The sequence below is a fragment of the Anolis carolinensis genome, unplaced genomic scaffold, assembly GCF_035594765.1.
Source record: "Anolis carolinensis isolate JA03-04 unplaced genomic scaffold, rAnoCar3.1.pri scaffold_8, whole genome shotgun sequence".
In the NCBI taxonomy this organism is placed as follows: Eukaryota; Metazoa; Chordata; class Lepidosauria; order Squamata; family Dactyloidae; genus Anolis; species Anolis carolinensis.
In genome coordinates, this window is record NW_026943819.1 from 3,030,040 (window position 1) to 3,082,756 (window position 52,717).

The following is a 52,717-nucleotide window of genomic DNA, read 5'->3' on the forward strand; positions in this document are numbered from 1 at the left end:
ATATATCCTGGTGCTGTTTGGAGTGGCATGGACCATGGATGATGGGACTTTCATATGGGAGTTATAGTTCATCTGCACCCACTGAACCCCACTGACCCTGGACCTAGACTAAACTTGGAACACAGGCAAACAATGCCTTTCTCAAATGACCCGGGCACTGCCGGGTCCCCAAGTTAGTAGATAATAATATCTATTTCAAAGATATTATTGATGAGCACATTGATTAAAGTACTATAAGAAAAAATGGGTTCCCAAGGACTTGAACTAACAAGTGTCCACTAAATGGAATAATAACAATGTATTAAATATCATTAAACATTGTATTATACACAATAAATGAATATACATTTCAGATAATAGGTTCCCAATAGGTTCCACGATATCTATGAATGACTACGGTTTATTGAGTACATGCTTGTATTGTTTGAACTAAATAACAAAAGTAAGTACAGTAGAGTCTCACTTATCCAAGCTAAATGGGCCGGCATCAGCTTGGATAAGCAAATATGTTGGATAATACAGAGGGATTAATGAAAAGCCTATTAAACATCAAATTAGGTTATGATTTTACAAATTAAGCACCAAAACATCATGTTAGACAACAAATTTGACAGAAAAGTAGTTCATTACACAGTAATGCTATGTAGTAATTACTGTATTTATGAATTTAGCACCAAAATATCACAACGTATTGAAAACATTGACTACAAAAATGCCTTGGATAATCCAGAACGTTGGATAAGCGAGACTCCACTGTATTTTGAAGATATTATCAATGAGTGTAGTAATGGAAGCCCTTTTTGACAAGCTCAGTTATAATGATAAATACACACTGATGTCTATAGAAGAGATAAGCAAACACTATAAAGGTTCAAAACATAAAAAGTGGTATGTAAATCCAAATCCAGATTTATTTGATGCTTAGACCATAGATCTTTCACATGCAAGACAAACAAACAAATACATGAAAGCCAGATTATTAAATCTATATATATAAAAGGGTAGTGAAATTTCGGCCTAGGACAAAACAACAAAACGACACATCCCAGAAACACTAAACTTGGCAGCACAACCCCTCATCCATGCCTCTGCGTTCATACAACAAAAAGAAAAATAAAGTCCTAATTAGAGCGAGAGGAAGAATTGTTTTTATCCAATTGCTGCCAGTTAGAAGGCTAAGCTCCACCCACTTGGTCGCCTAGCAACCCACTCAGCCCAGGGGACAGGCAGAGTTAGGCCTCACTTAGGCCTCTTCCACACTGCCTATAAAATACAAATTATCTGATTTTAACTGGATTATATGGCAGTGCAGACTCAAGGCCCTTCCACACAGCTATATAACCCATTTATAATCTTATATTATCTGCTTTGAACTGGATTATCTTGAGTCCACACTGCCATATAATCCACTTCAGTATGCATTTTATACAGCTGTGTAGAAGGGGCCTCATATAATCCAGTTCTAAGCAGATAATATAAGATACTTTATTTCCCATACCACCATACTTTGCCACAGCAACGCGTGGCTGGGCATAGCTAGTACAATATAAAACATGCCATTAAAACCCTATATAAATCACTAATACATTAAAATGCTGCGAATATCAATGTCAGGAAATGCCCTTCAAATATTACATATTTGTGGTATGTATATTAGAGCATCATGCAAAGGCCACAAAAATAGTCAGGCCTCTCTGAGTACAGAGCCATCTTCTTTCTATCTCAGTTATAGTCTGCTCTCCATAAGCATGTCTTGGAGAAAGCTGCTCTTCGTTTGAACTCTTTGGGGAGGGAAGAGGAAAAAAACAAGACCAAATCTGCCTGATCCAGATCCAAATGTGCCAATGCCAAATAGGATTCACAGAACATGCATCAGGTTTGGACTTGTCAGTCTTACACTCTAGCAAAATAACATTTTGTCACGCCCTGGCCGCAGAGCACTAGAACCAACACACGGAGGCCAATAACAGTCTAATATCTTTATTAAAGAAATGAGTAATTAGGATAAAAACAGATAGAAAATAAAGTTCATCAATAGACCTTTCAGAGAAGGTCAAATATAGTCCAGAAATATATTGTCCAGTATATAATATTAGAATTCAAAGTTATAATCTCAAACCGAAACACACTCAACTTCCAAGCAGTTTGAGTGGGGAAACGTCCAAGAATTTACTAGAGTTCAAAGTAAGTCCAAGGCAGGAAACTGAAGACAAGACTGGGTACTTGGCACAAGATACAAGGCTGGGAACACGATGAGACGGGTCAAGAACATGACAAGGCAAGGCACGATGAAACTGGAGTTAGCGGACTCAAAACGCAGTCCACACTTGGCTGGAACCGAAGTTAATCCTTGAGCTGACTTGTTGACTCCGCGTGGGCTGGCCCGTGCGGGAAGCTTTTAAAGAACTTCAAATCTTTCTACAAACACGTGTCCAGTGCTTCTTTTCCCAAGGGAAAAGAACTGAAACACATCTTCGTCCAGATGCGTTCCTCCCTGAAAACTCTCCGGAGAAACGAGCTAATTAGGACTCTGTCTGGCTGCTAATCTGGCGCTTTTCCTTGTTTGCGCTTTCTCTGAGCGACTATTTTCAAAAAACCCTTCTCGCAAAGGGGGGGGAAGCGCTGGGAATAGCTTGTTCAAGGTCCGTTTTAATGAGCTCTTGGCAAGAATTGTCAACAAAAGGCATCTGGAATGGCACAGTCTCTTGCTGAGATGGCAGAAATCCCATGTCTTCATCACCATGATCCATAATGGCGCTAGGGTCAGGACTCAGAGGCCCATGGGGCATCACACATTTTCTGTGCAAAAAATGCTACTGGAGAAATAACAAAAAATCTGCAAAACATCATATAATACCCAGTCTGGAAAAAACAAACAAACACTTGAAATGATCCAGTCTTGCACATTAAAATGCAATAAAAAGGTATGTGGGTTTTGGTCTTTACTCTAGTTGGAAAAAATGGTAGAAACGTGTGAAAGAAGCCAGTGCAGGAGCGACATAAAGACATAGACACACCACCGAAGTGTTCCCTGTCCAAGGCAACGGCACCCACATTTCCATGAAAACATCTTTTCTAATGAACTCCTTGTGGCTTGCGTCTTCTGAAGATTAATGCAAGGCTGTGAGAGACGCGTGCCTTAATTTATGGTGTTGTACATCACAGGCCAGTGTGTTGAAATGAGGGTTGGGCTCGGTGACAAAACAGGCTAAAAACATATTGAGTTGCTGCTTTTTGCCTTGGATATTCATCAATCTCGAGTCCCTTCTTCTGGCATGCAAACGGCAAAAGCCATCGCTCAGTGCCTAGAAAGTCTCCTTGTGCCACAGAACTGATTGGGGAATAAATTTCTTCTGGGCACTGAAGGATGGATGAGTAAATAGGTAGGGTGATAACTCAAGTCTACTGCCGTTGCCTTAGCTGATTTTGTTTTTTTCCTGGAGGCATCTGATTAGGATCTTCTCAGAAACTAGTCTTCTTCCTTACTTGCTGAGTTTAGTGTCAGCTTTGCAGATCTTCGGAGTGATCAATAGCACCAGCGGCTGATAATTCCAACACCCAGTCAGCAAAAAGACAGAGCAAGTACTGTATATACTCAAGTATAAGCCTAGTTTTTCAGCCCTTTTTTAGCAGTGAAAAAAAAACCTCCTTGGCTTATACTCGGATGAGGATCCTGGTGGGCTTATATTCAGGTCGGCTTATACTCAAGTATATATGGAATTATATAATTTGATTTATTACCTGCCTCTCCTAGTCAAGTACACCTGTAAAAGCACATCTATATATATAAAAGAGTGATGGAAACCTGGCGACTGCCAAAACAACAAAACTAAACACCCCACAACCTCGAAAATTGACAACACAACCCATCATCCACGCCTCTAGGTTCATACAACAAAAAGAAAAGAAAAATAAAGTCCTAATTAGAGAGAGATGAATAATTGTTTTTAGCCAATTGCTGCCAGTTAGAAGGCTAAGCTCTGCTCACTTGGTCTCCTAGCAACCCACTCAGCCCAGGGGACAGGCAGAGTTAGACCTCACTTAGGCCTCTTCCACACTGACTATAAAATAAAGATTATCACATTTTAACTGGATTATATGGCAGTGTAGACTCAAGGCCCTTCCACACAGCTATATAACCCATTTATAATGGACGTAATGTAAGGTAAAACCTTTACCCTTGACCTTAACTACCACCAATTCCTCAATACTTTATTTCCCATCCCACCATACTACACCACAGCAACGCGTGGCCGGGCACAGCTAGTCTATCTATATTTATAAAAGGAGAATGGCATCGCTCCACCGGGCAAAACAACAAAACTAAAGGCCCCCCCAACCTCAAAATTTGACAACAGAACCCATCATCCATGTCTCTAGGTTCATACAACAAAACTAGTCATCCCCAACCTCCATGGGGCCTAAAAAAACCCCACAAAACTGGAATTCTCCCAAATTACTTTCACTTTCTCTTTCTATTTCCCTCAATTTACCCCTCAATCATAATAAAAACCAAAAGAGAAAGGAAAAGAGGCATCCAGCAAAGACACATTTTCTCAGATTGCCTGCCCAACCTACGATCATTGAGTGCTTGGCGCTCGACTGCAGGCCCTGCGAACCGGACCTAGGAAACTTGAGAGCTTTGAGAGAAGAGACAGGAAAAGAGGCATCCAGTGCAAAAAAGCAACAAAACCTAGGAAGATAAGAGTCTTTCCTTGGACGCAAGCTATGCCCTGGAGAAAGGTGGCATTTTCTCCACACACACACCTCCTCGCAGCCTCAGTTTCCTCTCCGTCAAGCAACCAGAATGGCTTCTTGTCAGCCTCCCCTTCCTTAGCTGCTTGTTTACTCTTTCCTTGCCCCAATGATTGTGATTAGAAATGGAGATGAGATGGGTTGCTTGGTGCTGCCCAGCGCTCCTGAGCTCATCCGGCAACCTGTCAAGTGCTTATCTTCTACAGCTGGATGAGCTCTTAATAAGTTTTAGGAGTGATTGGCAGTCCTAATTACATACAGACCAAAAGTTGTGTATGTAGCAAGGAATCGGGAGAGCTGTTGGAATGGCAGGAGGTGGATGGGTGGAAGGAAAGGGTTGTTTGCTTGCTTGGCCTTTCATTTCCAGAGAAGATCGATACTTTTGAAGGCTGCCGTTTTCTACGAATCCTGCTCAAGTGGGTTGCAGCCAAACTCATTGAAACCTGTCCCAGCATTCTTCAAGAAGCAAGTCAAGAGAAGAAACTGGGAAAGACAGTCCTCTCTCAGTCATATACACAAATCCCCCTTACACAATGCTGAAAGTAGGGAGAGACTGAGTTAGGCAATCTGAGAGAAGACAGAGCTGGACTCAAAGCTAGTAGGGCTTTGTTGTGTTTTCCTCAACTCCCATCTGTCCTCCCTCTCAGCCAGTCTCCACTCAAGCACAGACTTAGTTGGCCACTTCAGCCACTTCACGTTTCCGTCCAATGAGTAGTATTGTAAGTGGAGAACAAGCTGTGTGGTCCCGTATTAACTCTGGAGGCTCCTTGCTGCAACGTACAAAATATAAGAGAATTGCTAATCTTTTAGATCCAACCAGTCCATCCTCCAGGAAATAATGCCCGATGGCTGCTCACTGGAGGGAAGGATACTAGAGTCAAAGTTGAAGTATTTGTTAATGTGGGATTTGTGTAGAGATAGTGTTTAAATGAAATTTCTGTCTTGACAGTATTGCATACTGATTTCATCATCCAGAGTGTACTATAGTCTGTAAAGAGTTAATTACTGAGAAGCTGTGATGACCTTGATGTGTGGCTGTCACCTCTTCCTGGAGTAGGACAGTGTTTCCTCCTTTTCATTCCACCAGCAAGCTCTCTACCAGATGGACGTGAGAGAGAGACTTGGCTCGGAAAGCCCTTGAAAAGTTACCTCTCAGCACCAATTCTGAGGTTCTTACCCTTGGGACTCACACTTCATGTTCAGGGCCAACCTGAACAACGTTGAGGAGTCTCAAGCGCCTTCATATCAGTCCTTTGGCAACAGAGGAAGACTCTGTCTTCAGATATACGTCATTGGACTGAGGCTGAGTTTGCTCCGGCATTCACAGCCAGAGAAAGAGGGATCTGGAAAAGCTCCACGGACTTAAACAATCAAAGACTGTAATGTATATTTTCTTTTACCCCCTTTGTGAACAATAAACCCAGTTTTTGAGTTATCTACAGTGTTTTGGTCCTTGGGAGTTCCAGTTTCCCTAAAGGAGGGCAAGAAGCAATCCCCTGGGGAAAGATGTCACGTCCATGCCTCTTTCACTAAGAGTACAGCCCCAGGCGCGACGGCACAGTGGCTGGAACTGGGGAGTGTCCAGACACAAGTGTGTATGCATTACTGATTGCATTAGTTCTGTTCTGAGTCTGCCTAGAGCGAAAGTCAAGTCCTGTGTTTGTCTGCAAGTCTGTCTTTATTACTGCTTTCAGTAAAACTTTGTATATAGTTTTACCAGCGTCTCTGGATGTCTCTTCGTGCTGCGTTCCTTTGACTCCATCCAACTGCTGCTGCGCTGCGTAAATTACTCTGACAGTATTTTGGCCGCATCATGAGGAGACAGGAAAGCTTGGAAAAGATCACGATGCTGGGGAAAATGGAAGGAAAAAGGAAGAGAGGCCGACCAAGGGCAAGATGGATGGATGGTACCCTTGAAGGGACTGATTTCACCTTATACAGATGCTATATGAATTACTGAACTGTCTTTTTCTACGATCCAGCAATACTTGAGAACACTATCAAGAGAGCAGTAGATTCTGCTTGTTTTTCATTTATTCGATTGGACAAGATTGAAACCAATCTAGAGACTACAACAGTTTTATGTTAAGACTTATGTGAAGGGTTGTCTTGTTGTACATATATATGTTAAGAACTGTTTATTTACCTCGATTCAACGCCGCGACAACTATTTTGATTGTTATTAAGTCAACAATAAGACTTTATCTGGTTTTGATTTCTATTTGACAGAACTGACACCGAAACTATAAAGAGGAATAGTTTTTCCATAATACCTTTGTAAGTGTTGCTGAGTGTATTCCATTTATGTTAAGAATCATACTAATGTAGTTAAAGTGAATACAGGTAGTGGATACCTAAAGTAAAGTATTCATTGTAATATATACTATTAGTAAATGTAAGAGATTCTAGAGGGCTATGATCTACCACTGTTTCTAATCAAATCCAACTTTGATTGATGTTAATAAGATACCATAATCCCCTTCTTTGGCAGCTTGCATAACAATAATAATAATAATAATAATAATAATAATAATAATAATAATTTTATTTTTGTACCCCGCCACCATCTCCCCAGAGGGACTCGGGCCGGCTTACAGATATAAAACCAGCATACAGTATACGGTTTTACAAAAACACACAAGTAAATTTAAAAGGCATTAAAAATCATGATCATTATAAAACACATGAAAAACACAGCACTTCATTGTACAATGGATTTGAGTAGTTTTGACTCATTGGTTCCATAAAATGTGCCTGACAAAGGGCCACCACTTAACTTACGAAAAGCAAGCTTCCAATTTCAGAATAAATATATATTTACCAGCTGTGCCTGGCCACGCGTTGCTGTGGCGTTGTCTGGTGGTGTTGGTGAGAAATTGTTGAGGTAGTGGTGGTATTGAATGTCTGTTGTATGGTTGTCTTTATGTTTAGTATGCACACTGAAGTGTATTATATGGCAGTGTGGAGTCAAGATAATCCAGTTCAAAGCAGATAATATAAGATTCTAAATGGGTTATATAGCTGTGTGGAAGGGCCTTGAGTCTACACTGCCATATAATCCAGTTAAAATCTGATAATCTGTGGAAGAGGCCTAAGTGAGGCCTAACTGTGCCTGTCCCCTGGGCTGAGTAGGTTGCTAGGAGACCAAGTGGGTGGAGCTTAGCCTTCTAACTGGCAGCAATTGGATAAAAACTATTATTCCTCTCCCTGTAATTAGGACTTTATTTTCCTTTTCTTTTTGTTGTATCAACCTAGAGCCGTGGATGATGGGTTGTGTTGTCAAATTCTGAGGTTGGGGGTCTGTAGTTTTGTTGTTTTGTCCGCTGCCCTGATGCCATCACTCTTTTATATATATAGATTTATATATAGATGTAAAAATGCATTTAAAAAGCAAACAAACCACGATTACCAAACGTTTTGAATGCCAGGCCGAAACGTGATTATGAATCACTGCATCTTCCCACTGGTTTATATGAAAAGCATCCCTATCATGGCGTTATTAGCTTGGCTTGTCTCGTAACAGCTGCAAGGATGCTGAAAATGAGAGAAGCAGCAACAATAGAAGAATGGAAAAGTAAAAAAAATTTATTATGCTATTGTGGTGAAGTTAACAAATTACATTAGAGTCGAAAGAAAACTATAATAGATTTAACTGAAAGCCGGGATTCTCCGTCGGTTCCTGGAGTACAAAAGCATATGCATCATCAAACACTAGCCATGTAATTTATTTATTACCATTTAATAGCTATGCATGTACTGACACAAGAATCCTTTTATAAATTTCACTGTCATTTGGATTAGGAAACATGAAAATATTGTGGCCACAATGCAATATAGACTCTGCTTATTTCCACTGCAGTCGGGGCCCTAAGGAGGATTTACTCAATGCTGGAAGAAGTCAACATCAACGGAGCACCGGATCCACCTATATTCTGACCTATGTTTATTTAGGGAAGGTTGGTATCGGATATTTGTAACTAGATAGAGCAGTGGTTCCCAAACTTATTTGGAAAGGGGGGGTGGCTTAGAGGGGTGGGCGTGGCTCCTGCTCAAGAGGGCGGGGCTGAGCCTCTCCCCTAGTCCAAGATGCAGGGCTGGGAGGGGAGGTGGGCGGGGCCACAAATGGGCGGCCAGGACTGGGGTGGGCGGAGTTACGAGCTCTGAGGCAGGGCTGAGCTTCTATCCCTGTCCTGGACACAGGGGGCGGGGCTAGAGGAGGGGGCGGGGCCTCTTCCTAAGTGCCCGACAGGGCTGAACCTCTATACCCCGTCCCCGTGTTCTAACAAGCGCCTCAGGGGAGGTATAGAGGCTCAGCCCTGTCTCGGGCTCCTGGGAAGAGGCCCCGCCCCCACCCCTAGCCCCGCCCTTTAGTCCTAAAAGGCCTCTCAGGAGAGGTATAGAGGCTCAGCCCTGTATCACGCTCTTGGGAAGAGGCCCCGCCCCCACCCCTAGCCCCGCCCTTTAGTCCTAAAAGGCCTCTCAGGAGAAATATAGAGGCTCAGCCCTGTCTCAGGCTCTTGGAAGGAGGCCCCGCCCCCTTCCCTAGCTCCGCCCTCTGTGTCCCAACAAGCGCCTCAGGAGAGGTATAGATCCTCAGCCCTGTTTCAGGCTCTTGGGAAGAAGCCACGCCCACTCCTCTAGCTCCGCCCCCTGTGTGTCCTAACAAGTGCCTCAGGTGCTCAGCCCTGTCTCCGGCACTTGGGCATTTTGTGAATCAGTGTTATCTTCAAATCAAAAATATTGGATAATAAGGAAGGATTAAGGAAAAGCCTATTAAACATCAAATTACGTTATGATTTTACAAATTAAGCACCAAAAACATCATGTTTTACAACAAATCAACAGAAAAAGCAGTTCAGTACACGGTAACGTTATGTATTAATTACTGTATTTACGAATTGAGCACCAAAAGTATTGAGAACATTGACTACAAAAACATCTATATATATAAAAAGCTTGTGGCGTTTTTACCTAAAGCTAAATCATTCTGGCAAACTGCAGCCTTCATACTTGCCTCCAACAGACAAAACAAGTAACAACCAGAAAAATATTATATATATTCACATACTTTAGGAAATAACATATAATTCCTCAGCTTAAGGGGCCTGAGGCTGTTAGGAATGGTGGGAGTTGGAGTCCAAAACACCTGGAGGGACAAAGTTGGCCCATGCCTGGCTTAAAAAGTTGCTTTGAAAGATGTCTATAAAGAAATCCAGATGTGAAGATAGGTAAGTCTGGTCTTTCCATGAGCAGACACTTCCATCTAGTGGCACTGTCTCCAAATTACACATTGTCTCTTTAATTTTGCCCACCTCATTTGCATGGCTACGCCCCCTCACTCCTCTTTCTAACCTACCTCCTTTGCATAGCCACGCCCCCTCAGGGAAACGAACGCAGTCTTCTGTTTCCAGCCTGCCTCATTTGCATGGCCGCGCCCCCCTCAAGGGGCGAACGCCTATTCACTCCTCTTTCCAACCTGGCTCATTTGCATGGTCACGCCCCCCTCGCATATTGTACTCTGGAGCGGTTGCCATGGAGACCCTTGGAAGCCGGCGCGGCCTGCTTAAAAACAAGGGAAAGCAGCCGCCTGCCTCGAGTTCTTCTGGATCCATACCCCTGCGCTTAGAAGTAGGCTCTCTTTGCTCCTTTTTCTAATTTTAGGCTTTCCAGGTGTTTTGGACTTCAACTCCCAGCATTCCTCACAGCCTCAGGCCCTTTTCCTTTTCCAGAGGCCTGAGGCTGTGAGGAATGCTGGGAGTTGAAGTCCAAATCACCTGGAGCGCCCATTTATTTATTTATTTTTACTCATTTTATGCTCTTAATGAGTTTTTATGGTTAATGTAATGTATTGTTTTGCATACTGTCGATTTTACTGTGTTTTTATTCAGTGTAATATGTTTTTATTGTTGTACAGCAGAGTCTCACTTATCCAACATTCGCTTATCCAACGTTCTGGATTATCCAACGCATTTTTGTAGTCAGTGTTTTCAATACATTGTGATATTTTGATGCTAAATTCATAAATACAGTACAGAAGAGTCTCACTTATCCAACATAAACGGGCCAGCAGAACGTTGGATAAGCAAATATGTTGGATAATAAGGAGAGATTAAGAAAAAGCCTATTAAACAAATTAAGCACCAAAACATCATGTTAAACAACAAATTTGACAGAAAAAGTAGTTCAATACGCAGTAATGCTATGTAGTAATTACTGCATTTACAAATTTAGCACCAAAATATCATGACATATGGAAAACATTGACTACAAAAATGTGTTGGATAATCCAGAACATTGGATAAGCGAGTGTTGGATAAGTGAGACTCTACTGTAATTACAACATAACATTACTGCGTATTGAACTACTTTTTCTGTCAAATTTGTTGTATAACGTGATGTTTTGGTGCTTAATTTGTAAAATCATAACCTAATTTGATGTTTAATAGGCTTTTCCTTAATCCCTCCTTATTATCCAAGATATTCGCTTATCCAACGTTCTGCCGGACCGTTTATGTTGGATAAGTGAGACTCTACTGTACTTGTTTATTGTTTTCAGGTCTTTGTCCCGTGTTAGTGGGATAGAAAAATAAAGTTACAGTAGAGTCTCACTTATCCAAGATAAACGGGCAATCAGAACCTTGGATAAGCGAAAATGTTGGATAATAAGGAGGGATTAAGAAAAAAGCCTATGAAACATAAAATTACATTATGATTTTACAAATTAAGCACCAAACCATCACGTTTTGCAACAAATTGGCAGAAAAAGCAGTTCAATACACAGTAATGTTATGTAGTAATTACTGTATTTACAAATTTAGCACCAAAACATTGCAACATTTGCTACAAAAACATTGACTACTTAAAGGCAGACTGCCTTGGATAATACAGAACATTGGATAAGTGAAGCTTGGATAAGTGAGACTCTACTGTACTTACCTACTTAATGAAGTTTCTGGAGGATAGGAGTGGAGATTGCAGAACGAAACAGGAAATAACACTTTAAAAATCAGACACAGAATTTTTGTTTTCACATTTTGTCACCTGGTGTAGTAATGCTCAGTCACCCACGAGGTGGCAACAGCTTCCAATGCTGGGAAATAACTTCATTTTCTTTCTCTCTCCATCCAGGCTTCTGTCTTCAGCATTTAGGGGTCAAGATGTCTAATCCGCAAGAGGAACAGGATTTGCAGAAGTTCCTTCGGGACGTAGATGAAGTTAGTAAGTAGAGCCTAATTATGTTGAATATTTTTGGCAGGGCCTTTTCTGCAGGACCACTGCTTCAAAGAATGACAATTAATGTGTTGTCGAAGGCTTTCATGATCAGAATCACTGGGTTTCTGTGAGTCTTCCGGGGTGTCTGGCCATGTTCCAGAAGCATTCCCTCCTGATGTTTCACCCACATCTATGGCAGACAGAGGTGGCACCGTGGGTTAAACCCTTGTGACGTGAAGGTTGGGTTGCTGACCTGAAGGTTGCTGGTTCAAATCCAACTCAGGAAGAGTGAGGATGAGCTCCCTCTACCATGTTTCCCTGAAAATAAGACATGCCATGAATATAAGACCTACTAGAGCAAGGGTCCCCAAACTATTATAAAATAATAATAATAATAATAATAATAATAATAATAATAATAATAATAATAATAATGTAATATAATATATTTTTGGGGAAACGCAGTATCAGCTCCAGTTCCATGTGGGGACATAAGAGAAGCCCCCTACAAGAATTGCAAAAACATCAAAACATCTGGGCATCCCCAGGGCAACATCCTTGCAGACTGCCAATTCTCTCACACCAGAAGCGACTTGCAGTTTCTCAAGTTGCTCCTGACATGAGGAAAAAAAATCCTCAGAGGTTGTGAGGTATATCAGAAACTAGGCAAGTGAAGTTTGTATATCTGTGGAAGGTCCAGGATGGGAGAAAGAACTCTAGTCTGCTGGAGGAAGTGTGAATGTTGCAATTAATCACCTGATTAGCTGAATACAGAAATGCTGAACCACTCTAACAATCACCATGTCAGACAACACAGAGGAGCCATTGAAATCCAAAAGCGTGTTGACAATTTCAACAGAAAGGAGGAAACCATGGAAATGAACAAAATATGGCTATTTTTTAAAAAACTCTAAAATCAGGACAATAGACTAATATATTGCATTATTTTATGCCTTTTACTTTTATTTGTGTGTTTTTTGTATTTGATACCACTGTATGCTTGTTTTATATCTGTGAGCCGCCCCGAGTCCCTCTGGGGAGATGGTGGTGGGGTATAAAAATAAAATTATTATTATTATTATTATTATTATTATTATTATTATTATTATTATTATTATTAGTGTAACTGCATTATATGAGTCTGAACTGACCACATTGTGACGTTCCAAGCTGCATTATATGGCAATATTGATGGAGGCAGAGTTTCTCACTGCTTTCTGGGCCAGATGTTGGCCATAGCGAGACTTGTAACCCATTCACACAAATATAGCATCATTGTTGAACTTTTAACTGCCTTGGTTCTATCCTATGGAATGTATACTTTGGCAAGACACTGAAGCCCTTGAGTTGAATGTCCTTCACTAAACTGCCAATCCCTGAATTCTATGGGACAAAACATAGCAGGTAAAGTGGAATACCAGTACTGTAGCTCTTTTTGCTGTTAGTGATGGCAACTCTGTAGCCGCTAGTTTCCATGGATGTTTAACCATGTGTTTATATTTACACTTGTTGTATCGTTAAATAAGAATCGACCAGCCTTTGTATCCAGCAAATCTAGATGGCTAGAAAACTTGCCACACAGACAATCTGCTATTATTCATCTTCAGGCCCTCGCAAGCGGAATTTAGAGGAGGAAATGCTCAGAAAGACTTTTAAAAAACAGCGGATGATTTATTGGAATACTGCTTTATTTTGGCATGATGGTGCAGACGTATGATAATGATCGTGCAGATATTTGATCAGAAGGAAACAAGTCGATTGCCACCGCGCCTTCAAGTTCTGCTATCAGCCATCCTTTGATTTATTTGGTTTCTGTTTTGTCAAAATTGCTTCAAAATTAAAGTGAGCCAGTGTTCTCCTAGCGATCAAAAATTTAAAAGCTTTCTGGGCATCTTGACAGTTATTTTCATTCGAAAAGCCTTTGTGCAAATAATTTAATGTTTACAACCTCAAAGTGTCTTTGAAGTAGGTGGTCGGAAACCGGAGAACCAGAAAAACATGCAGTTGTGGTTAGGAAAAGTGTTATAGTAAGACAATAAAAAAACCCATAGCATCCCTCCCCTCCCTATGTTGACATGGATAGATCCATAGCAGATGTGTCACTCTTCTAAGGCATCATATCACCCAAAAGATGCACTATATTCCTATTTGAAATTGCAAAATATGCCTAACCTCATTTGAAAGTGCCATGTCCCAATATTATGAAAAAAGGTGAAACCTCTGAGGATGCCTGCCATAGATGTAGGCGAAACGTCAGGAGAGAATACTTCTAGAACTTGGCTAGACAGCCCGGAAAACATACAACAACCAAATCTTCTATATTGTTTATATCAGGCATGGGCAAACTTGGGCCCTCCAGGTGTTTTGGACTGGTAGGCTGTTAGGAATTGTGGGAGTTGAAGTCCAAAACACCTGTAGGGAGGACCGAAGTTGGCCCATGCCTGAGCTAAAAGCACAGCACTCCTGTCTCTCCCTCCTTTTTTGTAGGCTTTTACATGCAGTGGGTTAAACCGTTGTGTCAGCAGGACTGCTGACTTGAAGGTTGGGTTGCTGACCTGAAGGTTGTTGGTTCGAATCCGGGGAGAGCACGGATGAGCTTCCTCTGTCAGCTCCAGCTCCCCATGCAGGGACATGAGAGAAGCTTCCCACAAGGATAGTTAAAAATCATACACATCTGGCTATCCCCTGGGCAACGTCCTTGCAGATGGCCAATTATCTCACACCAGAAGCGACTTGCAGTTTCTCAAATTGCTCCTGACACACACACACACACACACACACACACACACACACACACAAATCTGCCTTTTTTTGCTGTTTATTTACTTGTTTGTTATCTTATTTGTTTTGTGTTTGTTAGCTGCTCTGGGGCCTTATGGTGAAGCCGTGAGATATCTGCTTCTGAGACAGATAGATGAATAGATAACAATAGAAATAAGCTTCGTAAATCCACAAGACACTGGCTCCCAATTTTGTCCGGAAGCCTATTTTGTTCCAGTGATTGCCTTTCCTACTGTTTCCAGCCAACTTGATTCAAGGCCTGAATTCGGCAGACCCCTCCATCCAGGTGAAAGCCATCGCAGAGACAGAGAAAAGGCTCAGCTCCACAAAACCCAAAGATGGGAGTAAAAAGAAGCCCCAGGTGGACAGGACAGTCGTCAACACGCGAGCACCGGTAAATATATTCTCTTTGCTCTTTTATCTCTCCCCCTGCCCCTGCTTTTCTGGGAAGCTGTTGGGGGGATTTGAGCAAATACAAATCCTGTATTTTAGGGATTATATAGCAACCTGAGGTGAAACATCTAATTGTAGGCTGCCAGTTCTGTCTGTTATCAATCTCTTCTGTGGCCGGCATGGAAGTTTTGCTGCGTGTGATGATAATTGCTATATCATTTTTGCCAGGGTGATTTCAATCTCCATAAAATTGTAAAACATGTTGACATTGTGTTGAATTTTTTTTTTTAAAAAAGGGATGTTTATTACTTACAAGACAGATCAATTTAATTTTTATAGCCTTTCCCTGCTGTTGGAGTTTTGTCCTCTTCTGCTTTGTCCGCAAACAACGCTATTCAGCTTCTCCAACACTATTCAGGTGCATCTGGCAGAAAACAGTGCCGCATTTAGGCAGAGGAATCTCAAGGTGACACCAATGGTTCTGGGACTTTGATTTTTCTGATGTTTGGAAATTAACGTCCAGAACGTTTAGCCATTTCCCATCAAGACTGGGGCTTCTCTCAGAATTCTCTGCAGCTCCAGAGGTTGAGAAGCAGCTCTGAAGATGCCATTAGCCACAGATGCAGGCAAAACATTATTATTTATTATTTTATTTATTTAAAACATTTATATTCCGCCCTCCTCACCCCGAAGGGGACTTAGGACAGAGCACAACATATATACGGCAAACATTTAATGCTGGAGCCTAAAATAAAGCATAAATATACATAAACACTAAAATTAGTTATCTTCACATTAAAACCATTATTTTAAAACCATTGCAAGAGAGAATTAGGAGAGAATACTGCTGGAACATGGCCATACAACCTGAAAAAAATAACAGGATCCCAGTGATTCCAGCCATGAAAGCCTTCGACAATACAATAATCATAATTAATATAATAATAATCTCTCTAATATCCAAGGCCCCAGACAAATCCCAGACACTTGGACCTAATGTGCATGCGTTTTGTGTTATGTATATGTACGAAATGATAATAATAGTAGCTTTAACGGGACAAATGAAATGTTTTATTATAGGATCTCCACTCTAAAATAGGAAATGATGCTAATCTAAATGATAGTAAAACCTTTTAGTGGGCTCAGGATGTGTACTATATGCTTAGAGGTCTTCCTGTACTTGTCTTTAGCTCATCTTGATTAATTCCCTTTCGCCAGAAGAAATTAATTTTACCAAAGGGAATTTGACAGGTGAACCTGGGAGGTGATGGATGCAGAGCAATCAAGTGGCCTCTATGAGCTCCTGAGTCCAAAACTCCTTAGACTCAAGAGGGGTTCATTAACTATTCCTACCCATCATCAATATCATCATAACTACTTGAGTGGGTGCTGGCAGTTTCATCTCCAGTGGCTCTTGAAAGAAACCACTTGCCTGGCTCCCACTTTGAAGGCTTTTATCAGCTGTGGTGCCCCAATAATGGGAGTGCCTTTTCCCTCAAGAGCCTCTCCTATTTGTTGCCTTGTTGTGTTTATATTTGGCTGTGATACAGTTGCTAGCATACAACCCTGAAATCCTCAGCTGAAATCCTCATACCTGAAAAGAAGGTATGCAATTGTTTAGAAGAAATAGATATCAAATACATAACACTGGGAGCGTTAAGGAGTTTGAACTCAGTGGGTTGCTGTGAATTTTCCGGCCATGTTCCAGAAGCATTCTCTCCTGATGTTTCACCTACATCTATGGCAGGCATCCTCATAGGTTGTGAGGCCTATTGGAAACTAGGCAAGTGGGGTATATATATATGTGTGTGTGTGTGTGTGGAATAATGTTCAGGGTGAGAGAAAGAACTCTTGTCTGTTGGAGGCAAGTGTGAATTTATTTATTTATTTACAGCATTTATATTCCGCCCTTCTCACCCCGAAGGGGACTCAGGGCGGATCACATTACACATATAGGCAAACATTCAATGCCTTTTAACATAGAACAAAGACAAGACAAACATAGGCTCCGAGCGGGGCTCGAACTCATTGACCTCCTGGTCAGAGTGATTCATTGCAGTTAATTGCACTGGCTTGCTCTCCCGCCTGCGCCACAGCCCGGGCCTGTTGCAATTTGCTGTCAATTTCCATCCCAAAGTCCAGTCTTCCCTAATCTCAGTTGTGTTGGAATACATGTCCCATCATCCCCAGGAGAATATGCAGTCCAATACATCCACAACACACCGGCTGCCCTAAACAAGTTTTGTCCCTGAAAGTGTTTTCTTCTTCCTAAGAGGGATTTAATTTCAAAATGTACAGCAGCCTTCCATTATTCTCCTTAAGGCACTAACCCATAGTTGCAATTTGCCCAGATAAAATGTCTTTCAGAATCCTTTTTGCCAATTTAATTTCTATATTCTACTATCTGAACTAATTTTGTTTTCCTTCCTTCTTGTGGCTTTTTGAAGCTATTGATTGAATTAATTTTGACAGCTTTGGAAACACGGTTCATCTTTTGGAGGTACGGGGCCATTAAGGACTCGTGTATTAAGTTGCTTTGAAAAAGGAGCCTGGTTCATTTTTATGACATGTGTTTTTTCATAGACCAAGATATCTTTAAAAAGCCAAGTCACACTGTGTGCTACATGGCACCCTTTCTTTCCCAGAACTTCCAACTAACGCCTTGTTTTGATCCACCTGTTTTAGGATTTGCCAAATCACGAGGAAATGATGAACCGAGGTAAGAAGTTGATTGGTCTTTCAGGGAGACTTTGGAGCAGAGGAATCTCAGAGGCTGAATAAATGGTATTTACTGAGGAGGGATAAGGATTGGTCTCAGGATCTGCCTTCTTTTATGCCCTTCATCCTTAGTCTTCTTCTGTGTTCAATTAATAGACTAGGACATTGAAATTGCCATGTTGAATTCAGCAACATCTTATGCAACTGAAGCAATATTTTCTTTTCAACTTCTTCATACCCAGCTCAATCAGCTCACATCTTCACTGTGTTATTTATATTTAAATCCCTTCTTTGTCCAGAAATTGGAGAGAGACCCAGTCCCTTGGAAACATAGCTTGGCTTAAAGTCCGTGATTAAGTCCACTATCAGTGCTGCAAGTCTCTTTAAATATAAGCTGGTCTTCTGATTTCGGGCCGCATTAGATTTCCATTTCACGTGTTAGAAAAGACTTTTGCTCTGCAATTTGATTCTTTTTCTAAAAAAAGAATGGTCTTTTGATTGAACTCCCATTTCCACCCTCTTGATTTTTAGATGGCTTCATGGCCGCTTTAGAAAAGGATGCTGAAGAGCGAGCGAGGAGAAGGAAGGAAAACGAAGCCTTTGCAAATGGTAAGGGTTAGGCCGTGCGGGTGGGAGCTGTCAGGAAAATAAAAAGCAGACACAGTGGGATTTCATGTTGGTGCTTAACTCACCGTTCAACAGATTATAAGAGATTTGCAGCTCAAATTCTAGCAATTCACTGGGAATTAATGGGTGCCTCTTCAGCCTCTGCTCTGCATTGTTTTCCTTTCCGGCACTTTAGAATTATTGAAATGTATGATTATCATCCCTGCAGCACTGAAAGACAAAGGGAACGATGCTTTCAGCAAAGGAGACTATGAAGCAGCCATTGAGAAGTACACAGAAGGCCTGAAGAAGCAGAAGGACATGCCGATGCTGTACACCAACAGAGCCCAGGTCAGCGTGGGCATCCCAAAGGCCATTTCCTTTAAAACCTGCACAAATGTGTATTTGGTGTTGCCCTAAATCACTTCCTTTAAGCCATTCGTGTGATGAAACCATCCGATCCTGCTTCTTTATCTCTTGTTGTACCCCGCAATACTCCATTATTATTATTATTATTATTATTATTATTATTATTATTATTATTATTGACACAACAACATAGTATGACACAGCAAACAAGATAGATATGCTGGATTTCGTTTCACAAAATCACAAGTCGAACACTTCCCAAGTGTCTAGGACTGTGTGATATATTTTCGGATGATGCGTGCAGATCCCAGTAGGGTGGCCTTTTGCAGTTGGCAGATCGTAATTTTGTCAATGTCTATTGTTTCTAAATGCCGGCTGAGATCTTTTGGCATGGCACCCAGTGTGCCCATCACCACTGGGACCACCTGTACTGGTTTCTGCCAGAGTCTTTGAAGTTCAATCTTGAGGTCCTGATAGCGGCTGAGATTTTCCTATTCTTTTTCTTCAATGCGACTGTCACCTGGGATGGCGACATCAATGATCCAAACCTTTTTCTTTTCCACAACTGTGAGGTCTGGTGTGTTGTGTTCCAGAACTTTGTCAGTCTGGATTCGGAAGTCCCACAGTCTCTTTGCGTGCTCATTTTCCAATACTTTTGCAGGTTTGTGATCCCACCAGTTCTTTGCTGCTGGGAGGTGGTACTTGAGGCATAAGTTCCAATGAATCATTTGGGCCACATAGTTGTGCCTCTGTTTGTCTGTGCAATTTTCTTACAGCAGCTGAGGATATGATCCATGGTTTTGTCAGCTTCCTTGCACAGTCTGCATTTATTATTATTATTATTATTATTATTATTATTATTATTATTATTTGAAATACAACAAAATGAGTCTACAGCAGACAGTCTGCTGGCTGTTGTATTGGATCACACGTCGGACACTTCCCAAGTGTCTAGGACTGTGTGATGTATATTATTATTATTATTATTATTATTATTATTATTATTATTATTATTATTATTAGTTTTTCTTCATATATTTCCCAGAACTCGGTTGGCTTACCTTGGCACTATCTCTTTATGATACGGTACTTATCTTTCCACACGAATCTCTGTGTTCCATTTCTGAGATCTTACAAGCTTCATTTGTACCAGGAACAAGGCATTCTCTGGGCACCAAAGTGTTTTGGAAAGCCGTGGCTCTGAAATAAAAGACATTGGAGACTCTTAAACAGCTTATGGCAGCATTCATAATTCATCTCGCTTGGACACAAATGAAAGTTAGCACTTTTAATTGATTATTGATTCTTTTTTGTGAGCTACTTCAGGTCAAACTCCAGGAGAAAATGGCATATAATTGGCATTAATAAATAAAAATAAGACTTTGGCTTTAAGCATAGCTTAGCCCTCTTGTTTTGCCTGATTTTCCTTTTCTGGTGGTGCTGACACTTGGACATGCAGCTGTAAGCAGGAAACTAAGAAGCAGCTGTCAAGGCGTCTTCACCTAAGCCAACTTCCATAGCATTTGCTTTAATTAATTGGTTGCAGTCGGGTTGAGTATTTTGAGGAAGGGAAGCTGCATAGAACAGCCTTGCCTTTCCATGAGCAACTGCTTCAGCTTATCCATCTGTTTTGGCCCCTTTCGTTTCAGGCTTACATCAAGTTGCAGAAGTATGACCAAGCCATTGAGGATTGCGACTGGGCTTTAAGGGTAAGCTCTGCCTACATTTCTGTCCAAAGTGGGGAAGGAGATGAGTCATGCTTCATGGCACGCCTGGTTTTGGATTAGTCCAGAGGTTTAAAGGGAAGCTCATTTGCATTTCCACACTTTGCTTCACGGATTTTGCACAGTGCCATTGTTTTTTTTTTCTACTGGCATTGCAGATGACAGAATGGGCCACACACTTAATAACAAGCATTTGAATCTGGAATTACTTTTCTGAGAGTCCAGCCTCTGATTTGGACTCATAACAAGTCACTTACACCCTCTTATCCCTGTGTCCTATTTTGTGAAAAGAAAATCTTATGGCGTCCCAAATGGAGTATGGATTCAAACAGTGTTTACTCAGAAATAGGGCCTACTTTGTATTCTTATTATTATTATTATTATTATTATTATTATTATTATTATTATTATTATCTTAAATACGGCTTCCTTCCTAGTGATGATGATAATGATAATGATAATGATAATGATAATGATAATAATAATAATAATAATAATAATAATAATTTTATTTTCCTATCCTGTCTGCGCCTCCAGCTTCCTTCCTGGTAATAATAATAATAATAATAATAATAATAATAATAATAATAATAATAACTTTATTTTTCTATTCCACCTCCACCTCTGGCTTCCTTCCTGGTGGTAATAATAATAATAATAATAATAATAATAATAATAATAATAATAATAACTTTGTCTATCCTGCCTCCAACTCTTCCTGGTAATAATAATAATAATAATAATAATAATAATAATAATAATAATAATAATAATAATAACAACTTTATTTTTCTATCCCGCCTCCACCTCCGGCTTCCTTCCTGGCAATAATAATAATAATAATAACAGCAACTTTATTTTTCTATTCCACCTCCACCTCTGGCTTCCTTCCTGGTAATAATAATAATAATAATAATAATAATAATAATAATAATAATAACAACTTTATTTGTCTATCCTGCCTCCAACTCTTCCTGGTAATAATAATAATAATAATAATAATAATAATAATAATAATAGCTTTATTTTTCTATCCCGCCTCCACCTCCGGCTTCCTTCCTGGCAATAATAATAATAATAATAATAATAATAATAATAATAATAATAATAACTTTATTTTTCTATCCCGCCTCCACCTCCGGCTTCCTTCCTGGCAATAATAATAATAATAATAATAATAATAATAATAATAATAACTTTATTTTTCTATCCCGCCTCCACCTTCGGCTTCCTTCCTGGCAATAATAATAATAATAATAATAATAATAATAATAACTTTATTTTTCTATCCCACCTCCACCTCCGGCTTCCTTCCTGGTAATAATAATAATAATAACTTTATTTTTCTATTCCACCTCCATCTCCCCGCAGGGACTCAGGACGGCTAATACAGGGCCAAGCCCAAAAAACAAATAGTATGCAAAATAAAATACACATTAAAAACAGCATCTTCAACCAAATAAAACATATTAAAACCAAATGATACAATATAATAACAGTAAAAAGCAATTTAAAACATGGAATGATGACATAGAAGGACCACCATTTAGGAAAAGTGGTAAGGATTGCTGCCTAAAGTACTTTGCAAATTAAAGTTGTTATGAGTAAGATATTAAGCTTAAATTCTTTTCCTCTCTAAGAGATATAGAAAAGTCTTCCTTAACACCCATTCTGCCTTTTAATGTAAAACTTAAATGAGAAGGTTTTCACTCCGGGGAGAAGATGGATTAACATTCATGCCTGCACAATGTGAAACTAATCTCCCAGCTTCTCATTTGTTTCAGTTCAAATATTTAATTAAAGATGGATGTAATTAATGATAAATTAATTACTTTGCAGCACCCCCAGAGATCTGTGTCAACACCTCAACTTAGTATTCTAGTTCAATTCGCTCAGCAAATGTGACATTTGCTTCGAACTAGAACAAGAAAAGGTTCAACCAATGTCGCATGCTAAGTGGGTTTTAAAATCCCGATTTCCGTTGAAGCTGTGCCTTCCTAAAACACCTTAATGGCTTTGGCTCAGTTGTATTCATGGTCTTACTCCGGGCTTTCACCCTGGGATCCTTTTTTTGCAGAACTAGAAGAAAACGTCTTCAAGAAATAGTCCTTTTCTCAGTATTCAGGAGAGCGAATGATACTTTTTTCTGTTAGTAGTTCATTTTCATTCATTTCATTTACAGTATTTATATTCCGCCCTTCTTTCTCATCCCGAAGGGCAGATCACAATGTATATATACATGGCAAATATTCAATGCCATTAGGCACACGATATATATAGACAAACACATATAGACAGACACAGAGGCAATTTAACACTTTCCAGCTTCCGGCTTCATGGAGGTTGCTCAATTCCGGCCACAGGGGAGCTGCTGCTTCACTGTCCACTTGTGACACCGAGTCCTTGATGGAGTACTTCCTCATGCTTCCTTACGATGCTGGAGATTTTTATAAATAGTTAAATTAGCCTCCCCGCACAAGCAGTACCTAAATTCCTCCTTGACAGATGCAACTGTCTTTCGGGTTGCTCAGGTAAACAACGAGCTGGGGCTATTTAATGGTCAGGAGTTTACCCTGACCCGGGCTGGCTTCGAACTCATGACCGCTTGGTCAGTAGTAATTTATTGCAGCTGGCTACTAACCAGCTTCGCCACTCAATGTGGACGTAACTACACATGGATTCTCACCTTAGCATTCTACTCTCTTCCTCTTCTTGGTGTCCTTCATTCCAACTCTAGGAAAAAGAAAGATTTTTTTGTAGCGATTCTCTTTGCTTAGAGCTAAGAAGGCAATTTTGCATGGTTTGTGGTCCACAAGAAAGGCTAGATTTATTAATTTACATTTATACCCCGCCCTTCTCACCCGGGGGGACTCAGGGCGGCTTACAAAAATTGGCAACATTTAATGCCCAAAAATGCAATCATAAAAGCAAAACAATACATATTAATAATATTGTTAAAACACATTATAAAAACCTTAAAAACATATATATAATTAATTCCAGATCATCCCTTTCTCGTCTTACTTAAAAGGAGGTGAAGAGTCTTACTCACTCACAATCACAATGCTTTTAGATTAGGAAACTGTTGCCTCCGTTTTGCATTTTATCTGGCTTTGTCTGACTTGTAAATTGCCCTCCAAGTGTTTTGGACTTACGGCGTTCCATGAATGAGAGGCCCCATGATTGTGTTTTATGTTGTTTTATATTATAATGTTTTAATTTCACAGTTCTGTGTTTTAATTTATGTTGTAGTTGGGCTTGTCCCCATGTGAGCCACCTATTATTATTATTATTATTATTATTATTATTATTATTATTATTCCCAATTGATACATTCACATCACTGTTTCAGACTCCCAACATTTGGATTTATTTATTTATTTAATACATTTATATCCCGCCCTTCTCACCCCGAAGGGGACTCAGAGCGGCTTACAAATTAAATTTACACATAATATTATATTATTAGCATAGCACAATACTGGCAATAAATTACTATATTGTACTATATTAGTAATATTATATGTAATATGTAATATATAATTAATATGATTATATTGTATTATTAGTATTATATTGTATTATTGGATTTTCCTCATGCACACTTCCAGACTGTATAAGTTTGGGCATTTTTTGTGTGTCTCAATCAAGATAAAAGTGGGATAATAATAATAATAATAATTATTATTATTATTGACACAAACACATAGTATGACACAGCAAATGAGATATATATGCTGGATTTTGTTTATTATTATTTTATTATGACACAGCAAACAAGATAGAGATGCTGGATTTTGTTTCACAAAATCACAAGTCGAATACTTCCCAAGTGTCTAGGGCTGTGTGATGTATTTTCGGATGATGTGTGCAGATCCCAGTAGGGTGGCCTTTTGCAGTTGGCAGATCGTAATTTTGTCAATGTTTATTGTTTCCAAATGCCAGCTGAGATCTTTTGGCACGGCACCCAATGTGCCCATCACCACCGGGACCACCTGCACTGGTTTCTGCCAGAGTCTTTATATTATTATTATTATTATTATTATTATTATTATTATTATTATTATTATTATTATTATTATTATTATTATTAGAGCCCCCTGATGGTGTAGTGGGTTAAAGCCTTGTGACTTGAAGGTTGGGTTGCTGACCCGAAGGCTGCCAGGTTCGAATCCAACCCGGGGAGAGCGCGGATGAGCTCCTTCTATCAGCTCCAGCTCCATGTGAGGACATGAGCGAAGCCTTTCACAAGGATGGTAAAAACATCAAACACATCCGGGCAATGTCCCCTGGGTAATGTCCTTGCAGACAGCCAATTCTCTCGCACCAGAAGAGACTTGCACTTTCTCAAGTCGCTCCTGACACGAAAAAATAATTATTACTATTGCTGTTTCTGACTCTTGGGCTGTGCACTTCCCAAAGTCAAAAGGTCCATTAGCAGCACTGCGCATTGGCCAACCTGCCAGCGGAGAGTGAGCAATTGTTTCCTGTACGTCTCCTCCACGAACCCTTGTAACTGAGAGCTCCTTTGAGCTTCCAGCAGCACTCCTTTCCCTCTGAGATGAGTAGAAAGAGTAATGTTCCCTTCTGAAAGCTTTCCCAAAGATTGTTTCCCTGGCACTTGTCAGGCCATAAGTGCCATTGATTGAGGGTCTACACTCAACACACAACAAGGGCAGCAACAACGCCACAAAACTACCGCCTTTCCGAAAGTCTAATGGCAACCTGCCAATGTAAGCCGTGGCCTCGTTTTGGTATAATTTCGCCTGGGCGGTGCTTTCCATGTCCTGCGAAGGGACATAATTAGAGAGCAGAGCAATCTCTATTGACTTCATGTAACTCCAAGGAAAGCTTCACCGCCTTCTAATGCTGTTGTTCGTTCAGTCTGTGCATGTTGTTACCAGCGTTGGAAAGGAATGTAGTGTTAGACCATTAATGCCAATAGCTTCTGAGTTTCAGCTGCCCTGATGCACATGTATGGCCATGTACCAGAAGCATTCTCTCCTGACGTTTGGCCCACATCTATGGCAGGCATCCTCAGAGGCTGTGAGGCCTGTTGGACCTCCCAACAAGGGACTCCCCCAGGTAGGAAGCAGCCAGGCTTTGAAGCTGCAAGGCCATTCAATGCTAATCAAGGTGGCCAGCTGTAACATTCACACTTGCCTCAAGCAGACAAAAGTTCTTTCTCCCACCCTGGACATCATAAACCCCACTTGCCTAGTTTCCAACTTCTGAGAATGCCTGCCATAGATGTGGGTGAAACATCAGGAGAGAATGCTTCTGGAACATGGCCAGACAGTCCAAAAAACTCAGCAATCCAGTGATTCCGGCCATGAAGGCCTTCGCCAACACGAAGAGAGCATGGGTTGGTAGAATATGGCCTTCTAGATGTGGTTTGACTACAGTTCTCTGGCTATTCTGATTAGCACTCATGGGAGTTGCAGTCCAACCACATCTAAAGGGCTGTAGTTTGCCAGTGCTTGGGCTGGAATGCAGGTTTTATTAAAAACTGGGATCGATTCATCTTTGACGTCTTCGTCAAAGTTTATAGTACATCTTCAGAGGAGCAGTCGGTTCTCAGCAAATGCTCCAAACATCAAACTGTCCCAGTTGTCTGCTTTGTTTTCCCGTTTTCCAAAACAAATGCCAGTCTTATCAACAAGCAGCAGCCATTTGGGGAAACTGTTTTGCTTTTGGGGAACTGATGCCTGCCATGCTTTACTCAACCATTCTGTTTAATGCAGTGCGATGAAAAATGCATCAAAGCCCTCTTCCACATGGGGAAGGCATACCTAGCCCAGGAGCAGTACAGGAAGGTAAGAACCCGATTCACATTTCAGATTCATGCCTATTCTTCTGCTTGTGTTTATTCCCGTGCCAATATGGAGGGTCTCCAATCACTTAGGATCTTTTAAGCCTTCTAACGCTCCGTCTAAGGAAATCTTCCAGGATGCTGTCAACGGCAGCAAAGCCCACTTCTGTTTACTTTATTGTACAGCAATGATGGGCAAGCTTTTGCACTTGGTGTGTCGAAATTCACCAAAAAAACCTAGCATAACTTGGGTGGTGTGTCACTTTGAGAAAAAAAAACATAATTTCGCAATATGTATAGTTTAAATAACAAAAATGTATAATTGCAATATATAACTGTATTTAATAAATCAAAAACTATTTACTACCCTTATTTCCATGTACAACGATCTATGGTACCTCTTGCAGTTTCCACACTGATTTCTCTCTATTGTAGTTTCAATGTAGTCATGAATAATGAATAATATAATAGTAATAATATGATAATATACCACAATAATAATAGAATAATAGAATGATTATATATATATATACACACACACACACACACACACACACACACACACTAGCTGTGCCCAGCCACGTGTTGCTGTGGCGAAGTATGGTGGTATGGGAAATAAAGTATTGAGGAATTGGTGGTAGTTAAGGTAAAGAGTAAAGGTTTTACCTTACATTAAGTCCATTATAAATGGGTTATATAGCTGTGTGGAAGGGCCTTGAGTCTACACTGCCATATAATCCAGTTAAAATCAGATAATCTGTATTTTGTAGGCAGTGTAGCCTAAGTGAGGCCTAACTCTGCCTGTCCTCTGGGCTGAGTGGGTTGCTAGGAGACCAAGTGGGCAGAGCTTAGCCTTCTAACTGGCAGCAATTGGATAAAAACAATTCTTCCTCTCCCTCTAATTAGGACTTTATTTTTCTTTTCTTTTTGTTGTATGAACGTAGAGGCATGGATGAGGGGTTGTGCTGCCAAGTTTAGTGTTTCTGGGATGTGTAGTTTTGTTGTTTTGTCCTAGGCCGAAATTTCATTACCTATATATATATATATATGTAATGTGCATAATTCCCATGGAGTAAACAACAAAACCACTGGACCAAATCACACCAAATTTGGCCACAAAAGACATAGTCATCCAATCAATCTGCAGGCGGCAGTGTGTCAGCAAAAATGGCTAGGCATGTCAGTGCTGACACATGTGTCATAGGTTGGCCATCACTGTTGTACAGCGTATTTTTAATAGTGAAAGGCAGACAGGAATGTGGCAGGGGAGTAAGGAGTTCAATCCGTCCCCCCTCCGCACATCAACAATATGTAGCTGTTATTCTGATACCTATTGAAAACTCTGCTGATGCAATTTGCACATTTGTATTTGGCCTTATATGGCCCTGAGCTATAACCTGAAGGAAACTTAGGAGGCCAAGAGGACCATGCTCCGATTTGCATCACATGGAAACTCACCAGATGAAACACTGAATTTTTTATCCCCTTGATTTGCTCCTCCTCTAACGTCCTGTCCTTGTGCTTTCTAGTCCAGAGAATGCTTCCTGAAGATTTTAGAAATCGACCCCCAAAAGGAGAAGCTGTGTAAAGGTAAGGAAAAGAGCATTTCTGCTTTCATGGGTTTGAAATGTAGTATTTGTACCCTTATTGAGCAGATCTATGCCCCGATGGCGAAGTGCATTAAAGCACTGAGCTGGAGACCGAAAGGTCCCAGGTTCAAACCCCGGGAGCGGCGGGAGCGGCCGCTGTTAGCTCCAGCTTCTGCCAACCTAGCCGTTCGAAAACATGCAAATGTGAGTAGATCAATAGGTACGGCTCCGGTGGGAAGGTAACGGCGCTCCATGCAGTCATGCCAGTGGCCACATGACCTTGGAGGTGTCTACGGACAACGCCGGTTCTTCGGCTTAGAAATGGAGATGAACACCAACCCCCAGAGTCAGACGTCACTGGACTTAACGTCAGGGGAAACCTTTACTTTTACCTATGCTAGATTGAATCCCATTTGCTTTTCCTATGCAGTCTGCACCCTCTTAATTTCTCTGTCTTACCACTTGGGCTTTCAGGGTGCATCGATGAAGTCGACGCGGAGGAGAAAAGGCAGCGCGAGGAGCAGAGCGCCAAGGAGGCCTTTGAATCGGGGAAAAGCGCGGCCGTGTCTGTGAGCCAGTTGCTGGAGAAGCTCAGTGCGCCCGATAAGACCCCGCTCTACTACGCAGGAGGGATGAGGCTCTTGACCGAAGCGGTGCAAGATGGTGAGTAACTCTTATCGTGCCTATTGCTGCTGCAGAGAAATTGCGGGGCTTTGCAATATGGCAATATAAAATATAAGCCATGGGTCTCAGATTTGGGGAGGTGCTTTGCCCACCTGTGGAGCCCCCGATGGTGCAGCAGGTTAAACCGTTGAGCTGTTGAACTTGCTGACCAAAAGGTCAGCGGTTCGAATACATGGAGTGGGGGGAGCTCCCACTGTTAGCTGCAGCTTCTACCAACCTAGCAGTTCGAAAACATGCAAATGTGAGTAGATCAATAGGTACCATTCTGGCGGGAAAGTAACGGTGCTCCATGCAGTCATTCTGGTGGCCACATGACCTTGAAGGTGTTTGTGGACAATGCCGGCTCTTTGGCTTAGAAATGGAGATGAGCACCAACCCCAGAGTCAAACACAACTAGACTTAATGTTAGGGGAAATTTTTTACCTTTTACCTTTGCCCACCTGACACATATATTAGGAGCTAAACAGCCCCATTCCTTGTCTAACTGATATGTTATGTGTTTATTTTAAAGTTTTAAAATTGTTTGGTTTTGCTATGTATTTTACTCTTGTAACTTGTATTGTTTTTATGTATATGTCAACTGTTATTTTAGGGCTTTGTCCTCATGTAAGCCACCCCGAGTCCCCTTGGGGAGATGGAGGCAGAATATGAGAAATAAATTATTATTATTATTATTGACACAAAGACATAGTATGACACAGCAAACAAGATAATATATGCTGGATTTCGTATTACAAAATCACAAGTCGAACACTTCCCAAGTGTCTAGGACTGTGTGATGTATTTTTGGATGATGTGTGCAGATCCCAGCAGGGTGGCCTTTTCCAGTTGGCAGATCGTAATTTTGTCAATGTCTATTGTTTCCAAATGCCGGCTGAGATCTTTTGGCATGGCACCCAGTGTGCCCATCACCACCGGGACCACCTGTACTGGTTTCTGCCAGAGTCTTTGAAGTTCAGTCTTGAGGTCCTGATAGCGGCTGAGTTTTTCCTGCTGTTTTTCATCAATGCGACTGTCACCTGGGATGGCGACATCAATGATCCAAACCTTGTTCTTTTCCACAACTGTGATGTCTGGTGTGTTGTGTTCCAGAACTTTGTCAGTCTGGATTCGGAAGTCCCACAGTATCTTTGCGTGCTCATTTTCCAATACTTTTGCAGGTTTGTGATCCCACCAGTTCTTTACTGCTGGGAGGTGATACTTGAGGCATAAGTTCCAATGGATCATTTGGGCCACATAGTTGTTCCTCTGTTTGTAGTCTGTCTGTGCGATTTTCTTACAGCAGCTGAGGATATGATCCATGGTTTCATCCGCTTCCTTGCACAGTCTGCATTTTGGGTCATCAGCTTATTATTATTATTATTATTATTATTATTATTATTATTATTATTATTATTATTATTATTATCTTGTCTCTTAATGCCTGGTTTTGAGCACACTGGAGCCTGTTTTCCCCATATGTCTCTTAAGTGGGTATCTTTGAATTTATTACAGGCACTGAGCAGACCCTGTTTCGGACAAACAATGGATTCAGTGTCATCAATGACAACGAGGTCATAAGACGGTAAGGGCGAACGGTAGGCATTACGGGAGAAAGTGGGGAGGCGAGATGGTTGGCAAGAAACACAACCTGAAATTCAGAAAGCCTGATGAGATGATAGCGAAGCCAGCAATTGTGAAGCCGTCCTGACTTTTGTGCCCCTATCTCAGGTTAGAGATGCACAACATGAATAGGATTTAGAGCAGGCACGGGCCAACTTGGGTCATTGTTCCAGGTGTTTTGGACTCCAACTCCCACCATTCCTAACAGCCACAGGCCCCTTCCTTTTCCTCCCCAGCCGCTTAAGCGGCTGGGGAGGAAAAGGAAAGGGCCTGAGGCTGTTAGGAATGGGAGTTGAAGTCCAAAACACCTGGAGCAATGAGTGGAGTTGCTTTACGCCAGAGGTGGGTGAGGACATCCCTTTGTGCCTTTGATGGCACTGCTGGAAGCTCGTTTCTTTCCCGGGTCTCTTTCATCTTTCGAATCAAGAGAGGAGGAAATATTCCTTCAGGATTTATGCTTTCATGACAGTCCTGCTAGTTGACTCAATTTGGCAAGCCGTTAGCACTGCAGCGATTCTTTAGTGCTTCTTCCCTGCCCCAAATCTGATCAAAGACTGTGCCGATTTCATATCAGTTCTTTCAGAAAGCGGATCACAGAGAGAGATTGGCAGCATATATCAACAGGAAATGTGTTTCTGAGTGACAAGAGTTAACTTTAAGGTGTTGTCGAACGCTTTCATTGCTGTGAGTTTTCTGCACTGTCTGGCCATGTTCTAGAAGCATTCTCTCCTGACGTTTCACCCACATCTATGGCAGGCATCCTCAGAGGTTGTGAGGTCTGTTGGAAACGAGGCAAGTGGGGTTTATATACGTCCAGGGAAATCAGTCCTGAAAACAGTTAACTTTAAGGTGTTGTCGAAGGCTTTCATGGCCGGAATCACTGGGTTGCTATGAGTCTTCTGCGCTGTCTGGCCATGTTCTAGAAGCATTCTCTCCTGACGTTTCTCCCACATCTATGGCAGGCATCCTCAGAGGTTGTGAGGTCTGTTGGAAGCTAGTCAAGTGGGGTTTATATATGTCCAGGGTGGGAGAAAGAACTCTTGTCTGTTGGAGGCAAGTGTGAATGTTGCGATTGGCCACCTTGATTAGCATTGAATAGCCTTGCAGCTTCAAAGCCTGCTTCTTGGCAGGGGGTTGGACTGGATGGCCCATGAGGTCTCTTCCAACTCTACTGTTCTATGATTCTATGATTAAGCCTGCTTGCTTCCTGCCTGGGGGAATCCTTTGTTGGGAAGTGTTAGATGTCCCTGATTGTTTCTTGTCTGGAATTCTGATTTTTGTTCTTTGCTTACTGTCCTGATTCTAGAGTTTTTAATACTGGCAGATTTTGTTCATTTTCATGGTTTCCTCCTTTCTGTTGAAATTGCCCACCTGCTTGTGGATTTCAATGGCTCCTCTGTGTAGGTAGGAAGCAGCCAGGCTTTGAAACTGCGAGGTCATTCAGTGCTAATCAAGCTGGCCAATTTCAACATCCACACTTGCTTTCAACAGAAAAAAGTTCTTTCTTTCTCCCACCCTGGACATTATCCCACAGATATATAAACCCCATTTGCCTGGTTTCCAACAGACCTCACAACCTCTGAGGATGCCTGCCATAGATGTGGGTGAAACGTTAGGAGAGAATGCTTCTGGAGCATGGCCATACAGCCCAGAAAACTAAAAGCAACACAGCATCTCCCTTGTGAGAGCAAATGAGAAAAGCAGAGGTGGAGAGGTGACAAAACTTAGGGTTGAGCTTCTCTTTGTTCAGAAATTTGGAAGAACTTTTCCCTGAGGCATTTGGAAATTCCTCACCGTCCCTCTTAGCTTTTGTTTCACTAAAGCTATTAGTAAATGTCCACCACAATCCCAATGATTTTGCTTCTAGAAATGCAATTTTGCATGACAGAACAATATCAACGGGCTGAGCAATACCTATTTTTCTCCCTTGAATATCTGGTCTGATGAAGCATCTTGCATGGTTCCAAATCAAAAGCTGGCCTCCATCCGTTCACTTGGTCCAAATAAAAGGCCATGCCTTGCATGTTCCACGTTTCCTTTGCCCCGTGGAACCGACACACTTTCTAAGCTGGATGTCTCCTTGAACCTTAAAGGACCCATTTCTTTTCTAGGCTCCTCCGCTCCGAGACCAGATCGCCTGCTGATGTGGAGCTGACTCTTTCCCTTCTCCTCTTATGGCAAGCTGTTTGCAAAGGGAATGGTAATCAACATGCATTTTTTAAAATCTATTTCTAGTTAGACTTTGGCTGTGTTTTGGGAGCATTGTTTTCAGTAAGCATTGCCCCCGAGCGGTTATGATTATACAGTTCCGTCTTTGCTCTTCTCAAGGAAATGGTGGAACAAAGGGGTGCTTCTTCAGCTGTCTGATCCCCATTATGCAAGGGATCGGCATCATATTTGTGCCCGTTGACGCCAACTATTCCATTTCTTCTGGAAAGTCACTAATTTGGCAGCAAATGGCTTATGGGTCGCAAACCACCACTTTGAACGGCACTGGAGTGAAATACATTATATTCACTTCTTGAACCTAATGAGGCTTAATTCATTCTTCTTTCCATCTTCACTTCAAATGATGCTTGAAAGGTGGCACTACACGATCCATGAATTGTTTCTCATGCATAGATGAGATGCTGGGTTCTCCCTTTACAAATATCATTAGTGAAGCAATGAAGGAAAAATAATGACAGAATGGTTTTCTGTGTTGTCGAAGGCTTTCATGGCTGGAATCACTGGGTTGCTGTGAGTTGTAGAAGCATTCTCTCCTGACGTTTCACCCACATCTATGGCAAGCATCCTCAAAGGTTGTTGAGACCTCAACTAGGCAAGAAACTAGGCGAGAAGGGTTTATATATACAGTAGAGTCTCACTTATCCAAGCTAAACGGGCCGGCAGAAGCTTGGATAAGCGAATATCTTGGATAATAAGGAGGGATTCAGGAAAAGCCTATTAAACATCAAATTAGGTTATGATTTTACACATTAAGCACCAAAACATCATGTTTTACAACAAATTTGACAGAAAAAGCAGTTCAATACGCAGTAATGTTATGTTGTAATTACTGTATTTACAAATTTAGCACCAAAATATCACGATATATTGAAAACATGACTACAAAAATGGCTTGGATAATCCAGAAACTTGGATAGGTGACGCTTGGATAAGTGAGACTCTACTGTATGTGGAATAATGTCCAGGAGAAAGAACTCTTGTCTGTTAGAAGCAAGTGGGAATGTTTCAATTAATTAATGTATTATTTATTACAGTAGAGTCTCACTTATCCAAGCCTCACTTATCCAAGCCTCTGGATCATCCAAGCCATTTTTATCGTCAATGTTTTCAATATATCATGATATTTTGGTGCTAAATTCGTATATACAGTAATTACAACATAACATTACTGCGTATTGAACTACTTTTTCTGTCAAATTTGTTGTATAACATGATGTTTTGGTGCTTAATTTGTAAAATCATAACCTAATTTGATGTTTAATAGGTTTTTCCTTAATCCCTCCTTATTATCCAACATATTCGCTTATCCAACATTCTGCCGGCCCGTTTAGCTTGGATAAGTGAGACTCTACTGTATGTGGAATAATGTCCAGGAGAAAGAACTCTTGTCTGTTAGAAGCAAGTGGGAATGTTTCAATTAATTAATTAATTTATTATTATTTATTTATTATTTATTACAATACTTATATCCCGCCCTTCTCACCCATCGGGGACTCAGGGCGGCTAACAATAAAACACAATATAAAAATATTACAAACAATTCAATCAGTTAAAAATTAAATACATTAAACATCGATAAAAAATATACATATAAATACACAATTGGCGCATTTCGAGTCTGATAACTGTTCTGTCATTGAGTTCTAGGATGGTAATAGTTGATGCCGCTGTTATTAATCACCTTGATTAGCATTGAAAAGCCTTTCATCTTCAAGGCCTGGCTGCTTCCTGCCTGGGGGAATCCTTTGTTGGGAGGTGTTTGCTGGCCCTGATTGTTTCATATCTGGAATTCCCTGTTTATAGAGTGTTGTTCTTTATGTACTGTCATGATTTTAGAGGTGTTTTTTTTTTTTTAATACTGGTAGCCAGATTTTCCTTCCCATTGCTTGAGCAGAGGACAGAGCAAGATTCTGGCCTCGGGAACAAGCACGTGATTGCCGACAAGGACTTTTGGAAAGCTGAAACTCTTTGGTGTTGTTGTACGTCTTTCGGGCTGTGTGGCCATGTTCCAGAAGTATTCTCTCCTGACGTTTCGCCCACATGTATGGCAGGCATCCTCAGAGGTTGTGAGGTGTGGATAAACTAAGTAAGGAAAGGAAAGAATATATATCTGTGTAGAGTCCAGAGTGTGGCAAGAGTCCTTTGTCACTGGGAAGCCAGCATTAATGTTTCAGTTAATCACCCTAATTAGCATTGGAAAGGTTTTGTCTCTTGCCTGGGGGGATCCTTTGTTCAGTTATTAGCTGTCCTCTGCCCTCAGAGTGTTGGTTCCCATCTACTGTTTTGATTTTAGAGTTTTTTAATACTGGTAGCCAGATTTTGTTCATTTTCATGGTTTCTTCCTTTCTGTTGAAGTTGTCCACATGCTTGTGGATTTCAATGGCTTCTCTGTGTAGTCTGACATGATAGTTGTTAGAATGGTCCAGCATTTCTGTGTTCTCAAATAATATCCTGTGTCCAGGCTGGTTCATCAAGTGCTCTGCTATGGCTGATTTCTCTGATTGAATTAGTCTGCAGTGCCTTTCATGTTCTTTGACTCTTGTTTGGGCGCTGCGTTTACTTAGTTTATCCATACCTCACAACCTCTGAGGATGCCTGCCATAGATGTGGGCGAAACGTCAGGAGAGAATACTTCTGGAACATGGCCACACAGCCCGGAAGACGTACAACAACCCTGTGATCCCGGCCATGAAACCCTTCGGGGTGAGAAGGGCGGAATATAAGTGCTGTAAATAAAATAATATAAATAAATAACTCTGTGTGTTTCGCCCTGCAGAGGAGAACCAACGCTTCCTTCTAACTCACCCCGATGTGAACTTGCACCTTCCAACTCTGTTGCTTTCGGAGAGGCCCGAAATCCAAGAGCAGTGCCTGGCCCTGCTGTGTCTCTATGCGGAGACGGAGAGCGGGAGGAGCTTACTGGTCCGACACCTGGACACCACCAAGTACAGTATTGCCTTTTTTTAAAAAAATCATGCATCCAATGTAAATTATGCATCAGATAAAGGCAAGATATAAATATGTCAACAAACACATTGAATGTGGTGCTTCCACCAGATTTTCTGCTTCCCCTTTCCCTCCTGCATCCTACTGTCCATCATAAAAACAAACACCTGCTCTGGCAAACTCCAATAAGTTTTTAGGAGCCAGAAAGAGTTGTGTAAAATTAGGAGAGAATCCTAATTTCTGTCCCAGTTGGATACCAAAGTAAACAACCCGATCTTGTTGCTGGGAAGTAACATAATTTTCATGCCCCGGTTTTGTGTTGGCAGAAATGGTACATCGTATTCCAAGCCCTGATCACGATTCAGCTACCTTTTAAGTTTACCTTTAGTTTTGACTCCTGGGGCTTATGTTTCGCTCCTTAGTGTTTTGTTTGACAGAGAAAAAAGGACTATTAATCCAGTCTTGCAGGCAGGGTTAGCATACTAAAGGATCTTTGAGAAAAACGTCTTCCTCGGGAGCCTCCTTGATCTCTCTCTCCTTTTCTGATAGTCTTCATGCCTTATTGCTAAGCTGGTTGCCACAGAAAAGGCCGATAACAGTTGCTTGGAGGTCTGAACTGATGGTTGGCGGAGGGCTGCAAGTTAATCTCACCTGATCTTTAAGAAAACTAAAACAAAATAGCATAGACTTTGCCTTAGCTTCTTCAGGAAAGCATAGGTAATCCCTTTTCCCCTTCCAGCTACAAAGCAATAATAATAATAGAAAACACCGCCAGCAAAGAACAGAGGCTGCCTCTGGGGAAAACACATACTAATTGTGAAATTAAAAACAAATTACGTTGTCCTTCTACACCGAAAGCCTTCGCCAGCAGTTTAAAAAGAGTTCACTGCATTGAAGTCTTAGTCTTGCTGTTATAGTCTGGATTTGTGCTCATTTCTTTAGCAAGGTCAGTTTAAATTTTCCATGTTTCTACATAGTGATGCTGTATATAGCAGCAGTATTAGTTGAGGTGAATGCTTCTTATCCTAAGATCAATTCTGCAGTTTGTTGTCGAAGGCTTTCATGGCTGGGATCACAGGGTTGTTGTATGTCTTTCGGGCTGTGTGGCCATGTTCCAGAAGCATTCTCTCCTGATGTTTCGCCCACATCTATGGCAGGCATGCCTGCCATAGATGTGGGCGAAACGTCAGGAGAGAATGCTTCTGGAACATGGCCACACAGCCCGAAAGACATACAACAACCCAATTCTGCAGTTATTTTACCAAGCTATCAGTATAACTCAAACATGGGCAAACTTCGGCCCTCCCTGCGAGTGTTTTGGACTTCAACTCCCACAATTCCTGGCCTCAGGCCCTTTTCTTTCCCCACTCAGCCACGGCTGCAGTTGTAGACCATAATGGCCTTGTCTTCTCTCTTTGCCAGGTGGCTCCAGCTCTTCCTGTCTTTCCTCAAGCTTTCTGACAACCGGGCCCGCTACGCCATGAACCTGCTAACCAGCTTAATCGCAGAGGATAAGTAAGTCCTGCTTCTCAAATTCCTCACCTCTGGAGAAGTAGGTACATTTTATTTTAGTTATTTACAATATTTATATTCCTCCCTTCTCACCCCGAAGGGGACTCAGGGCAGATCACAATATGCACATAATTGGCAAACATTCACATAGAACAGAGACAGACATAGAGGCAATTTAAACCTTCTCCAGCTTCCTGAGGGTATGCTCGATTCCGGCCACAGGAGGAGCAGCTGCTTCATCATCCACTACGACGGCAACTTCCTCATTCCAAACACTTGCTGGACGATTTTTTAGGGTGTCGTAAATTAGTTAAATTAGCTTCCCCACATATAAGTGGTACCTACATTTCCTACTTGATATGGATGCAACTACCTTTCGGGTTGCTTAGATCAGCAATGAGCAGGGGCTGTTTATTTATTTATTTATTTATTTATTTATTTACAGTATTTATATTCCGCCCTTCTTTCTCACCCCGAAGGGAACTCAGGGCGGATTACAATGAACACATATATGGCAAACATTCAATGCCAACAGACAAACAACATATATAGACAGACACAGAGGCATTTAAAAATTTTTTTCCAGCTTCACAATTCCCGCCACAGGGGGAGCTGTTGCTTCACCATCCACTGGTGGCTGTAATTCCTCATTCCTTTCCTCGTGTTTTGCTGGCAGTTTTTATGATGTTGTAAATTAGTTAAATTAGCCTCCCGCAGAAATCGTACCTAAATTTCCCTACTTGACAGATGCAACTGTCTTTCGAGGCTGCATAGGTCAACAGCAAGCCGGGCTATTTAATGGTCGGAGGCTTAACCTGACCCGGGCTTCGAACTCATGACCTCTCGGTCAGAAGTGATTTATTGCAGCTGGTTACTAGCCAGCTGCGCCACAGCCCGGCCCACTTAACTAAATACATATTGAGATGTATGACAAAAGCACAGGCAATTTCCCCAGAGCAAGTTGTTTGTCCTGTGTCAGGGAAGGCTGAAGTGAAGGTCTTTTGAGAAGGAATAGATTCAGAAGAATCCAAGATTTCACACAGTCGATTGGAAAGGCTTTGTTTCCATGCGTCCTCCCTCTCCCTCTGTTGTGAGTCAAGACCTAAATCCTAAAATCCACTCTTGTTTCGCTAACAGGTTCAAAATCCAGTGCCGCATCAAGCTTTCCACGGAGGCTTTGCCACTGTTCACGCAGTTACTGGTAGGAAAATCTCCCTGAATTTTGCTGCAGTTTCTATATTGAATCTTTGCCTGAAGAGAGGAACGAGGCAAGGAAATGTACAACTGAGATGTTTTCTGTAGACAGTGTTGGATCCTCAGATTAGTCACATGAATTGTCACGGCAGCTGTGGCGGTGATGGCTTGAGACTATAACAAGCTGGGAATTTGGTTTTGTTTGGTTTTGTCTTAGCCTTGTCTCATGTCTTGAAGGGTCCAAAGCTCCCTGCTTTGTAGGTATTTAACTGTGGAATTCATTGTGCAGGAAAAAAGAATACCACCCAGTCCTCTACTAATCTGTGATTTTCTTCTGCAAGAATTGTGGCTTTGAGCTAAAGAATTGCCTCACAGCTCGAAGCCTCTTCTGTTTCTTTCCTTGCACTGTGTTCCTTCGAATTTTAAAAATATGAAATAATATTTTAAAAACCCCAGTCAAGTAATGTTTCTCTTGCCCCTTGCTCTTCATAACACTACCAAGGGAGCAGTTTCTATAAACCAAAACCCCACTTTCCAGGCTTTTTTAAAAAAATATAAAAACCAGAAACCAGAGAATCAAAGTCAGATTTTTTTTCCTCGCATAATAGTCGCACCCCCATTTTGATGAAAAAAGGGCGAAAGTGTGACTATTATGCAATGCCTTTGTGAAATAGTTGAAGACATGGCTATTTCAGTGTATGTTTGATTAATTCACCAACATGATAGACCCTTTCACCAAGACATTACTTAGCACTTGAATCCCTTCCTACCTTGCCTTATCCCATATTATCCCAGTTGACTCTCTGACACTTGTTTATGCACTTTATTAAAGCTTTCAATATTGTGTTTTATATGCCCGACCCCTTTTATTTCGAGTGGCTGATGCTGTATTATTACTCATTTATTCTGCTTTTATGTGTTTTATTGTATTTTTAAAAAATGTTTAAATTATCTATTTTATTTGATTTATGTTATTACTGTTTTTGTTTTGATATTCATTGTAATTGCTTTATTCTGGGATTTTTTGCGCATCGCCCCATGTTAGCCGCCCCGAATCCCTTCGGGGAGATGGTGGCGGGATAAAAAAATAAAGTATTATTATTATTATTTTATTATGACACAGCAAACAAGATAGATATGCTGGATTTCATATCATAAAATCACAAGTCGAACACTTCCCAAGTGTCTAGGACTGTGTGATGTATTTTCAGATGATGCGCGCAGAGTCTTTGAAGTTCAATCTTGAGGTCCTGATAGCGGCTGAGTTTTTTCTGTTGTTTTTCGTCAATGCGACTGTCACCTGGGATGGCAACATCAATGATCCAAACCTTCTTCTTTTCCACAACTGTGATGTCTGGTGTGTTGTGTTCCAGAACTTTGTCAGTCTGGATTCGGAAGTCCCACAGTATCTTTGCGTGCTCATTTTCCAATACTTTGCAGGTTTGTGATCCCACCAGTTCTTTACTGCTGGGAGGTGGTACTTGAGGCATAAGTTCCAATGGATCATTTGGGCCACATAGTTGTGCCTCTGTTTGTAGTCTGTCTGTGCGATTTTCTTACAGCAGCTGAGAATATGATCATTGGTTTCGTTGGTTTTCTTGCACAGTCTGCATTTTGGGTCATCAGCTGATTTTTCGATCTTGGTCTTAATTGCATTTGATCTGATGGCTTGCCCCTGGGCTGCAAGGATCAGGATTGTTATTATTATTATTACTAGCTTTGCCCAGCCACGCGTTGCTGTGGCTTATGCTTTCAGAGTGTTGCTCTTTATTTACTGTCCTGATTTTAGAGATTATATTGTTCTGTATTATTATATCACAGTAATTATTACATATTATATTTATAATCTTATATTATCTGCTTAGAACTGGATTATATGAGGCCCCTTCTACACAGCTGTATAAAATGCACACTGAAGTGGATTATATGGCAGTGTGGAGTCCAGATAATCCAGTTCAAAGCAGATAATATAAGATTATAAATGGGTTATATAGCTGTGTGGAAGGGCCTTGAGTTTACACTGCCATATACTGTAATCCAGTTAAAATAAGATAATCTGTATTTTATAGGCAGTGTGGAAGAGGCCTAAGTGAGGCCTAAGTCTGCCTGTCCCCTGGGCTGAGTGAGTTGCTAGGAGACCAAGTGGGCGGAGCTTAGCCTTCTAACTGGCAGCAATTGGATAAAAACAATTATTCCTCTCCCTCTAATTAGGACTTAATTTTTCTTTTCTTTTTGTTGTATGAACATAGAGGCATGGATGAGGGGTTGTGCTGCCAAGTTTAGTGTTTCTGGGATGTGTAGTTTTGTTTTGTCCTAGGCCGAAATTTCATTACCCTTTTATATATATAGAATATTATTATTATTATTATTATTATTATTATTATTATTATTATTATTATTATTATTATTATGAAATATGCTAGTTTTAATAGAGGGCATTTCCTAAAGGCAGCTGCTGCCTATTCTTTGGGGATATTTGTTGCCCCAACAGGTGCCCTCTTCTTATTCTTGTTTCCAAAAGGGTTCAGTGGAGACGTTGAATGAGCTGGCCCTGGCGCAGTGCATTGCCGTCATGGGAGACCTCTGCTCCGACGTGGTCATCCACCTGCAGATGGCCGAGAGCCACGAATGCTGGGAGGCCTGTGCAAAGTTCGTGGTGAGTAGGCATCCTATGGCTAGATCACCTTGACTTGTATTTTGTATTTCCCTAGGCTGAAGTCTTGTTCCACTTTCATTGTTGGTTATCCTTGGTTCAAACATTGAATCGCCATACAAGCCCAAACATCAAGACAGTCACGCAATCTTAGATAAAATCAGAAAAATCTATGTTACTGTGTGGTAGGGTGGGAATGTCTTCCTTCAAGATGGTGCTAAGTTTCAATTCCCAGTATTCCTTACCTTTGGCTGTACTGACTAATGGGAGTTGCAGTCCCTACCATCTCTGGAGTGTATATCATGCAGTACCTATTGATCTACTCACATTTGCATGTTTTTGAACCGCTAGGTTTTCGAAACTACCTCTTCCCATTTCGGAATATTCTGCTCTTTGGCCTAGATCTATGAATTAGTCTCCTCTTTTTAACATTTTATGCTGCATGTTGATTTTAATGACTGTTTTATTGATGCTGATGTTTTTATTGTTGGGATAATTGTGTTATTGTTTTGTTATTGTTATTATATTGTTGTATCGGGCAAGGCCCCATGTAAGCCGCCCCAAGTCCCTTCGGGGAGATGGGGCGGGGTATAAAAATAAAGTTGTTATTATTATTATTATTATTATTATTATTATTATTATTATTATTATCAACACAACGACGTTGTATGGCACAGCAAACAAGATAGATATGCTGGATTTCGTTTCGCAAAACCACAAGTCGAACACTTCCCAAGTGTCTAGGACTGTGTGATGTATTTTCTGATGATGTGTGCAGATCCCAGTAGGGTGGCCTTTTGCAGTTGGCAGATGGTGATTTTGTCAATGTCTATTGTTTCCAAATGCCGGCTGAGATCTTTTGGCACAGCACCCAGTGTGCCCATCACCACCGGGACCACCTGTACTGGTTTCTGCCAGAGTCTTTGAAGTTCAATCTTGAGGTCCTGATAGCGGCTGAGTTTTTCCTGTTGTTTTTCATCTATGCGACTGTCACCTGGGATGGCAACATCAATGATCCAAACCTTGTTCTTTTCCACAACTGTGATGTCTGGTGTGTTGTGTTCCAGAACTTTGTCAGTCTGGATTCGGAAGTCCCACAGTATCTTTGCATGTTCATTTTCCAATACTTTTGCAGGTTTGTGATCCCACCAGTTCTTTGCTGCTGGGAGGTGGTACTTGAGGCATAAGTTTTTATTATTATTATTATTATGTTGTCATGCCTACAATCCTTTTCAGAGTATTGGTTGTTTCCAGAAATAAAGTTCCTTCCTCACAAGTGAACCCATGTGGATGTGTGTTTGAGGAAAGGATAGGCAGTTTGAAAAGGAACTTTGTGAGTGATAAATCAACCTCTTTTAACAAACGGACTCTCCTTTAATAGTCTCAGTCTGATGCGGAAGCTGCTGTGCCGTGATTTTGTGCACACAAACTCAGTTGTCATTTCGTCCTTTGGTTCCCCATCCTCCTTTAGAGAGGGTAAGAATATATTCCCTTTTCTTGTTTGTTCAGGATGAATGCTGGGTGGAAGGCAAGATCACAAGATACCCAAAGTGCCTGCATGCTGTGCTTGGCTTAATGATGAACCTCTCCCTACAGCACAGTTTGGTCATTCAGGTAAAGCAAAGCGCTGCTTGTAAAGTCCGTTCCCCAAAACAGAGCTGCACTTTAGTACTTCTTGTGAATCTCAATGCTTCTGAGAGGTTTTTCATATCCCTACAGAAAGGAAGGAAAATGTATCATCATCAATAAAAAATAATGATACTTTATTTACCGTATATACTCGAGTATAAGCCGACTCGAATATAAGCCGAGGCACCTAATTTTACCACAAAAAAACCTGGGAAAACATTGACTCCAGTATAAGCTGAGATACCAATAAAATTACATTAATTGAGGCATCAGTAGTTTAAATGTTTTTGAATCTTTACATCAAACTGTAATTTAAGTTATGATTGTTCAACTCTGATTAAATCATTATTTTCATCTTCTTCAATATAAATGTGCTTATGTGCCCTGTTAATAATAATAGAGTGAAATAATAAATGTAATAATAATAATAATAATAATAAATGCAGTAAAATAATAAATGTAATAATAAATAGAGTAAAATAATAAATGTATTAATACAGTAGAGTCTCACTTATCCAAGCTAAACGGGCTGGCAGAAGCTTGGATAAGCAAATATCTTGGATAATAAGGAGGGATTAAGGAAAAGCCTATTAAACATCAAATTAGGTTATGATTTTGCAAATGAAGCACCAAAACATCATGTTTTACAACAAATTTGACAGAAAAAGCAGTTCAATACGCAGTAATGTTATGTTGTAACTACTGTATTTACAAATTTAGCACCAAAATATCATGATGTATTGAAAACATTGACTACAAAAATGGCTTGGATAATCCAGAAGCTTGGATAAGCGAGGCTTGGATAAGTGAGACTCTACTGTATTTTCATCTTTTTCAATGTAAATGTGCTTATGTATCCTTTTAATAATAATAGAGTGAAATAATGAATGGATTTTAATCTTGGACATTCTTAAAATTTTATATAATGTGATTTTATTTTGTAATGGTATCTGTTTTATATGAACTGTTGTTTTGTAGATTGTTTTATATGAATTGTTGTTTTTACATTGTTTTTAGGCATTGAATTTTTGCCTATTTACTGTAAGCAGCTTTGAGTCTCCTTGGAGAGAAAGACGGGGTAAAAGTGATGTAAATAAATAAATAAATAAATAAATAAATGTAATAATAATAATAATAAATGCAGTAAAATAATAAATGTAATAATAAATAGAGTAAAATAATAAATGGATTAATAATAATAAAAATAGAGTAAGATAAATGTAAAAGTAACAACAATAATAAAGTAAAATAATAAATGTAATAATAATAATTAATAGAGTAAAATAATAAATGTAACAATACGAATAATAATAGAGGAAAATAATAACTATACCATATATACTTGAGTATAAGCCGACCTGAATATAAGCCCACCAGGACCTTCACCCGAGTATAAGCCGAGGAGGTTTTATTTTTTCAGTCCTAAAAAAGGGCTGAAAAACTAGGCTTATACTCGAGTATATACAGTATATACCACCCTATCTCCCAAAAGGGACTCAGGGCGGTTTGCAACAATAATACACAACATACAGTACATAGCAATATAAAAACACATTATTACACAAAATAAAATTTTACACTAAAAATGACAATCAATGATAATCACAACAGCGTCCAATCGAGGGGTGAGGATCAATAATCCCATAGGTTAACATAGTCCATAAACAGGAGAAGACGAGACTGTGTAGTATATTTGTTTTTTATATTGTATTGCATTATTTTTAAATCTCATTGTTTTAGTTGATTGTGTGCATTGTATGCTATGTTGTTGTTATATCCCCATTGTAAGCTGCCCCGAGTCCCGGTAGGGAGATGGTGGCAGGGTATAAATAAAGTTGTTGTTATTATTATTATTATTATTATTATTATTATTATTATTATTATTATTATTATTTCGGGTCAAATTCGTTGGGATCATTTCATCCTTCAGTTTGCTCAAGGAGATATGCATCTTGCCATTCCTTAGGTCCTTGTCACAAGTTACACTATAAAGCAGGCATGGGCAAACTTTGGCCCTCTGGGTGTTTTGGATTTCAACTCCCACAATTCCTAACAGCCTACCGGCTGTTAGGAATTGTGGGAGTTGAAGTCCAAAACACCCAGAGGGCCAAAGTTTGCCCATGCCTGCTACAAAGTAAGGACTTCCCTGGAGACTAGGACTCAGTGGAGCCATGAGTTCAAATGACAGGAAAGGAGATTCCACCTGAACTTCCTGACTGTAAGAAAAGCTGTTCAGCAGTGGAACTCTCTGCCTCAGAGTCTGGTGGAGGCTCCGGCTGAATGGCCATCCATCAGGCAAGGTTTGATTGTGCTTTTCCTCCGTGGCAGAAGGGGGTTGGACTGGATGACCCTGGGGTCTCTTCCAATTCTATGATTCTACGACTATCCAACCTGAGTTGTTGTTTTGTGATTGAGAGAACCCTGTTGTGCCAAAACCCAAGTGGTTGAGCATTCTGCTTCTAATGATTGTTTCAGGAATTTGCTGAAGAAATCACTCAGAAATGCATGTCCCTCGTCAACAGCAAGGAGGGAAGAATCGTGACCGTAAGTGTTCCCTGTTTGAGCCCAGGCAGGACGGTGATGTGCAAGAGCTTAAGCGGCTGAAGGCGGAAAGGAAAGGGCCTGAGGCTGTTAGGAATGGTGGGAGTTGGAGTCCAAAACACCTGGAGGAGGGCCCAAATTTGCCCATGCATGGTGTAACACCATAGGCTTCATGCACTTCAATCCAAGTCCCAAAAGGTGAACCAATAATTTGACTTGAAGGAAGAGTCCAGAGCTTCAGGCAGCTCTTTGCAACACTCCCCTGCAACCACAGATCAATTTTCTTTTCATTTAGCGAGCCATTGGACTTCTAAGCCACATCCTCCCTGTCAGTCTGGTGGCCTTGGAAGAAGCCATGAAGCAAGGCGTGGTGAAGAAAATGATCAAGTTCTTGAAGGTTGTTGTTGTTGTTGTTGTTGTTGTTGTTATTATTATTATTATTTTATTGGGCTCAGGCTGTGGCGCAGGCTGGAGAGCAGCTGCAATGAATCACTGCAATGAATCACTCTGACCAGGAGGTCATGAATTCGAAGCCCGCTCGGAGCCTATGTTTGTTTGTCTTTGTTCTATGTTAAAAGGCATTGAATGTTTGCCTATATGTGTAATGTGATCCACCCTGAGTCCCTTTCGGGGTGAGAAGGACGCAATATAAATGCTGCAAATAAATAAATAAATAAATATTGTATGACACAGCAATAATAATAAAAAATAAAACTTTATTTATATACCGCCCTATCTCCCAGATGGTACTCAGGGCGGTTTACAGTCATAAAAGCAACACAACATTACACAACGACATAACACACATTATTAAACAAGGTAAAATAATACAATTATAACACTAAATCACACTTACATGTGTGATATGCTGGATTTCGTTTCACAAAATCACAACTCGAACACTTCCCAAGTGTCTAGGACTGTGTGATGTATTTTCGGATAATGCGTGCAGATCCCAGTAGGGTGGCCTTTTGCAGGGATCTGCACACATTATTATTATTATTATTATTATTATTATTATTATTATGTTTGTTTATATCCTGCTTTTTCTCTCCATACGGAGACTCGGAGCAGCTCATATATTAAAAAGCATTGCAATTCAAACTTAAAATATACAGTAGAGTCTCACTTATGCAAGCTAAACAGGCCAGCAGAAGCTTGGATAAGCGAATATCTTGGATAATAAGGAGGGATTAAGGAAAAGCCTATTAAACATCAAATTAGGTTATGATTTTACAAATTAAGCACCAAAACATCATGTTTTACAACAAATTTGACAGAAAAAGCAGTTCAATACGCAGTAATGTTATGTTGTAATTATTGTATTCACGAATTTAGCACCAAAATATCACGATATATTGAAAACATTGACTACAAAAATTGCTTGGATAATCCAGAACCTTGGATAAGCGAGTCTTGGATAAGTAAGACTCTGCTGTAGTAAAGATAAAGGTTTCTCCTGACGTTAAGTCCAGTCGTGTCTTGTCTCTGAGGGTTGGTGCTCATCTCCATTTCTAAGCCAAAGCGCTGGTGTTGTCCATAGACACCTCCAAGGTCATGTGGCCGACATAACTGCATGGAGAGCTGTTTCCCACAGAAACAGTACCTATTGATCTACTCACATTTGCGTGTTTTCGAACTGCTAGGTTGGCAGAAGCTGGAGCTCATTCCGCTACCCGGATTCGAACTATCGACCTTTTGATCCGCAAGTTCAGCAGCTCAGCGCTTTAACACACTTCGCCACCGAGGACTCCACTTAAAATATACAAATATTAAAACAGTATTAAAGCATCATTAATATTAAAACCATTTGGGTTAAATCCATAAAAGCCTATGAAGTATATAAAAACAAATAAGATCACAGCAGGGTTGGGGTAGGTGCCCCATGTGGTCTCTTCCAGCTCTATTGTTCTATGATTCTATGCTGTGTCTTCATCGGATTCCTCCCCAATGTGAGTCCTTTGATGTCTATGTAGATGAGAATTCAGTGAGAAGTTCTTTCCACACTCCAGGCATTTATAGGGTTTCTCCCCAGTGTGAGTCCTTCGATGTCTATGTAGACTTGAACTATGAGTGAAGCTCTGTCCACACTCCAGGCATTTATAGCGTTTCTCCCCAATATGATTCCTTTGATGTCTATGTAGATGAGAATTCGGAAGTGAATTCGCTAATGTTGTTTTTCTACTGCACCCACAGTGCCCTTGTAGGCGCTCTGTGTAATGTATGAACAAATATTCATCATCTCACCAAATCAGATACAAACAGCTTGGAGAGCCAAATGCACACTTTGCCTGTTGTGAATCGACTGTTGTGAATTGCTCACAATATACACCCCTCTTGTTCTTTCTTTTCTGGTTGCATTTAAAGATAAATTATATGGAGTCCGAATATCGATCCTTCTAGGCTAGAGTTCTCGGTAGCTTTGACGGACCAACGTGGCACAGTGGTCCAGGTGCAGATGCAGCTTAGTGTTAAGCTTCATTGTTAAGGAAAATCTTAAAATTATTAAATGTCCCAGGAAAAAAACACATCAGAAGATGGATTTCCAGGGAAATGGATCGTTCTGAAGCTGGCTGTTTCAAATGACTCCCCAGCCCAGTGAGAATAGAGTATCCATAAACCTGAAAGACGTTTTCCCCTCTCCTATTTAGTGTGCAGAGAAATCAATCCTTTAATAGATATATTCCCTTACCAGTAGTTCATGTATGGAAATGCCCCTGAAGCAGTGTCATTACAATTGCAGAGTTATTCTTGTGTCCCTGCTGAAAGTCATAGTGTGCTGTAGCGCTAGTGTTTGAATCCTGCCATAAGTTACAAACTAAAGAGGGGAAAGGACAACACATTTATTTATTTATTTATTTACAGTATTTATATTCCGCCCTTCTTTCTCACCCCGAAGGGGACTTAGAGCGGATCACATTGTACACATACAAGGCAAACACAGAGCCGGCCCAAGGAAATTTTCAAGTGTAAGCGAAAAAGGATTTTGGTGCCCCCCCCCAAAAAACCTCAATCACCGAGAAAGCAGGCTCCGTGGAAATGGGCGATCTGCCCCGCGCGCGTGCGCACGGGACAGATCGCCCATTTCCTCCCTGCCTGCTCAACGCAGGCACAGATCGCCAGCCGATCTGTGCCTGCGTTGAGCAGGCACCATGGAAACGGGCGATCTGCCCCGCGCGCGTGCGCACGGGACAGATCGCCCATTTCCTCCCTGCCTGCTCAACGCAGGCACAGATCGCCAGCCGATCTGTGCCTGCGTTGAGCAGGCACCATGGAAATGGGCGATCTGCCCCGCGCGCGTGCGCACGGGACAGATCGCCCATTTCCTCCCTGCCTGCTCAACGCAGGCACAGATCGGCTGGCGATCTGCGCCTGTGTTGAGCCCAGGCTGCAAGGCCGTTGAGCCAAACGGCGGCGGCGCAGCGGCAGCATCGGCGGCGCTACGGGGGCGCTGTCGACGCCTCGACAGCGCCCCTAGCGGCGTGCGCCCGAGGCGGGCGCTTCAGCGGCCGTATGGGTTAAACCGGCCCTGGGCAAACATTCAATGCCATATAACATAGAACAGAGACAGAGACAGACGCAGAGGCAATTTAAACCGTCTCCAGCTTCCAGCGGGTATGCTTGATTCCGGCCACAGGGGAGCAGCTGCTTCATCATCCACTGCGACTGCACTTTCTCATTCCAATGGCAGCTGGGTGATTTTTATGGTGTCGTAAATTAGCCTCCCCACATATAAGTGGTACCTACATTTCCTACTTGATAGATGCAACTATCTTTTGGGTTGCTTAGGTCAGCAACGAGCAGGGGCTATATTTTATTTTTAATTGTCGGGTGCTCACCCCGACACGGGCTGGCCTCGAACTCATGTTGCCATTGTTCTACTGCATTTTATTGTCCATTTCAACTGTGAAATTGCCTTTCCCCATTTCGGCACATTCTGCACTTTGCCCGGGATTTATGATAGTCTCCAGTTTTTAACATTGTATGCTTTCTGATTTTAATGATTTTTTTTTTACTGATGTTGATGTTTTTATTGGGTTAATTGTGCTTTTGCTTTGTTATTGATATTTGATTGTTGTATCGGGCAAGGCCCCATGTAAGCCGCCCCGAGTCCCTTCAGGGAGATGGGGCGGGGTATAAAAATAAAGTTATTATTATTATTATTATTATGACCTCTTGGTTAGAGTGATTTATTGCAGCTGGCTACTAACTGGACTGTGCCACAGCCCGGCCCCCTACTTACGATGTAGTGACTTTTTGTAAATCCTACAACTAACAACTCTCTGGCTCTTTGGCCTTTTTCTTGGACTTGTGAGTCCTGAGAAACAAAACTCTGCTTTAAAGATGTTTGTTTTCTATTTGCATCTACTTCTAGACTGGAGAGGAGGCCACATCTGGCTATGCCTTGAAGACCTTGGCAGCTTGTGTCAGAAACAGCCGACAGGCTCAGGAGCAGATTGTAAAGTCAGATAAAAGTAAGTGCCAAGTTGTTTGAGAGGATCCTTCATTGTCTGCCTGATGATAAATTGTGTCTCAAGCCTTGGAGAAGCCAGGCAGATTGGCAGAACTGTGTCCCTTTTGTGTTGGCTTATTGTGGGACTTTTTGCCCTTTCTTTTCTTTGTCTCTCCAGAATGTAGCACATTTCTGAAACTCCTGCGTTCGCAGAATGACGTGGTGGTAGGAAACGCAGCTTTCTGCCTTGGGAAATGCCTGGAGGTCCCTGGAATGGCAACGAATTTGCTCGACACGAACGTTGTGAAAATTCTCTTGAAAGTGGCCGGGAGGGAGGCGGAGAAGACTCAGGCGCAGGAGAACGCGGCCATCGCTTTGGGGAAGCTCTGCAACGCGGACGCCAGGCAGGTCTCCCCACAGGATCATACTGAATATTTATGGGCACCTGAGCTGGTGGAGGGAGCGTTGAGTAAAACATTAAGGCTGTATAATAAGAGGGAGGAAGGAGGATTGAATATTCAAGCCCAGTGCGGAGAGGATGCTTCATCTCCTCCTGGAATTTCTTCTGAAATGTGAGGATATACTTTGGGCATTTTCTAAAAAGGTAATTTACAGGAAAGTTTCACCGCTACTTCAGGTCTTTATGCACTTTTAATTGACACATTTCCTAAGGCTTTACAGTGTTCCCTCACTTATCATGGGGGTTACGTTCCAGGACCACAAAAAGTGAAAATCCATGAAATCGGGACACTATATTTGTGTTTTTTACAATATCACTGGCAAAAACAAAGCTGCTCCAGCCTCCTTTTCCCTCCCTTCGGCTTCTTCTTCCTTCCTTCCTTCCTTAGGCTTCTCCTGAGGAAGGAAGTATAAAGAGGGATTTATAATATTTTATGATTTATACTATTAGTGTTTATTTATTTATTATTTATTTACAGTATTTATATTCCGCCCTTCTCACCCCGAAGGGGACTCAGGGCGGATTACAATGACCACATATATGGCAAACATTCAATGCCAACAGACAAACAACATACAGTATAGACAGACACAGAGGCATTTAACATTTTTCCAGCTTCACGATTCTGACCACAGGGGGAGCTGTTGCTTCACCGTCCACTAGTGGCTGTACTTCCTCATTCCTTTCCTCATGTTTTGCTGACAGTTTTATGGTGTTGTAAATTAGTTAAATTAGCCTCCCGCATAAAGCGTACCTAAATTTCCCTACTTGACAGATGCAACTGTCTTTCGGGGCTGCTTAGGTAAACAGCAAGCCGGGCTATTTAATGGTCGGGGTCTTAACCCGACCCGGGCTTTGAACTCATGACCTCTCGGTCAGTAGTGATTTATTGCAGCTGGTTACTAGCCAGCTGCGCCACAGCCCGGCCCACAGCTGGTTTATTAAAAAACCCGCAAAACAGTGAGGGCGCGAAAAGCGAACCGCGAAGTAGTGAGGGAACACTGTATTTGCAAAGCAATAGTTGGCTGAGGCACCGAAGCCAGATGAACTAGTCTAAACCCATTTGGCATCTGTTCTCTAAGACTCGTCCTTCCCTTGGAGATATAATTCTGTTTGATTTTGCTCTAACCGCGGCTACTTTGCCAAGCCAAAACTGCATCAGCAAGGCCGAGGTGCATAGGTCCCATTTCTGATTGCATTTAAAAACAAGGGTAGATTTTACTTTAGAAAAATGGAAGGAGGGGAACTGTTTTGATGAGCATTGTGTAGCTTTCCTCTTGAGATGTGAGAGGAATGTTATGCAGGAATCTACAACTGGAGAGGGGTTACGTAGATACGATAGCACTGATTCTCAAGAGCATTGACGTTGCGTTCTGTTGCAACGTCTGGGAGATGGAGAGCCTCTCCTTAAGCATCTTGAAGGCGATGGATCTCCAGGCCCCTGCGATAAGCCCACAGCGGTGTTGATTCTTCCCATAAACACTGCAAATAATAGCTCCTATGTTTTGTTTACGAGACACTCCATTGCATCGAGGTTTCTTATGAACCTGGATCTCACATCTCCCCCACTCAAGCAATTCCAAAGCCCACCTCTTGGTCCCTTTAGCGATTGCCTCTCGTTTCAACTTGCTTTTTCACTGCCGTGTTTGCAGGCACACCAGTCGGTTGCGGGAGCTGAACGGGATGGCGGTCCTCAACGCAGTCATGAAGCATGTTCAGCACTGATTTTCAAGACCCTTTCAAATGTTCTGCACTTTTTTGAAAGCAAAAACAAATAAAGATGATGAATAGGGTGAAAAAGAGTGACTGGTTGGTGCCTCGTGAAGTATGAGGAAAATGGTAAAAGCAAAAGAAGTGCTTGGACTGAATTCAGTGTCCTGTTTTTTTCTCTCTTTTTAATATTACTGGTAGTTTGTATTAGTGGCACAGTGTGTTCAAGCACTGAGCTGCTGAACTTGCAGACTGAAAGGTCGCAGGTTCGAATCCAGGGAGTGGAGTGAGTGCCCGCTGTTAGCCCCAGCTTCTGCCAACCTAACAGTTCGAAAACATGCAAAATGTGAGTAGATCAATAGTACCACTCAGGCGGGAAGGTAACGGTGCTCCATGCAGTCATGCTGGCCACATTACCTTGGAGGTGTCTACGGACAACGCCGGCTCTTTGGCTTAGAAATGGAGATAAGCACCAACCCCCAGAGTCGGACACAATTGGACGCCCCAGCTAACTCTCTGTAGTTTCTCTGCCTCTTTGTTGCCTCACCCAGCTCCAAGGAGGCGACCCAAATGGAGATGTCAAAGGGAAAAGGAAAGACCAGGCAATGCTGAGTGTCGCACCTCAGGATAGCTTCACCTTGCTAAAGACACCAGGCTGCACACAGAATGTAGTCTTTTGTAGTTTATTAGGAAAATATGGAAAAGATAGTTCATAAAAGGCAAAAGTTCAGTTCCAAAAGGTAGTTACAAAAACAAGGCTGTAAGAAACAAATCCATGGAAACATAAGGCATGAAACAAGGTCCTTTCAATAGAAGCCCAAAGTCCCAGAAATGAGAATACATCCAGGCTACAAGATAATACAGGACAGCAGACTTGGTTCTTGATTCAAACGAGGAAATTGCTTTGACAAAGATTTCCCTCTCAGCAGACTGTTTTAATAGCATGACATGAAGGCATTTCTTTGCTCTTTGACCTCCCTCTTATTTGCTATTTGGAGGCTTCTGCACAAGCCCTGAAATTCTAAACGACTAGCCCGATCGAGAGAAGCGGCCTCATCGTCAAGGCCACAGGGCTCATTAGTGTTATCAGAGCTACTCTCCCATTCTGCTTCTTGCACCTGAAAACCTTCATCAGAAACAACCTC

At 41.3% G+C, this 52,717-nt stretch overlaps 1 protein-coding gene across 2 annotated transcripts; it reads left to right on the plus strand.

Annotated features, from left to right (window-relative positions):
• Positions 1-10,242: 10,242 nt before the first annotated feature.
• On the plus strand, positions 10,243-51,730 carry ttc12 (tetratricopeptide repeat domain 12). 2 transcript variants are annotated; one of them, XM_062961059.1, is made up of 22 exons: positions 10,243-10,383; positions 11,884-11,973; positions 14,991-15,142; positions 17,827-17,860; positions 18,391-18,468; positions 18,695-18,816; positions 20,484-20,543; positions 26,303-26,374; positions 27,900-27,960; positions 28,434-28,622; positions 30,138-30,207; positions 32,357-32,445; positions 35,251-35,419; positions 36,843-36,935; positions 38,070-38,133; positions 40,648-40,782; positions 42,289-42,393; positions 44,884-44,952; positions 45,245-45,346; positions 49,325-49,424; positions 49,581-49,812; positions 51,521-51,730. In XM_062961059.1, the coding sequence occupies exons 2-22, from the start codon at positions 11,913-11,915 to the stop codon at positions 51,585-51,587; spliced, it is 2,124 nt and encodes a 707-aa protein (XP_062817129.1). In that variant the 5' UTR covers positions 10,243-10,383; positions 11,884-11,912; the 3' UTR covers positions 51,588-51,730. The 2 variants fall into 2 exon arrangements, with proteins under 2 accessions (XP_062817129.1, XP_062817130.1); XM_062961060.1 differs by lacking the exons at positions 10,243-10,383; positions 11,884-11,973 and adding an exon at positions 13,259-13,371.
• The last annotated feature ends 987 nt before the right edge of the window (positions 51,731-52,717 follow it).

Bases quoted from the DNA above. Each gene is read 5' to 3' on its own strand.
- ttc12 (XM_062961059.1), top strand. From the start codon at position 11,913: ATGTCTAATCCGCAAGAGGAACAGGATTTGCAGAAGTTCCTTCGGGAC. The intron at 11,974-14,990 runs GTAAGTAGAGCC...TACTGTTTCCAG, and splicing joins TCGGGACGTAGATGAAGTTA to CCAACTTGATTCAAGGCCTG. The intron at 49,425-49,580 runs GTAAGTGCCAAG...TTGTCTCTCCAG, and splicing joins GATTGTAAAGTCAGATAAAA to AATGTAGCACATTTCTGAAA.